The sequence below is a fragment of the Enoplosus armatus genome, chromosome 5 (assembly GCF_043641665.1).
Source record: "Enoplosus armatus isolate fEnoArm2 chromosome 5, fEnoArm2.hap1, whole genome shotgun sequence".
Classification (NCBI taxonomy): domain Eukaryota; kingdom Metazoa; phylum Chordata; class Actinopteri; order Centrarchiformes; family Enoplosidae; genus Enoplosus; species Enoplosus armatus.
The window spans coordinates 1,434,315-1,506,403 of NC_092184.1; the positions used below are offsets into that span (position 1 = coordinate 1,434,315).

At 42.8% G+C, this 72,089-nt stretch overlaps 1 protein-coding gene across 1 annotated transcript; it reads right to left on the reverse strand.

Moving 5' to 3' along the window:
* Nucleotides 1-2,646: 2,646 nt before the first annotated feature.
* On the reverse strand, nucleotides 2,647-52,192 carry LOC139285366 (uncharacterized). Its single transcript, XM_070905930.1, has 6 exons — nucleotides 52,137-52,192; nucleotides 49,089-49,193; nucleotides 47,959-48,631; nucleotides 44,876-45,693; nucleotides 3,812-3,900; nucleotides 2,647-3,293 (listed from the first exon to the last, which is right to left on the reverse strand). Exons 1-6 carry the CDS (start codon nucleotides 52,190-52,192, stop codon nucleotides 2,647-2,649), a joined length of 2,388 nt encoding a protein of 795 aa, XP_070762031.1.
* Nucleotides 52,193-72,089: the final 19,897 nt, after the last annotated feature.

Genomic DNA, 72,089 nt, shown 5'->3' on the forward strand with positions numbered 1-72,089 from the left:
TCAGGACCATGATAATTACGTGCAACATGGCATATTAAATACACGACAAAATGAAAATACATACTGGGGTTTTGTCTTTGAATTCCGTGCCTTTTAAATGAACGTAGTGCCAATTTGCAATTTGATTTGAATTATTGCAGGATTATTCCTCCATGCATGGTGATTATTTCTTGGCTATTTTTGTCAATAGTTGCAAAGAAATCATGCAAATAACTCCTTAATATCTAAATCCATCTTAGATTGGATAAAAGATGGTTTGAATTTTCCATCAATGATTATTGCAAAAGGTGGGGGAAAGAACTCAATAAAGCAGTTTACTAAGACCCTTGGAATTGATTTTTTTTTGAGCAGATGGCAGCCTGCGAAAAGGTTGTCTCTTCCTGCCGGTGAAAGAGTTGGGAAAGATGTAATTGTTCTGATAGTTGTGTTTCCTGTCTGTCAGCCTTTCTCTCCCTCGCTTGTTTCGTTGGAGATTCTAATCACGGCCCTGGCAGAGCTCTCGTTGGTCAAATAAAAAAATGTGTGCTCAGGGGACGTATTCACGAAACATCCTACGGCTGAAAGTAGTTCCTAAGTGGCTGAGTTAACCCTTTGAGGTCCGCACCAAGAAAAAAGCAAAGGAAAAATTTTTTATTTGCATTTTTTATTCACTGAGGATAATATTAACAACAATCAATTGTTTTTTTTAAATCAGACCCCACAGTTTTTGAGATATAGGCCTCTACCAAACGGTTGAGAAATCCGTTTATAATAAACGTATCATATACTTTAATGTATACAACAAACATTGAGAAAAAGCCAAATAAAGTGCATTGTTTTTCAAGAAATGAACAGAATTTGCTTTTGTCATTAGTGGCAACAGCACAAATATTTTTTGCTGGTCGTGCAACAGCACAAATATTTTTAGCTGGTCGTGCAACAGCACAAATGTTTTTTGGTGGTCATGCAACAGCACATGGTTTTCAACCTGTGGAGAAACTGCACTAATGATTTTGGTCAGGGGTCCAAGATGGCGCCGCGGATGGCTGCCTCGGTCTTCAAGGCTGCGTTCTTTCTCCACTACTCTTCTCCCTGTACACCAACAGCTGCACCTCCAGTCACCAGTCCGTCAAGCTCCTGAAGTTCGCGGACGACACCACCCTCATCGGACTCATCTCTGGAGAGGATGAGTCTGCCTACAGGTGGGAGATTGACCATCTGGTGACCTGGTGCAACAGCAACAACCTGGAGCTTAACGCTTCAAAGACAGTGGAGATGGTTGTTGACTTTAGGAAGAGCGCAGCCCCACCCGCCCCCATCACCCTGTGTGACTCTCCAGTGGACACTGTGGAGTCCTTCCGTTTCCTGGGCTCCATCATCAGCCAGGACCTCCGGTGGGAGCTGAACATCAGCTCCCTCATCAAGAAAGCCCAACAGAGGATGTACTTCCTGAGGCAGCTGAGGAAGTTTAACCTGCCACAAAAAATGCTGGTTCACTTCTACACTGCCATCATAGAGTCCATCCTCACCTCCTCCATCACCGTCTGGTACGCTGCTGCCTCCACCAAGGACAGACGCAGACTGCAGCGTATCATCCGCTCTGCAGAGAGGGTGATCGGCTGCAACCTCCCATCTCTTCAGGACCTGTACTCCTCCAGGACCCTGAGGAGAGCCAGGAAGATCGCTGCTGACCCCTCCCACCCCGGACACCATCTGTTCGACCCCCTCCCCTCTGGCAGGAGGCTGCGGTCCATCAGGACCAAAACCTCCCGCCACAAAAACAGTTTCTTCCCCTCTGCAGTCAACCTGACAAACTCTCACTGACACCCCCCCGAACACTACCACAAGCTATACAAGCTATACGTTATATTAACGTACATCACCCCTGTCCCCACTGCGTTACATTAACGCACCCACCCCCTACTGGACACTTTATCTGGATACTTTACTTTACTTTATTCTGGTCACTGCACTGTTGTTATTTATCTTATCTTATTTTTATTTTTATTCTTATTGTTATTTTAGCTTTTATATTCTACTTATTTGTTATCAAAACAATAGCACCTTCAGACCACAGCAAATTCCTTGTAATGTATGTTACTTGGCAATAAACAGTTTCTGATTCTGATTCTGAAACAGCACTTATTTTGTCTTTTGTTGTTGACCATTGTACGCATTCTATTTCTGGTGGTATGCTGCGAAGCATTCCTGCTTTGCATTCAAACACAGGAATACATGACATTTCTGGCATTTCCATCTCGACACTCCCTTTGGACAGAGGTTGCATCGCCCCCGCTTGTCAGAGTGATGTGGCCAATGTCCAAAGTTGTCATATTGCACATCTGGTTGTGGTTGGGAGGGTCTTGGGGTATTGGATTTTTTCTGAGATGACATCTGTGGTGGAGAGGATGATAATGGTCGGCCAACTTTGGATGCTGGTTTGTTGACTTGTGCCAAAGTGTGTGCAACTGCCAGACGGAACCTTTTGAGAGGCAGCAGGGTTTCGTTCAGGAGGCTGCAGCCCCTCTTGTAGACGAGCCAGGCATTTGAGATGCACAGGTCAAGAATGTATCCAAACAGGGGAAGGTACCATCGCCTGGATTTGGCTGGGGTCTTATACATGTGTACCAGCATTTCAGAGAGATCAATGCCTCCCATATGCTGATTTTAGGCAGGGATGAGTGATGGGCACGGGATGGCGATCTTTGTGTTGGCCTCTTTGCTCCACCGTTTGACAGAGGAAAGAGGTGTGATCCCAGCGGCACTGCTAAGAAGGCTCACACATTTGTTGTCAAACCATTTCACTGCGAGCAGCCCTTCAGCAGACCTGTAGTCAAAAGCTCCACATCCTTCCTTCATCAGCTCTTTGTCCGTCTTTAAGGTTGCTCCACCCATGCGGTTTGATCGGACAGTGCCAATGCACCTGATGCCCAGGTTCTCGTGCAGGTTTTGGACCAAGTCGAAACTGGTAAAGTAGTTGTCAGGATCAGGGGGGTTAAAACTTGAGTCTGGAACCTGGGATGTCTCAATGTCTTCACGTAGCCACAATCTTCTTCTGCCTTTCTTTGCACCTGGAAGTGATGGGTCAGGTGTGTCCTGTAGCTCATCCAAAGAAACTGTTTTAAGGGAGTTTTCCCCCTTTCTCCTCTTCTTTTTGGATGGTGGTTGCAAGGATGAACTTGTTGAGGCAACCTCCTCCTCATCCATAGACTCAAAAGATGTTTCCCCACTCTCTTCTGCTGGTGTGGGCAGATAATCTGGATCCTCTACAGGGTCATCATCACTCAGATCTGCATCTGAGTCCTGAGGATTTTCTGGCACAAGGGCCAGAAAGGTACGTGGTCTTGCACCGTAAATTTTTTTGGCCTCCATCTATCATGTGTAAAACAGAAAGAAAACAATTTGTATTACAAACCATGTACTATTACAGTAAATTTGTTACTATGACATAATAGTAACACCAGAATTGATATTAATTCTACCAATTTATTCTTGATATTTACCATATACAGTTCATAATACACATGAAATGTCTCACAAATGGTGAAACATGATATCGATAAAATATTTTTCATCAAGGTTCAATTAAATAACATTAAATTAATCATTCAATGAATGATCAGAACATTTTTATTTCGTTGTAAATAGCTAATTTTACCAACATTAGCTAGCTTCTCTACCTTTACAATAAAATGACAATTCAACCGTTTGGTAGAGCATGTTTTTAAAAAATTATTTGACCCTTATAAGACTTATTTTTGTTGCATAAAGTTACATAACTCTGTTAAATAACACTTCTGAGATGATAATATGTCAAAAAAAACAGTCTTACCTTTGAAAATTCTGCCGAAATCTGTCATCAAAGGAGGAGTGAATTTTCTCTGTGTCACTTCCGGTTTGAAGGGACACTGAAAAGGCATACTGCTCAAAGACACAGTGCCATCTAGGGGGATTTTTTGAGCATTTTGCAACTACACCAAACGGCAGAGATGGCTCATTCGGTTGAGTTAAGATCAATGCATTTTTCAATGAGATATAGTGACTTAAAGTGTGGTCTACCAAATAGTCGAGCAGGCGGCCATTATGCTTCTTCAGAACTGCTTGTCAGATGGTCGGACAGCTTCAGAAACACATTTCTATAACCCACTCGTAATACATAGCTGTTAATTAAATAAAAAAATGAAACTGATTAGGCACCTATCTGATTTGCAATCTACATCTTCTACCAATATACTTCCTAGTCTTTTACATGTGCAGGTTTGTTGTTGTTTATCTCCATATTTGTATTATATCACATCTCTCCCCTCTCTATGATGGACAGCTTTTCTCAGCCTATAAATGGCCCTGCTTACATCACATGGTGACACATAAGCCAGTTTCATTTGCTGATGAAGTGATGTATTACAATTTTGGACCATGATATTTGACATGTCGCTGGTTATTTCTTATGTACCTATCATTTCCTTCACATTGATATTTGCCATGTGAGCTTTTTTTTTTAAATATATACTTTATATTTGTTTTGGCATTTTTGCCTTTATTACATAGTTACCTAGTTATTATACTGCTTGTGGTGGTGTTGGCTCACGGTGGATGGTGGATGATTTTTTTTCTATGCAAAGAAATATTAAAAAGGAAAATAATACAAGTATGAATACTATCAAACAATAATTATAAAAGAAGTCATCACTTTAGATTACATCATTAAGGCATCCACATGGCATTACACTCTTTCCTTCTTGGTTAACAGGATTAAACTCGTGAATCTAGCATAATAAATACAAAACAATATGTTAACTTCAAACAATACATGCCATAACAACCAAATAAGGTATAATACAAGGTGAAAAAGTCCATATTTAACTCACATCAATTCTCTTTGTTCTGCATGGAATGGTTTGGAGGGAAAAAGAGAGTAACAGGCCTGAAAGGGCGGAGTTTACACAATGTTGGGGGAGTGGTTTAATCAAGAGTGACAGTCTGTGCCATGATTCAGATGGGGGAGACTGGTACATTTGAATTTGATAAACAAATCACAAGTTAGTCCTTGGAGTCAGATTCAACTAGCGAGAGAATGACCAGTCGGGCCACTGGTCTCATAAACCTTTTGTCTTTACAGGTGACCTCCGCAGTTCAGGTCCTTCCATCATGACTGGGTATGATGTGAGACACTTTTCCTACAGGCCATAGTCCTCTAGGTAGTTGAGGGTCCATTAACAGTAATACTGTTCCATCTTTCAGATCCTGAGTGTCCTTTTGCCATTTATTTCAAACCTGTAAGTTAGGAAGGTAGTTTTTGATGAAGCAGGAACAAAAACAATTAGCTAGTATTTGACTGTGCCTCCATCATCTGCGTCCAAGCAAATTGGTATCTGCATAGGCAGCCTGGCTGCAAATGCATCTCTCAGCTCCCTGTCCCCTCCTTTGAAGTTGGTGCCACAGTCAGAAAGGAGCCCATGCGGCCGTCCTCTACGTGCAATAAAACTCCTGAAGGACATAAGGAAACTGTCAGAATCAAGACTGATTTCTAGTTCTATATGAGTGCATCTGGTGGTCATACACTTGAACAGTATTCCCCATCGTTTTTCTACCCGGCGCCCCACTTTAATGTTTAAGGAACCAAAACAGTCTACTCCTGTAGACCAGAAAGGGGGTTTCCACAGCTTCAGCCTAGAGGAAGGTAGGTCTGCCATTTTTGGGTAGACAGGTTTTGCCCGCCATTTTCTGCACTCAGTACATGACCACTGATGTTTTTTGACAGCTTCTCTGCCCTGTGGGATCCAGTAGGCACGGTGTATTTCAGCAAATACTTAATCAGGTCCTGGGTGAGAGAGTTGCAGGCCATGATAAGTAATCAAAAGCTGTGTTAGAGGATGTTTAGGGTAAAGCACTATAGGATGGATAGCATCAGGTTCAAGGTCTTTACTCTGCCACCCACTCTAATGACTTCTAGTGTTCTATCAACCTCAGGAGAGAGATGTACCAGACGACTATATGGGGAAATTTCTTAACCAAATTTCATTGCCTGAAATTCCTTTGGGAATGCTCAGACCACATGCTCAGATTGAGCATGAGAAATTAGTGTAGTTTCTGCTTTGGTTCTTAGTATGTCAGTGGGTTCAGAATTTGAATAACAGGTTGAGGTTTGCATTGTTTGATATGCGGCATCTATCAGGTTTGTCCAGGTGTTATATGCCTTTAGATCAGGTAGGTCCACTGGCTTAGTGGATTGTGTGAGGCCACAAAAAAAGGGGTTTCCTCAACTCTGTGATTATCTCTTTGGCAGGAGCAGGACAGATAGGCCATTGACCTAAAGGAAGGTGCAGTAATGCAGGACCTCTATGCTGTGGTAGTAAGATCTTTGAGTGGCCTACCTCTGATGATATTGCTTACCTCCATTCACTGGCTGAGGTTAGTTGGAGTATCTCCACAATTCTGTTGGGTGAAGCCATGTTAGTACCACAGTGGAATCAGACCACTGGAAAGTTCTGTCAATGGGGACTGTCAGTTCAGATTTGATCAGTTTACTTAGCTGGGCTCTAGTCAGGGCTGCAGATAACTCCAAGCGGGGTATGGTCAGTTGCTGTAGAGGAGCTACATGTGATCTGGCCATTACAACTGAGACATTAGTCTCCCCCATCTGGTTTGTTGTTCTCATGTATGCCACTGAACCATATGCTCTTTCTGAAGCGTCACAGAAAATGTGTAGTTCTCTGTGTTACTTTGCAAGAAACATGAGGGTTGTTGCCATCATACCAGAGATGTGAACCGGGTTTGGGAGTTCACTCTCCCATTCAGCCCATTCACGATGCAGGTCACCAGTGGGTACAGGCTGGTCCCATTGCTTATTGTTTACCCAGAGCTGCTGAAGCAGGACTTTGGCCCTAGTGGTGAACGAGATGATGTATCAGATGTATGAAGGGGTCATATTGTGAAGACAGCACTTTGTACACATTTCTCATGGTGAGAGTTCGGTAGGAAACAGGTATGTGTTTATAGCCCAAAGTATCAGAGACACAATGCCAACTTAGCCCTAGTGCACTCTCTACAGGATCTGTGTGGTTTTGATTCAGCCAGAGCTCTGCACTGTCTGATCTGGCAGCTGGTGGTAGGTGATCAACAACTGATGGAACGTTACTAGCCCATTGCCTAATTTCAAATCCACCTGAGGATAACAGAGCCCTTGTTTTGAGGAGTTATTTTGCTTCATTGGGGCAGGGAAGTGATTTAAGGCAATTATCTACATAGAATGACTTGTGAACAGTTTCAACCACATCCTTATTACCCTTACTGTGATCCTGCACATGTTTCTGGACAGCATATGTTGCGCAGCAGGGGCTACAGGTTGTGCCGAATGGGAGTACTTCCCATTCAAACAGTTGGTGTCTCTGTACATTTCATGTCATGCCACAAGAACCTGAGGAGCAGTTTGTCCTCTGGTAAGAGCTTCACTTGGTGGAACATTCCTTTAATATCTCCACTCATGGCAACTCTGTGTTGACAGAAACGGAGCAGAACACCAAGATACTTAGCAGCAACATTGTATGCTCAGATCCATCATCTAAGATGGCATCGGTGTCAAATGTCTTATTCTTGTTACAAAGTCTTAGTTTGACGACTTTAAGTAGTACTTTGGATGACGCACTTCGGGGGTTCATGTATAACACTCTAGAAGCTGTTTGGGTTCTATTTACAGCATGTAATATGCCTTGGTGCTGGCCATTACATTTGGTGCAAGGCTTTCTCAAAGTGCAATCTGCTGCTTTGTGAGTTCTACCACATTTCTGTTCTGTTCCTTTAACCATTTTGCCGCTTTATCAGTGCTTAAGTCTCTTAAGCTTTCAGTTTGTCAGGTAGTGGGAGGTTGACTGACAATATGCACAGGGGTACCTCATTTGGGGGTGTGGCTGATATCCTGATGCAGGCTGTCCACATGGAGATTTCCGGTCATAGGGATAGGTGCAGGTTGTATTGCATACGATGGCAGTAGAGTCCCCTGAGCTCGTTGTAACTGACTGTGAGCCTGCTGGAACTGTGCTAACCGCCTGGGATAGTAGTGGGGGATATAGTTGGTGAGAAGACATATGGGAAGAAGAGGCTGGTGGTATACGTCCAGGTGGCATATGGATTGGTTGCATTTGCATAGGAACTTGGTGTTGGTAGAGATAAAGGTGGCAGATGGCAGAACTGAGCTTAAAGGCATTTAGGAGCCAGGGCCTGAAACTGGTAAGGCGGAACTTGGGGGAATATAGGAGGTGAATGCTGCGTTTGATGGCACATTAGCCGATGAGGCTGAAGGTAATGGACTTGAGGGTTCCTGTAGTCCCGGCTCTGTTATATGGAGGACTGAAGCAGGTCTTTTATGCTCACATTCTACACATGCAGAGGGCTTATGGACATGAGGGAAACGTGTTTGGACTGATTGGCAATTATTTTCCAAGGTTTAAAGCAGGTACTGATCCAGCTAGGTTAGGTTCTGATTGGGTTTTCTCACACTGAGCCTCTGTATCAGTCAGTAATGGCTGGTTACATTCATATTGTGCTTGTTGGGCACCCTGGGACTGGACTCGAAGGACCATGAAAAGGTCTAACTGCTTGTGGTGGTGTTGGCTCATGGAACATCTGAAGTGGTGTGCACATTTAAACACGGGATCCAGAAAGTCATTCCAACAGTTTATTGCAAGGGTAGTTGAACAGTGGTTTAGGGATGGTGGATGATTTTTTCTATGCAAAGAAATATTAAAAAGGAAAATATTACTATTAGTATGAATACTATCAAAGCTTTGATTCCAGTGTGCAGATACTGCATTTTTTTTCATAATTTACGCTTCCTGTTTTCAGTCCAGTAGAGTTCAGTAAAGCTTTAACGATTAGTATGGCACTAAGTGACTTTAATGCCTAACCACTTATGTTGAGCATCATGAAGTGCAGCATCATCAGGACCTATTAGTGAGTGTTCTGGGAGAGTGTCTGCAGGAGGACACTACAGTGAGGGATGAAAGCTGCTGCTACTGACTCTGGGTCATTGGAAAGCTGTATAAATTCAACATTGAACTTTGTTTGTAATCATCCTTTTTTTAATGTTCTGGGAATAAAATGGGTAAGATCGTTTTATGAATGTAAGCTTGAAGATCCCTATGGATCTGGAGCTCTTGTGGTGAGGGGTAGAATGGAGGGTGGGTTGCAACCTAAAAGGTTTGTGGGAATACTAATTTCTTCTTTGAAGTATCTAATTGGATCAGATATCTAATCAGCACCAATGTTACCCCCGGTGCAGCTCTCTTTTGAAATGTTAGCACCCAGGAGTTTATATAGTTCTGGATATCAATGATCAGTAACAATCTGTATGTGTAGTAGGCTGTTAGGACCTGTTATAGCCACAGTGACATACCTTAGTATGCACCTTGCACGTAAGGTGCAGAGAAACAAGAAATTGGGGTGCTCAGGCGTTGCAGCACTGCCTCTGTCACAACGGCATATGGCATATGTTATAATGTTGTAAGGCCATTATGAAAGTCTTTTTTCTGTAAAAATAAGTGTAACTGTGATGCTGTGGCTTTATTAGCTGAATCACAAATGCACGGCGTGCACAAATTGGGTTAGCAAGACAATCACATTGACAAAACATCAAATAGCACACTTGCGTTAACTCTTTGAGTTAACTACTTATCTGCAAATCTGCAACTCGACAAAGCCTGAACCAGCTGACCTGTATTTTCTTAGTGATTGAGACTAGGCCAATGGTATTTTACTTGATGTGGATGTCATATATGTCACATTATGTTATATCAATGTTATCACTGATGCCGTAGTTCAAAAAAGGGAGCTGCTGCTGTAACATACCATAGTGTTAAATCTCATGCCAACAGTGGTAAAGGGTTCAAATGTGGAGTGTTTACAAGAGCCACCGCCAAGAATCGCCACCTTAATGTGGTGGAGTGCTTTGTGTGTCCATTTGACCCTGGGAGCTGTCGGGGGAAATAGTTCTTGTAGGGACTCCCAAGGCAAACGGGTCGCAGTGGAGGGGCCAGACTTATAGCAATTCACGGACCCTATATGAATCAGCCTCTTCAAGAGAAGCAATGATCCGACTTTATGGTCATTTTTGAGTCTACAGTTTGTGGAGACCCAACAGTTCCCATCATGAGCAAGCACGGCAAGGGTAAACTTCTTTTTAAGGCAGGAACCTTTTTTGTGTTTTGTCCATATCATTTATATCAGTGAGGTTTGGACAGTTTTGTTAAGACTGCATTAGTTTTAGCCATACACATTCTTTCACGATCACGTAATATTTACCGGTTGTACATCCCAAGGAAGTAGAACCCAGTGTGCTTTGGTGCAAAATAGAGGATGAGGGAGTGAAATGCCTCCAGTGAAAAGGTCTGCTGCTGTGGGGACAACTTCCCAACATCGTTCGCCAACGCTGTTCTAGTAACTACACTCTCCTGTTTAATTGTTACCACTGATCCTGCATAAACACTGATATGGCATGAGTGTGTGATTACAGGTGATTATTTTGTGTAACGCCGTATTCATGTGTTTGTTCTGATGGCAACCACATGAGCAGTCAATTTCCTGTTGAGAGTCAGAGCTGAGTGATCCTCTGAGACCATGATAATTTCCAATAAAATACAACGAAAATATGAAACATTTGTTTTCTCTTTTCAGACCACTACCCTCCAGAACCAGCCTATTGTTATTGTCAGTTCTGTCACATGAATGCCTGAAGACGTGTGAACATGAAGATACAATGAAATGCCTTCAGATCCACAGAGCAGACAGAGAAGGATAAAAGGGGAGGCAGGCGAGTCAATGGGGAGTCGAGCATGTTGCGGGAAATGAAGAATCAGTATTAGCTGATATGACACAAGCACAGAATTTGCCTGAAGGGCATTTGGCCGGAGGTAGTGTGTGTGTGTGTGTGTGTGTGTGTGTGTGTGTGTGTGTGTCTCATTGTGTGGCCTGCAACCTCATAGAAAATTTTCATGGGGTCTCAAAACCTGGACCCCATAAAAATAACCTCTAATTCAGTGAAAAGAAGGCGCCCTGTAAAGTTTTCAGGGTTAACCCCAGAATGCACATTTACCAACAGCGTGTGCTTAGGAGTGCTTAAGAGAAGTAACTCAGTATTGGCCTCTAGTGGCAGGGGCTGGTATTTCCTCAACACACACTTTCACACACACTCCAAATGGGCAAGTCATCATTGATATCCGTCACTTTACACAGGCAGGACTCGGTTATATGGAGCCCCTCAGGGATCACCTGGTGAAAAACACATTTCTAATTGATTGTTTAGGTCTACATGTCATTGAAGGTTCAACAGATTGTAATAATAGATGAGGGCTAGGCTACTGTTTACATAACCCTGGAGATTTTTTGTCTTTATGATTCTTGGTTTTGGGACTAGGCATATATGTCAGCATGACATAGCCCATCAACCCTGTCTCCACCATGTTCATGTTAGGTTAGGATAGGTTAAAAGCGTAGCGTTCCGTAGGAACGCTGCGAGGGGCACTGGCTCATGGGAACGGTAAGTGTTAAAAAAACTTTGTATACAAAACTCCATAAAAGTCAATAAAATTGTTTATAAAAGCCCTGTGGATATGTTTTTTTTACTTTTTTATGTCTTTATTCCTCCATTTCTTAAAACGATGTGTGGGGTATAGTTGGGCCACTGAATAGGTGTAACAGCGGGAATAAGTAGATTAAGGGTGTGTTGTGGGTGGACTTTGTGCGTTCGACTCCTGTTTTGAGTTGTTTGCCGCGGGTGGGCTTCATTTCATTTCAAATTGCCCGGCTGCAATTTCGAATCCAGATGGCACTATCTCTGTTAACAAAAGGCGTTTTATAACCTGTGATTGTAAAATTATAAAGTTGTGTCTCCACACTTGATTTCTCAGAATCAAAAGGAGAAATTGTGTGTGTGTGTGTGTGTGTAGCCCATGTGTGTGTTTGTGTGCCTTGTGTGTGTCTGCTGTCGGCTAGTGCATGTATAAGTGCTGTTGTAGTAATAAGGCGGGTTATAAAAAGCTGTAAGCTGTGCGTTGTGTGTGTCATTTCATTTATGTGGAGTGTTTCCTATCTCAGTTTCTGTCTCTAGGCCACTGCAAAGCACATTGAGCTTACCTGTGAATAACAAATAAAATGTACTTTACTTGACAGATTGCAGATTGTTTGTTGCCAGGCAACCAGAGTCCGCTCCAGTTGAAAGTTTGGCACGACCAACCACAGTGGCAGTGAGCGCGGTATCGGCGCCCCTTTCATGGGATACAATAGCTGTTTTGAGTGGAAAATGGTTAATACATGGGTTACATTCCAGTGTTTTTGGTTGAACATACGAGTTCCCCGCAGGGATAATTAAAGTTTAATTTAGTCTTGTCTGGTCTACTAGGGCTAGGGTTGATGCTGGTAATCTTGTTACTGTGCAACTCCGGCGCGGGCTTCGTGGATCCCTCGGCAGTTCTTCCCACAGAGATCATCTGGCCTGTCTGTGGGGAACCGGAGTTGGGCATCCAAGCCAACAGCAGTAAGGAAAAGATGGAGATGTGGTAGCGTGCGCCAGAGGCTGAAGAGACAAGGCCTCCGTCGGATACCCCTTCCCAAAATCATCCTTGCCAATATTCAGTCTCTCTGCAACAAAACTGACAAGCTTCAGGCAAATGTGAAATACCTGACAGAGTATAACAGTGCTTGTCTTCTTTCTTTAACGGGAACATGGCTTAAAGAACAAGACTTACTCTCCAATCTAGACATCGAAGGTTTCGGAGGACCCTTTCCCCTTGACAGAGACCCCACAGTGACCGGTAAATCACTCGGTGGAGGCTTGTGTCTTCCCTTCAAGGGATTGCGCTGGATGCACCGAACTTTGTTATGGGGAATTATAATCCCTGCAAACCAAGAAAGTTACCAGTATGTGACTTGTCTGATGCACAAAATGTCGGGACCTTTGTCGTGGGTCTGTCAAGGGAGCTTACAAATCCCTCGGTATGTCTGATAACAATGTCGTGTATTTGGTTCTGTCCTGTTATAGTTGCACAGACCGGGACTTATTTAAAAACATTTGTGATGACCTCAATGAACTCACAGATACTGTGTCTGCATCCATCGCCTTTTGTGAGGACTTTGTCATCCCTCAATAATCAATTTCCATTTATCAAAATAATAAAACACGGGTCTCCATATTTGTCAAAAAAAACAATTAACCAGCAAAATATCAGTTTTAACCAAGGGGGTGTGACTTGCTACAGGGAACTACAGAAACAAGTTAAAAAGGAACTTAAGCTTGCTAAGCGTAGCTACGACAAAGTAGAGAACATGCTCAGCACTGGTAATTCACGCCCTGCATGGGAGCTATGATGAGGATGCAATCCAAGAAGTGTCCAATTTCCTTTTAACGGCAAGCCTGACCTTGACCTTTCCAATGAACTGAACACTTTTTCTAATCATTTTAATGTCCATGATTTTAGTGGGGAGCTGTCAGCCTTCAAAAATGCTCTTCCTGAACAGAATAGTTTGCATGTGGGCAGGGGCATGGTCCTGAAACTTTTCCGGGATGTAAAAGAAAGGGAAAGGGAGGTCGCACACTTAAGAATTGTGCGGAACAGTTGGCAGATATATTGTGTTTTATTTTCCCACTGTCGCTCCAACACCATAGGGTTCCTTGTCTTTGGAGGGATTCCATCATTGTGCCTGTGCCAAAAAATAAAGCTCCAAAATCACTTAATGACTACAGGCCTGTGGCGCTTACCTCCCTTATTATGAAATCATTCGACAAGATTGTGAAGGATGCGCTTTTGAGCACTGTTCAAGCTAATTTGGACCCCCTCCAATTTGCTTACAGGGCAGGCAGGGGTGTTGACGATGCAACAGGCACCCTAATAAACATGATTCTGGCACACCTAGAGGGTTCAAAGTCTTTAGTGTAACTAGTTTTTATTGATTTATCCTCAGCTTCTAATTGTATCCAGCCTCACATTTTAGCAGGAAGGTTAGCGAGCACCCACATCATTGATCCTGGTCTGTTATGTTGGCTGATGGATTTTTTTTTACTGAAAGGTCAGTATGAGGGTTAATGGTGTTTTTTCAGATGTTCTTTTTTTCTTCCATTGAACTGGTTGTCATTACTGTAACATTTATGTATTGCTTTAGAATAGTTTGAAGAGTAGCCCAGTCCCCTCCGCTGAACTGAGGAGCTGCATGAAAGACCAGTATAAGATGAATGAGGACTCATTTGGACTGGCATGCAAAGCTACTCTAGTGTAGTCCCACAATAAAAATATAGAGCTGGAAATTAGCATAGTGAAGCCTTGAGTACTATATGATACCCCCTGTTGGAGTCTAGACACTGGTGATGGTGGTTAAGGGTGAAGGGATGGCTGAAGATCTGGATGTGATGAGGAGTGGACTTCATGGAGATTTCTAATAAAATATGAGATGAGACAACAAGACAGAGAAATGCATAGCTGAAAATAAATAATTATTGAGATGGTTACATTCATTATATTAAAATGATGCCATGAATGAGGTCACGTTGACCATGAGTGATGCATGAGGTCACGAAGACCATGGGTGAGGCATGAGGTCACGTTGACCATGGTGAGTGAGCGCCGGTCACGTTGACCCTAATACTGGGTGACCACTAAAATGTTTGGAACCTGTATGACCTATGTGTCTTCCATAAGTGTATTTCCTCTATAAATGTATGTGGTGTGCATATTTGCTAGGTCAGCCCCGACCAGCAATGGTGAATAAACAACAATAGCAGCTGATAACCATCAAACAAGACGCCACCAGTTATATGCATGACTTACCAGGGAATTAGGGCTTTGATTTGCGAGGACAGTACTGACATCAGGGCAAATGTAGGCAGAGGATGATCAATGCCCCAATGGCAGTGATGTAGTAGATGAAATACCCTGTTTGGCAACAGAAGTAGCAGCGCCTATCCTACATGAATGCCCTGAATAATGTTTAGGGAGGTAGCAATTGGCAGAATGCAATGAAATGTAGCAATTACCAGCAACATGATATGCCAACTGTCAGCGCTGATTGAATACTAAATTAGGGTACTTATATATCCTGCAATACCAAGCGTGTATATGTTATAACGTGTATAACACCACTCACCAGAATACAATGAATATGAGCAACTGGCTGAAAGCAATGGAGATGTAGTAATTAGCAGAATTGTCACAGTTTGCTCCTCAGTTCCCCTCAACCCCTGCTCACTTCTCCCAGGCCATAGAAGATCATTGGTCAGGGAGCTCCCAGACACAGGACACTTACCACATATGCTGTCTGAGGAAAGCCCAGGTCATAGCCAAGGACTCTTGCCACCCAGAACACAAACTAAGTATCAGAGCTCAAACCCGCAGGGTGGAAGTCTGTCTCTACCTCCAGGCCATTTGACACCTCAACAGACGCTTGACAAACATTCATGGTTCCCAGATGGTGAATCCTGCTGACTTTGATAATTCCTTATTTTCCTCTAGCGCCATCATGAGTTCACATTAGTGGTTTTGAGTGAAATGTCTCGAAAACTATTGGAGAAATTGCCATGAAATTTGGGGCAGATATTCATGTTCCCCTCAGGATGAATTGTAATAACTATGGTAATTCTGGCCTGATGATTGCGCTAAATGAATACTCAGTTTGTCAACTGAATACCTGCTAAACTAAATTTTTTCTTAGCAAATGTGAGCATGCTAACATGCTAAACTAATATGAACATGATGAACATTGTTGTTTTTTGCTTATTTATATAGTCTTGTATCTTTCATTTTACCTAACATTAGCCACTATTGTGTAACCTACTGACCTTACCGGACCAAGTAAAACAGGAGCAGCAAATCCCCTGAGTGTGATGGACTGAGTAAGGGTGCATTTTACAAACTGAAGCTCGTCGGCTCGAGTCTGGTGGCCAGGGTCAACCCATGGGGTGCGGTCAGACACAGCCCAAAAGAACTACATGCATGGCCAGCTGCGTCACAGGCAAAAAAGATACGTAGGTGTGCTTACCCCTTGGCATTTCTGACTGGTTCTCGGGTTAGGAACCAGTCAGAGATGATCAGAACATCACCTCTCTGGTGGAGAAGGAACCAGAGCTTGTGAGGGAAGTAGAACGGTACCAAATATATATAGTTGGGCTCACCTCTACGCATAGCACTCGGTCTGGAAAGAAAATTCCTTGAGAGGGGCTGGACCTAGGTATCAGGTAGGTGTCGGGGTACTGCAGGAGTGGGGTACTACCTTGCTAAACCAATAGTGCGGCAAAGTGGCAGAAAATGGATGGATTAATTAACTTCCCCTTTTTTAGAAACTACATAGCCTCACTATAAGTACTGGTGTAGATGAAATGTAGCCACAGGCTAATTGTGGGAAATAAAAACCCAAACCCTGTTATTGTGTTCTTCCTGTATTACTCTAATTGCCAGGAAAATTTATTTGGAAAGTGTAACTTTGTATGTGGGCACCACACTACAGACTTCACTTTCATTGAGTTTTACTGGTTGTTAAATATTCGCCAGTCCTTCGAGATACCAAACAAGCGTTTCTGTGCCTGCAAATTATTCAGTTTCACAAATAACCCAGCTCGTGCATTATATTCTGCACGAGTATCATCGCACATGCAAGCACTGCTGCTCACAGGTCAGAGCAGGCCAGTTAACCAGCAGGACATCCAGGAGTGGCAGTTCCTACTCAATGGGCTTTATCTCCTGTAAATAATTCAACAAGTAGCTTTTCTTGCCTTTTGGTGCAGCAAGAGAGGAGTGACATTGGCATACGGCTGCTATCAGCTCTTACACACCAACATCCCTATTGCATTTTGACTGAAAGTGGGTGAATATAAGAGCTGGAAAACAACAGCTCAGCTTTTATGGCTGCTGTTGGCAACCAGTAAGTCTGGGAGGTGGGTGAGTAATTATCTCAATAGGATGGCAGTTTCCTCTGAGTTATACCTTTTTGGAGACAAAACAAGGTGCTTTTATGGAGCCATGGCCATGGTTAGTGGGTGTTGTTTTAGGCCTTTTCTGTATAATGGATGAAAGAGCTGCTTGTATGATAAAAGTTTGAAAAGCATTTAAACACTCCACTTTGTTCTGTTGTGCTACATTTTATTTCAGTGTAGGTGCTGTTGCACAGAGGGGGAGGTAGCTGGAAACAAAGAGTGATACAGACTGAGTCTTTCAACACAGCACAATATTGCTACCCATGTTTCAGCTTTATTGCGTTTCCTTCTTGCAATTGGATTTAGCTTCCAGCTGTTCTTTCAGGTAGCTGATATTGTTCAGATGGGTGGAAAAGCCATGTGAGAAGAGCCCAGAGATAACAGAGAGTATGGTAAAATCGATCAATTTTGCTTACACAAAATACATGAATCTTAGAAAAGGACAGCCAGGATGGTGATCGAGAGAGATGTCTGGGCAGGAGGGCCCATATGGAACTTTATTGTTTTGTAGGGGGCATCCTGCGTTTGGCTCGGAAGACATGGAATGACATGTGAATTGTTGGATTCTCTGAAATGTTGTTGTGTTTTGTGAAATGTAGTTTTACATATGCATCCATCCATCCATCCATCCATTTTCTTTTTCTTATCCGGGGCTGGGTTGCAGTGGTAGCAGGCTAAGCAAGGTAGTCCAGATGTCCCTCTCCCCAGCAACGCTTTCCAGCTCCCAGGCCAGATCAGATATGTAATCCCTCCAGTGTGTTCTGGGTCTACCCCAGGGTCTCCTGCCAGTTGGACGTGCCCGGAAAACCTTTAAAGGAAGGTGTCCAGGAGGCATCCTGATTGGACGTCCGAACCACCAACTGGCAGCGATGCAGTGCTTGCAGAGATAGAGCAAGATGCCTTCTCTCCACTGGCTCTTCAACCACCATCTGTGCTTCACTGTGGCTCACAGTGCAACCTCAAACCTTTCAATTGTTTATCCAGTAGTGTAAATGTACCACTTTATTTATACCTAGCCGCATAAGCTGTGTATGTTCTATAGCACTCCACTTAAATATAGTACGAGAGCAAAATATCAGAAACCCCTCTCACTGGCCCAATCTCAAATTCCCCCCTTGGCCCTACACCTAGTTTTTGGAGTGCCCTTGACTGGGTATTGGCTCTTTAGAATGGAGCTACAAGGGGTAGGTGTTGAAAACTTTACCTAGGAAATGGGACCCCACAAGTCATCAGTAGTCCAGTGACGAGGCAGTAGACATTCCCATTCCGGACAGAGGTTTCAGAATCAGAATCAGAATCAGAAACTGTTTATTGCCAAGTAACATACATTACAAGGAATTTGCCGTGGTCTGAAGGTGCTATTGTTTTGACAACAATATGTAGAATATAAAAGGTAAAATAAGAATAAAAATAAAAATAAGACAAGATTCCACAATGCCAGCACCAGGTGGGGTGTTACAGATAAGCAGGGAAGTGCAGAGAATTAGCTGCTGGATTATTTTTTTAAGCTTCACACACAGGACAAGGAACTGTCACTCACATATCGTCATTAACACAAAGTTCTATTGACATTGTGAATAGCTATTTTTCTGAAATGCTTATTATAACGATCCAATTACATATTACACTGTCTGTGCTGTTAATGGTTAACGGGGGGGGGGGGTGTCATGGCGGCTGATGCAACACGGCGTGTTCTCTCAAATGAAACCAGAGATATTCAGAACTGATGATGATAAAGTGATAGTGGAAGATGAACTGCTGAACTTTACTGTGATGAGAACCCTGAGTCATAGTGAAATTGGTTTGCTGGTAACACACAGTTTCAGCTCTGAGCGAATTGAGTCCTCAAAGAAGACTCTATTTGAGGTCTGTCCTGTGTCTCTCACAAAGGCGCACAAAAGGATATTAACAACGTAAAGATGTGCCTGAAAGTGCTAAATTAGTGTGGAGAGGATATACAGAGATTCGTCTCGCACTACCTGGATGAGCTCCCTCCTGTCTCATTCAATCAAATTCATGGTTCGGCGCTCCTAGGTAGAATGGAGCGAATAAATAATGATATTTGCTGTTTGAAAAGAATGCTTGAAACTCAGAATTTGGAAGTGGTGACTGTTGCACTAGATGACCCGGTGACTGCTATGGAGAAGCCATGTGGCCCTAGACCAGTACTATACAAGTCATCAAAAGAAGGATGGTGAGTGTATTTGCAACTAAGTTTGATCTCAGCCTTGATGCAGATACTCTCAGTGACTATTTGAAAGACAAACTGGGTCGGCAGGTTATGTGTTGAAAGTGAGTGAGCTGGCACATAACGTTAGCAGATTCAGCTCATTTCATGTCACTGCTGAATGTAACAAAGTCGCGGAAATGTACGATCCTCAGCTTTGGCTAGCCGGGTCTTTTGTTTGGCGCTACAATGAGATACGCCGGACTAGAGGCGCTACAGGTGTCTTGTTTTGCCCAGAGGGAAACCCCAGCACTCAGAAGAATCCTGCACCTAGTGATGATGCGTCAGGGACCAGTGGGCAGTAGATCCCCTCTAGGAAGCAAAGAGGAAAAGTAAAATCTGGGTTATATCATACAATGTGTGTGGCCTGCGTGTAGCGTAGATAAAACTAGACGTATGGTGGTTGACACACTTTTGGAAGAGTGTGACATCCTGTGTGTCTTCAAGAGACTTGGCTTGCCAAACAAGACCTGGATAAACTGAATACAGTACATGAGGACTTTCATAGTGCTGGGGAGTCGACAAGTGATCTCAGCACAAAAATAATCCAAGGTAGGATACCTGGTGGAGTGGCAATACTTTGGAATAGAAAATATGACCCCCTAGTAAAGGTGGTAAGACAGAATGTTGCTTGGGCTATTGGGTTAGAGATTAATTATAATAAAAAGAAGTTTACAATCCTAAATATCTATACACAATATGAGTCTTATCAGTCTGAGGATGAATTTCTGAACAGATTAGCATGTGTTCACTCTTGCTGTCTTTGTCATTGGGGATTTTAACGCTGACTTGTCAGATAGCAATTCTATATTTGCAAAACATTTGTTACAGTTCTGTGATGACAGCAATCTTATTTTATCCAGAAGGAGGGATGCTCTGATGTGATGTAATATTAATTATTATCATGGTATTGAACTATGTTCCATGTATGACAATATTGGGACGGCTCTTAATGCCTCAGGTAAGCCCTTTTGTAAACATAAGAACAAGATGCATAGCAATCCATATGGAATGATTTTGTGGCTGAGCAGCATGCTGCAGCTAGAGAAGCTTTTAAAGTCAGATTCAGGAAAGCCCAGACAGGGGTCATTGTTTGAGCATAACAAACGTACTAAAGCAAGATATGCTCTTCGTTTTATTAAAAGAAACGACACAATAAGAGCTGATTCACTTGCCAGGAAGCTGCAGAATAATAACCATTATGGTTTCTGGAAAGAGGTCATGAACAAGTTGTGATGAGTTATGAACAACTGTAAAACGTCCTTACCATCCAACATTGAGGGTGCGTGTGGCCCAGACAAAATAGCTGCGGTGTGGCGTGAGCATTATTGTAATTTATTTAACTGTGTTAAAAGTAATCTAGTTGTAGTTGAAAATGTTGATCTTTTTGAAAATATGGTAGTCAGGTCAGATGATTTCTGTGATGCCATGATGATGCTAGATGATAACAAGGCTTGTGGTATGAATCACATTACTGCAGAACATCTAAAGAATACCAGCTTTGTCCTCTGCTTGTCATGTGTTTTACTGGTCTCACAGTTCATGGTGTCCTTCCAGATTCTATCATCTCTGTATTGTTAGTACCTGTCATCAAGGACAAGGCTGGTAAACTGCTGGGCTGGTCACCGCGAGATCGGTGTGAGATTCAAGATGGCAGGCCCCTAGCTGCTAGATTGCAAACACAAATACTATTAATTTTTCCCATGAAATAAACTCCCTTTCTGTACCATATGAACTGGAATAGCACAACCATTCCAACTGGAAGACCTTGAGGACCATATTGATAAATGTTTCAATCAACTGTGCACCATGAACAACACCAAAAAAAGACAGAAACAAATCTAGCTTTACTGAGGTCAGTGACATTTTACTCTCAATCGACAATGAACCCTCTGGTCTAGACACAAGAATAGCCCTCGTCGAAATGTTTCACAAGAAATTCCAGCAGTCACACGAAAGCCTGGAATTCAGCCAGGAACAACTAACCACACTGGCTAAAGAAAACAAACCCCTCCAGCACTCCATTATCCCCCTCACAATCCAGCTCGCCTCCATTGCGAAAGAAAAGAAGGACATGAAAGAAACCATACTCAATCTACATTCACGTAGCATGAGAGACAACCTCATTTTTCTGGTATCCCGGAGTGCACACATGACCTCCCTCACCACCCAAGCTCACCTTCGTTGCTAAAGCAATACCAAGCAATATCTTCTTTTCTAGTTTACCTGAAAGCTTACAATTTGTCTTTGTGTTTTATGTCTTCCTTTTTTTTTTTTTATTTACTTTCACTTTTCTTTGTCCCTCTTCTTTTCTTTGTACCAGACCCCCTCATCCAAAACACACCCTTGTATTGTATCTTCGAGAGGACACATATCTACTCATTCTTTCACGCTCAGGCAAAGAAGGGTAGCCATTTTAATGCACAATAATAATAACTTTATCTTTATAGCACTTTTTAAGAAACAATTTCGCTGTGCTTTCTGAAAAACCCCAAAGGCAACAACAAAAAACAGAAAATAGATGTGAGACCACATCAACAAACAGATACAAATTAAAAAACTATGCATACATATTATTATTGCCAAGAAAAGAAAATAATCTAATTAAATAAAGAAATTAAAAAATAGTGGGAGTGATTCACATAAAAGATTGTTTATAATAGTGTGTTTTTAGAAGGCATTTAAAAGATGAAACTGATTTTGCTAGCCTAATTTCCTCAGGTAAGCCGTTTCACGGTACAGATGCCCTAATGGAGAAAGCGTAGTCACCTTTAGTCCAGGCTCAAGACTAAAGGTGACTACGCACCTTTAGTCTTGAGCCTGGACTGTGGAACAAACAAAAGGGCCTTCTCAGAAGATCTAAGGCTCTCTCCAGTCTGCCACGCTCCCCTCCTCACCATACCACTCTGCCCGGCCTGCTCAGCCTCTTCTCGCCGCCATCCTGCCCTCCTCATTCCATCTCCATTCCCCCATTTCCCTAAACAATAAACTTCTTCAAGTTTCTCACCACCAGTCTGTGTCTGCGCCTGAGTTCACTTCCACACCTCATAACACTAGAAGACGAGCAATTATTATTTCTCAATGCACACAGACCAGCGGACTTAAGTCCAGCGGAACACTACAGCACGAGTTTTACCAGGGATGTTTTGGCAGTGCACCAGTTGTTCTCTTATGAGCTGTAGCAACCACAGTAGCAACCGATTCCCGGGTTAGTTTCAGAGAAAATGAGCAACGAGACATCATGTAACTCAGTCAGGTCTGTCTGTGGAAACACTTCAATCTTGACATTTACGACAGCATCGCCTGAACGATGCTGTCGTAAATAAGGTGAGTCCTCCTCCCCACAGCATTCAGGCAGCCCCTCACTGCAGATTCAGACCGTGCCGAAGTAATAACTAATGCTACAGGAGTGTTTATCGTCGCAAGACAAGATTAAATAAAAGCATGTTTTACCTTCTCTAAATCAGCATGAGATAAAAACGACTTCATGTTTGATACATTTCTGAGTTGAAGAAAGCTGAACTGCATGACTCTCTTTGCCTGCTCCTCAAAGGTTAGGTCAAAAAACACTCCCAAGTGTCTGGCTGCAGGCACTATATTGAATGATAAGTCACCTAAATCATGTAGGATGAGATTTCTCGCATTGGGCTGCCCAAATATGACACTTTCAGATTTACTTTCATTTAACTGAAGAAAGTTTCTGAATGACTTTAGCCAGTTGTGATCATTATGTCTTAAGGGTAGATATAACTGTGTGTCGCCGGCATAGCTGTGAAAACAAACATCATGCTTACGAATTATATCACCAATGGTGAGCATGTAGAGGGAGAACAGGATGGGGCCAAGAATTGAGCCCTTTGGTACCTCACAGGTAATGTGGGAAGAGGTTGGACTACTGCATGCTTATAACAAGAAGGAAATGTTCTGATATGTGAGCATTCGATTTCTCAAATCATGTAAAATGTGTGGAATTTGTTTGTCCTCCATTTACGCTTTTCTACATTCTTTTAGCAAAGCCCAAGTTGTATCATTGAGCCACGGAAGAGTTTGAGATTTTGGCCTCCTATTTTTTAGAGGAGCAATGTTATCCAGTATTGCCAAACGTGTGGTTAAAATGATTGACTTGCTCATCAGTGTCCCTGTGGGATGTCTTGCCTGATATGTCACTGTGAGTTGCCAAGCCTCCGAGAATTTGGTTGCAGAGGAGAGGATCACTTTGAGATAGAATGAAATAGCGGAGCATCAAATACAATACAATTTCCTTGTCGTCAGACACACACATATCCCAAGATTATTTATGGACAAGCTAAGTGAGAGTACAACATCAAGAGTATGGCCCTTTACATGAGTAGCCTAATTAACAAATTGAATAAGGTTGAAAAACTCAATAAGCTGCATAAAATCAGTGACAACACACATGGACGTTAAAATCACCAAGTATCAAAATTCTGTCATACTACTACGATTACACACAATGAGAGACAGAAGATCAGAGAAATTGCGGATGAAATCTTGGTTCAGTTTAGGGGGTCTGTAGACTAGGACACAGAGCAGGGGAGCCTTACCATTTACTGGAAAACTTAGAGACTCAAAAGTGAGGAAAGTGCCACAGACGGGTGAATATTTTATATGATTTTTGTGAATAACCACAACTCCGCCACCACGACCGGACAGTCTGGTTTGATGAAAATTTATAAAACTACCCCCTAGTGTGTGCGCAGTGGTTAGCACTGTCAGATGGGAGGTAGAGCAGGGTCATGTTGAAGTGTCCTTGAGCAAGACACTGAACCCTCAGTTGCTCCTGATGGAGGCCAGCACCTTGCATGGCAGGTCGGTCACCACCACCACTGAACCAGAGCAGGCGGTTCTTACAGTCTGTGTTCCAGAACTGCAAGGGGTCACTGAATCAGGAAAAGCTGTGACTACAGTCTGTGCCGTGACTCGTGCAATGACTGCTGTTCTGGCTGATAGTGATGCAGTTTTGGAAAAGTCACGTGATGTAAAAAGAGTTTGCATTATCAGTGCCAACTGATCTTTCTGTTTCTCATTCAGAGCGGGTGAAAGAACGAAGGGAGGACCAGTCTCTGAAGGACATGTATGACCTGGTTTTTCCTACATCTCAGGCAGGAAAAGTTAGGCAGGGGTATTTCCTTCAGGATGACCTCTTACTTTGTATGTGGGCTTCTCAAGGAGAAGAATTCAGTGGTGATCCTATTGTGCAAATTGTACTGCCTTCTAAATTTAGGACATCAGTAATTCAGACGGCTCATGATAATGAGTGTAAAAAAACCTACAATCGTGTGCTTCATCATTTCTTCTAGCCACGTTTAAAACGCGATGTTTCTGTATATATAAAGGCTTGTCACACTTGTCAGGTTACCAGCAAACCTGATCAAACTCCTGCTCCTTTGTATCCAATACCTGCAGCCGTTCGAACATCTGATTATTGACTGTGCGGGCCCTATTCCCCGGTCTAAGACAGGGTGTTCTTATTTGTTAACAATCATGTGTCTGTCAACTAGATATCCGGCTGCTTATTCACTCCGTAGCATCTCTGCAAAATCTGTAGTCAAGGCCATGAGCCAGTTCATATTTGTGTTAGGGATCCCCAAAATAATATCTCAGTCCTCCAACAACTTCACATAAAGCATAACAAGGCCTCAGCGTACCATTCACGGAGCCAAGGTGCACTGGAGCACTTTCATCAGCATTTGAAATCATTGCTGTGTGCTTACTGAACAGAGTTGAAGGCAGATTGGGAGGAGGGGTTACCGTGGCTCTTGTTGGCAGCTAGAGAAGTGGTTCAAGAAAGTACAGGATTTAGTCCCAATGAGCTTGTGTTTGCACACACTGTCTGTGGTTCAGGATCAGTGGATGTCAACGGACCCCCCACAGAACTTGATTACTTATGTTAATGGTTTCAGGCAAAGACTCTATGAGACTGAGGAAATGGCAAAACAGAAATTACAAGTCTCTCAGAAAAAAATTAAAAGGTTGTTAGACCGCAGAGTAGAGAAACAGGAATTTTGTGCTGGCGACCAGGTTTTGGTTCTGCTACCGCTTGTTGACTCCCCTTTTCAGGCAAAATTCTTTGGTCCACGCAGTGTTATCAGTCAGGTTTCAGAACAAAATTACCGGATCGAAATGCCAAATATAAGAAAGTCTACTTCTCTGTCACGTTCATTTGCTCAAACCGTATCATGTGCATCATGCTGCCCAAAGTCATCCTGCTCTAATAGCAAACAATTCAATGTCAGCACTTGAGGAAGAGGAGGAAATGTCCGAAGCGGTGTTGCAATTACGACAAAAAAATTCAGAAACTCTAGCAAAGTTGAAAACACTACTAGGACATTTGGATGACAATAAATGTAAACAGATGGCAAACATTATTCAAAGTTAGCCATTTCTGTTCTCAGATAGTCCGACTTGCACTAATTTAATAGAACATGATATGGATGTGGGGGATGCTAAGCCCATCACTCAGCGGTTCTATCAAGTGTCTTCAGAAAAACAAAAAAATGGTATTGCTGAACCCTCTTCATGTAGTTGGGCTTCTCCCTGTCTCTTGGTTAGTAAACCTGATTCCACACATAGGCAGTGCGCTGATTTTCGAAAAGTTAATGCAGTGACAAAGGCCCGATTCCTTTCCTCTTCCGAGGATGGAAGATTGTGTTTGTGCTTTTGTGACAGCCACATTTCAGTTGTTAATGAACAAAGTTGTGTGTGGGCTGGAGGGCTGTGGCGTTTATTTGGATGATGTGGTGAAATTTAGTGACACGTCTATTTGACAGGCTGGTTTGGGCCCCACTTGACTTTTAACCTGTCTAAATGTGAGTTTGCGAATGCTACAGTAACCTATTTGGGTAAGGTTGTGGGGCAAGGGGAGGTTCGTTCCATTCATGCAAGGGTTCTGGCAATACAGGTATTTCCTGTTCCATCCACTAAGCGGGAATTGTTGCGTTTTCTGGGGATGACTGGTTATTATCGTGGGTTTTGTGCCAATTTTGCCCCACTGACTGTGTTGTTGAAGGCTGAGGTTAAATATGTCTGGTCTCCAAATTGTCAACAGGCATTTGAACAAGTGAAGAGCCTGCTGTCTTCAGCTCCTGTGCTCTAACCCGGTTGGACCTGCCATTTCAGTTGCAAGTTGATGCAAGTAATGTTGGGGCTGGGGTAGTTTTGTTACAGAGGGATGAAGAGGGGGTTTAAAGATCAGTTAGCTACTTCTCTAAGAAGTTTAAAGGGTACCAAAGCCATTACTCTGTCATAGAAAAAGAGGCACTTGCTCTTATTTGGGCCCTTCAACATTTTGATGCTTATGTTTGTTCCGGCTCCGTTTTGGTGGTTTATTCTGACCATAACCTGTTAACCTTTGTGCGTTCACTTCAAAATCCTAACCAAAGGTTGATGCGATGGGCCTTGTTCTTGCAACCTTACCATTTGGACATACGTCACATTAAGGTCAAAGACAATGTAGTTGCAGATGCATTGTCACATGCGCCTTGGTCATAAGACGTCCTTTAGTAGCCTATCATTCTCTTTTGTTTTTCTACTATCCCAGTTTTGATGTACTCTTAAAAGGCCTTCCTTTGGATCTAAGGTTGCTGGGTCATTAAGATTGGGAGGGGGAAAAGAGTTATTGATAAACGGTTGTTGATGATGATCGTATTGGATTTTCAATGGATTGGATAATTGTTTATGAATTGAATTTTCAATTTCAGAGTCTGAGGTGGAACTTCACTCTTAGGCCTCAAGGCCTATTTCCTGATTATTTGTTTTTTTGGGATCTGGGGAGTGGCTTATCAGGAGTCATGGCTGACACCTGGGTTGGTGTGACTGCTTGGTTTGTTTGGACTTTGGTTGGTTTAGCACACCCACACACTGCGCACATTACTGATGAACTGACTGCAGAGTTTTCTTCAATACATTTATTTTACTTGTGTGTTTTACTTAGTTGTGTACTCTCCACATTTTGTCCTTCCTTCGAGCAACGTCGTGACATTGCCCAGGGAGGGAGCCGCTTTTCTGGCTTTCCTGTGGTGGATTGTCAAGCCACCCGATTGCTCCCAGCCACCGGTGGTGAAGACACAGCAGCATCAGCAGGTGCCTTTGCAGGCGAGGGGTCCTGGTCAGGTCAGATCATTGGGAACTTCTTTCTTTCCTACTGGCCTGTCTCCAAGAATGCTAAACTGGATGCCCTCTCCTGCCAGTTCCAATCAATGGACAAGACTGCTGACCCCGCAGAGATCCTTCCCACTGCTTGCAAAATTGGAGCAGTCACCCTGGAAGTCGAACAGAAGGTAAAGTAGTCTCATTCTGAAGGTGGGGGACATTCCTTTTGCCTGGCTTGTCACCCTCGAGAGGGATGCATTCTGGCTCTCCTTCGTCAGTGTTTTTGGTGGTCTTCCATGGAAAGGGACACTCTGGAGTTTGTCGCCACCTTCTTGGTCTGTTCTCAACACAAGAACCCCTACCAGGCTCCAACCAGTCTTCTTCAATCTCTGCCTGTTACTCATCAGTCTTGGTCTCACATCTCCCTGGACTTCGTCACCGGTCTGCCCCCCTCTGATGGTAATTCAATTCAATTTTATTTATTTATATAGTGCCAAATAATAATAGACGTTATCTTAGGGCAGTATTCATATAGAGCAGGTCGAGACTGTACTCTTTATAATGTTATTTACAGAGACCCAATAATTCTTGTTGTTTCTTGTGTAGGATAAAGGTCGGTCAGGAAAGAGGAAAGGAAGTTAGCATGCAAGACATAGTAGTTACTGTATATTTACCCTATACGTATCTGTATTATATATCTGTTCATATTACGAGGTATGAACGTTCCTTTTACACAGAAATGGGTCGTAAAGTTTCTATATTTAGTCATACTGTTTATCCTTTACTTTGTACCGAACAGGGCTTCCACTCTGGGGTCTCCGGCATTTACTTTGCCGTTACCAGCTGGCAGTTGCTCAGTAACTGTATCCCTACATGTAGTCTGTAGATGTTAACTTACCCATACTACACAGACTCGGTGCAAAAGTTTCACAGCGCTGTCCTGGGTCCAGGAACTGAAGACACAATCCCAAAAGGAAAGCCAACCGTCTTGTTTTGCCTGTGACTCACGCAACACTACGCACGCCTTATGGGCACTGCAGGTGTAGCCGGTAAAAATGTTAATTCCGCGGCAAATCCGCTCCGCGAGCGGTCCGCGTACGTTACGTGTTCAGTGTTCAGTGTTTTTGATGCTGTACTACATGTAGGAAAGAAAAAACTATGACGCTGTCTTTGATGGGGCTGTGATCTCCCCCTATGTTTCTTGTGTGTGACATAGCCCCCTCTGATACTGTTTGATTTGTTGTCCTGTTTGGTACTAAATTTCAATAGAGATATTTACCCCAAAAAAAGCTCTCTGGTATATTATGAATGAAGGGGGACTGAAAATAGAAAACACTGCTGCTTTTTTATGCTCTGCAGCACAGAGCAGAGCTGCACCATGTAGGCAGTAATGATTATCATGATTGTCATTACTATTATCCAGAGAGGGGGAGTGGAGGAGCTGCACTGATATCAACCATTAGACATGACATGATGAGACATGATGAGATTCACCCACGCTCCACTCCAGCTACTCCGACTCTAACTCCACTGCTGGCTTTGATTACAATATGAAAGTAAAAAGTATGTTCTGCACATGATGCATGACCTCTCAGGGTCATCAAAATCATTAGAAATTGTCAAGGTAACGCGCACTGTGACTTGAGTGCTATATGGCGCTCAGAATGGAAACAGCACTGTAAGGGGTTGCCGTGTTGTAGTGAGACAGTGAAATAAGAACCAGGAAGTCTGGTTTTGGCAACAAAAAGAGTTTAAATGTTTATCAGACACCAAAACAGAGCACAGTCATTTATAATACTATGAGGATTTTGAAACTTGGAAACTTATCTCAATGACTAACGTTTTATCCACTGCAATGGGAGAATTACCTCAGGTACTTAGGTAAGTGGGAATTTGTGCCAGCACACATTTGATGTGTGCACTGTGCATTGCCAGATAAAATCACATTGTGTTGCAGCAAAAGTGTAGCTGGGTTAAACTTTTGACTAACCTGCATTTCGATGCATTTGTTTTTGCTGAATTATGAGACTGGGCACAGATATGGAAACCCCCCCCCCCATTGTGTGTAGCAGCACTGTTTTGCATCTCTTCAGCTACATCACTACTTTTGACAGATCCTTTTGACATATATATTTGGGGTTTGAGGGCCCCAGACTCTTGTGGGCCTGTTTGTTAATGATCCATGTGCATTGGCGCTCTCGCTACATCATCACAATGATCCTTGTGAATTCATGCATAAAGTGTCTGAGGTCTGATGGCAGTCAGTGTAATGTTAGTAGGAAACAGATTTCGCTTTGCTCCACTAGATGGCACTGTTGTCACTTCAATCTGTGTGGGAATTTTTTATATGTTTTTAGCACCTTCAGAATTCATGAGCTGGAGGAATGCATGGACAGATCTGAATATGTAATATTTAGCTGAACTGATGTGACAGTGAGTAGCCAACAAGAGTTAAATCTAAGGGACAGCCTGGGTGTCTAATGTGTATACTGACATCATAATCTCTGTGTGGTCCAGACTGAGTCCAAGGCATGGCCTGATGGATTTAACAAACAGTATATGCACTGTTGCAGTTAATTTTTAATTTCTATCATGCAAGCATATTCATACATAAATACGTAGAGTATGTTGGAAATAGAAATATATCCTTATAAAAAACTCACCCAGGATGGAATATACATGTATTCACTCACATGCAAACATGCATACAGTGATATTAGTCTGTAGTCAGCGTTACGTGTGTCAGTGTTTGTGTTTTTGGGGGGGGTTTGCATTAAAAGCAGTGACGCAGCACATCAGCCGGAGGCCACTGAAGGTGGGCTCACTACATACATCATGACATACATCACACATGTACTCAGTCTGACAGCATGACACATACACCCACACCAGCTGCTTTCCTTATTTGGTTTTGTAACAGTCACTCGCAAGACTAATGCGCATACATACAGTCTTGTCTTTGTCGCATTGTGAGGACACCTGACCAGACCATGCATTCTGAGATCCACCCTTTCTGAAGGTCGTACAACTCTGAAAAAAATCAGGCAGTATCCTGGAGTGGCTATAAACAGAGATGTCACTTCAAATTATCAATCAGACAAAGTAGAGTTCCTTCACCGGACTAGGAACAGGTTAATGGGGACTTGTCAACACATACACTCTATTTTTTCTTTCTTCCTGAGTACCACTTAACAGACTTAAACTTACTTCGTGGAACCACTTAATACCTTTGACTGTCAAGGAGAGTGCTGTGGGACCATGATGCAGCATGATATTCATCAGCTGGAGGTTGGCAATTTGTGTCAGAATTTAGGTTCTGTTAAACAGTTTTACAACATAGTTATAACAATTCTAGAGCACTGATACAGTTATGATAACTGTTTTATTTGAATGTTACGTTATCAGATTTCAAGGTATCAAAAAAAGTATCAAACAAAAATGCCAAATAGTTGGTTGGGAAAAAAACACAAATTAAACAGGTCAAGTTGGACTGTATAAAGTGCCAGAAAAGAAGTGACAATGGCACAGATTAATCTTCTAATTGCGGTTAATCAATAACGAAAGTAATCGTTAGTTGCAGAGGGCCGTATTAGAGCAGATGGGATAAGATGAGAGAAGGTTGTGTTGACATGAAGTGAAGTTGGACTAGCACCAGGAGATGAGGTGAAATTACATGACAAGACGTGGGGGAGATGAGTTGTGATAATATGAGATAAGATCAGACGATAAAATATGAGATAAAAAGAGAGATGAGATCAAATAAGTATAGAGGAGGTAAGAGAAGAGAAGATATGGTGAGGTTGGACGAGATAAGGTGAGAGGTGATTAGGTGAGGTGAGAGAGATATTGTATCTGTGCAACTATCAAAAACAATACCAATCCCCCTACGCTTTTTTTAAAAACAGCATCCTATTGTTGCACAAAAATAATCAACGTTGCAGAAACTCTTAACAGTATCTAAATGTCGTTTCATTGCAAACAATAAAGTAATCCATGAAGGACAAGACAACAAGTAAAACAGTTGTCAACAGACATTAAAAGACCGCTTTAAACTTTGTTCTTGAGACGATTCTTAATGTAGAACTTTATGGCCGACTAATTTCTACTACTTTTTCCAGTTCAAGGCCCTTATCACAGTCACTTTTCCCCCAGAACACGACATGAAGTGATAAAGGACATCATGTGGCTTCTCGACAGCAAGGATCTCCTCTTCCTCCCACATCCGTCTCTTGAAAGGTTACCTCACACAAATAAATATTTCTGTGTTTCTCTCTGGAAGGTCAATACACAATCATTTTGTGTGAAACACCGCTGTGTGTGAAGAGAGTTTGACAGAGGGCGCATATTATGTTACTTTACAAAATGAGAATTACTTAGAAGACCAGTCACAAAAAGACTTAAGATGCAACATAGAATATCAAAAAGGCATAACATTATACACACATTTTAAGTGGAAAATAGTGTGCATTTCTCCGCAATCACAACGCATTAGTCTGGTTTTCAAAAGAGAACTTCTCAATGAGAAATGAGTTTGTCATTGTCACTCACTCGCTTACTGCCATGAAGCACACCGACACTCAAACATTACATCAACCACACAGTAACAAAGTTTGATCTAAAAACTTCACCTCTGTCCCTTTTTGGTGGCTGGCGGTGACGGGCTTGCGGAGGTGTCATGGCACCCTGCTGTGGCGCTGCCTCCCCTATGGCTCACAACTGGCATTGTTGTCTCGTTCTCTTCCCTCTGACCGGATGTGACCTGACCCCCTGAAAACCAGAAGGAAACAAATGACCAAGAATACTGTAGCAAATGAATCCTTAAATTGATCCGTCTCATCAGAAGGAAGTCTTCCCTTTCAGTTCAGTCATTACCTTACACACAGAGGGTTAGTTAGGTGACAGCACCTTTAGAATGTGACTGAGGAAGAGAAAGTATGTCTCAGACACTTCAATACCATCCTCTTCAAAGCATTTCCACAAAGTCTTGGAGCATTCCTCCTCACCTACTCTCTGAATGTAGCTGGTCAGGGGTTTCCAGTACTCGTGACAACATGTCGCAGCATTCCTCCACTTCCACAGACTCGCAGAATTCCTTCAACTGTGCCATTTTGCTAGCTGAGATGCTAAAATGGCCATAAACCTTGAGCACAGCATTTCAATGTCCTTATCCAAGCTGCCTGCTTCATATCTTGTTAGGTCGCGCAGAGTATTGGCCAGACAGTTTGCAGCAAGCACGTCCTTTTGAGCCAGTTTCCGCTTCTGATAAACACTGTTGTGTTTTCCGGAGTTATCGCTGGCATTGTCTGCTGCATATGCTGACATTGAAAATCCAACGGCGCATGTTGCACACCCTCTTTAAAGCGAAAACATCACATCACAATGGGGAAACACTTGATCGTACCTTTAGTTGAAGGTTGCCACTGAAGAAAAATAACACAATGTCAAAACAAAAGCTCCATGCAACACCACAATGCAAAAACCACCAGTTTAAGTTTAGCGTTGGGCACAAGACCTTCATCAGAACAGGTGAAACATTAAATGACACCATCTGTATAGACTTGCAAAAGGAGAGGTGTGGATGAGAGAAAAAGATATCTACGTATCTAATATCTATATCTTTTAAAAGTGTAGGCATTTGTCGTAAATGTAGTGTCAGATAAGAAGAGAATTTGGACATCTGTGGGATAACACTTGATGAAGGTTGTCTCCTTGTCTTTTGTTCCAACTCACGGCCTGTTGAGTAAGCATGTTCACTCTTCCTAATTAAAACTAACATGCATCCACAAGCCAACAAGTTAGAATTCACATCAAGCACGCAATACTGAGTGAGAAACCCGATAGACATGACGAAACCCAATCATTAAAAGTTTGTTGTTGAACTGGTAATTACAGTGAAGTAACGCAGCAACAACTTTTGTATAGAGGGGACAGGGAAAGTTTTTCTCTTTAAAAAATAACTATTCAAGGCTGCCTTATCATAGTAGCGTAATAGGAAAAATACTACAATTAATGTTCCCTCTCTATTACATAACAATATTACCTACACATCATAGATCTTAAACTGGATGGTTTAATAGAAAAGGGTGTTCTGACTTAACCTAGGAATTTGGGACCCCTCCCTACGATATACATGCGTTTTACAATGTTGTAAATATTGAGTGATGGGCACTTAATATTTTTCATCATAACACAGACATGAAGGATGCGCTTCATCCATCACACCAGGCTTGTCACTTAGATGACAAAATAAGTACAGTACAGTTACAGTAATGATGTTAATAACGTGCCTGCTCCTGCTCCACCCTGGTGTCTGCCACCACATCTCACCTGCAACACAGCGTGTTACGTAGCATTGCTCTAGAAATGTTGATACAACATAATCCAGTCAGGCATGATGCGCACAACATTTAAAAATCCTTTGAATTAAGGACTTTATGTTTTATCTACATTAATATAATCTCTCAAATATCTCATGACATAATCTTTTAAACTAGATGGGAAAACAAAGTCCCTGCTCTACAAATGTTCGCAAGCAGCTGAAAAGCAGTTGGTGAAGGCTAACAGACAGCACATTCTATTAGCCTGCCCACTATTTCCCTGTACCTAAGGTCACACATTCATATACCTTGCATTTTTGCATTTTTGCTGTATGGCCTGGTAAACCTGCTGCCTTGTCCTGATAGGGCTAGTACCTAAAAAAGCAGGAGCAGCGTTTTGTGAGTGTTACAAAGATCCATAAAATCTAGTGGTTAATAAGCAACTGAGGCCGCAAGGCCTGGCTCAAGCACACATCTCTGTCATCTGAGTGCTTGTAACAAAATATATACTTGGCTGCTCTCCTCGTCTGTCTGGGCACCAGACCTTTTGAACTTGGCAGTGCCACAGACAGCACTGTCACTGTTTGCCTATAAAGTAAGTTTGACATACGTAAAAAAAAAAAAAAAAAAAGAAAGTACAACAACAACAACAGCAGCTGTATAAACAACTATCATTATAAATAAACCTAAACTTTCCTACACTTCTCATGTTGCCTCTGACAAGGTGGTCCATGGCCGGGAAAAGGCCTCATATATGGGCGGCTCCTCAGTCTTGTCCATGACAAGTGAACATGCAAGTCAATAATAAAAATCATTAAATCTACATTTTAGAATTATTTGTTAAAATGTCTGTTAGGACACTACTAAAAGACGACCCTAAGCTTCTGTTGGCATTAGTTGTGTTTTCTTGGTGGTGCAGCGGTTAGCACTGGAGCTAAAGCAGGGTACCCCTCCCTACAAGTCAAAGGGTCTTGGGTGAATGAGACCAGATTTGTAAAGCGCTTTGGGTTTTGCAACAGTTCTCCTATATTGTATTTTATACAGCAACATGTCATTTGGGAGTTGCCACTGTAGCATACAGTGGTTAAGTTCTGTCATACAATACTACTTGCGCTACTACATACCATTGATGGTGAGTGCAGAAATATGCTTCCTTGTGACTGTGAGGTCATGAGAGCATTCACAGATTGCCCTTGTGTAGGAACAGGCAGTTGACATACTGCAATACAGAAAGAAGTTATGAAGGGTGTATAAAGTCTTATAGTCTGTCCTCAATCCCTTAGATGCATTTCCCAAAGCCTCATTCTCGAAATATCAATCAATCAATTTTTATTCAAATTGCAAATTGTATGGTCCCAATACACTTTACAATTAAAAGAATGCATACACACCGCAAGAAAATACAATAATTAAAAAAAGGGTTAGAGAAAAAAATCATAATAAACAATCATAATAGTAACAATGAAACAACCACATTAAAAGATAGTTAAAATAAAACAACCATATTTTAAAGCATTAATGTTAAAAGGATGTTTGAAACGCAATTGTCCAGACTAAGTTCTAGGTTCTAGGCTGTAATGAAGGGAATAAAAGTAGGTTTTCAGTCTTGATTTAAAGATTTGATTGTAAGATTTTTGTTTCTTTAACATGTAATAGAAGGCCATTCCAGAGATAAGTTGGCGCAGTAGGCAAATGCTCTATAACCAACTGATTTTTTTTGTTAACTGAAGGATGACCAGAAGACCAGCGTTCCAGCTGTTCTCTGTTCCAGCCTGGGGATTGAGAGTTGCTTCTTGGGAACGACTCTTGATCTTGCAGCCAAGAAGGCAACATGGTCCTTAGCCATCTTCATACGTAGACCACGTGAATGCTCTTCCTCCAGCAGATGGTTCCTGGTAGAACATCTTGTTTACATCACTACGGATGACAATTTGGTGTTCCCTGAATTGAAGCAGGAATTCGTTTGAAAGAGCAATTGAAGACTATCCTGTTTTTCCATTGTGGTGCACCATGTGGTTTTGTGGATCTGTTTGAAGTTGGTTGCCACTTTCTCCAGTTCTCTGGCTTGTCATCTTTCTGTCCCACGTAGCTGAGTCAACACTGCCTCTTACAATGCAAGGAGTGGGGGGAGATTTTCCTGTGGGTAATCCAACCAGACGAGCAGCGATAGCTGTGCCTCTTTTATGCTTGGCAGTGGCAGGTCCTTGAGGTGATGGTACCTCTGGTACCTTGCAGAGCTTTGATTGGGTATGTATAGCAGTATGTGCGTGTCACAGTGTGCTTCCCATCTGTACTTAGTTCAGTCATTTATGTTTCATGTTTCCTGTTTTATTTTGTTAATTTACTCTAATCTTGTTTCGGACAGCTTCACTTCCTGCCTTTGTGTTGTTTCCCGCCTGTGTGATTGTCTGCGCCTGCCCTGATTGGTTTCACCTGCTCCTCGTTATCCCCACCTTGTGTCTCTATTTAGTCTGTTATGTGTGTGAACATATCAGCAGACTTGCTTTGCCTCTGCAACTACAACGCCATGTTTTTCATCCCCCTGATGTCATGAAAAAAAAAAACCCAGACACGCACCTTCCTTTCTGCTAACCGAGTGAATTCAGAAATTGGCCTCCCTAACCAAACTGATTCTAAATCAACTGATCACTTTTCACTATCTCTGTTTCTCTCGTTTCTCTGCTGCATATTTCCTCCTGCCAACTCCAGCTCTGTATTCATTCAATTCCTCCTCTGTGCCGGCATTGTGTGTCTAATTAGCTGCTGTTGTGTCATTGTTAGATGTAGTAATAAATGTGTCCCTCCCAAAGTTAATTCTAGTGTTCTCACTCTTGACCGATCACCAATAGAAACTTATGCTGACTGACAGTATATCGCTGGATGAATAGTTAAAGAGGTTCGCGTAAGTCTGTGTAACTCTATACTTTACCCAACCTGAGATGAGTTTCCCTACACCAGACAGAAGAGTGTTACAATAGTCCAAAAGATAAAAGCATGTTTTAACTTTTCTGTGTCTGCCTGGGAGAGAGACTGTCTGACTATGGCAATATTCTTTAAATTATAGAAGGATACTTTCTAATGTGACATTCAAAATTTAGGTCAACGATAGCATCAAGGGTTATTGACCTGTTCCTTGGGTTTCAGTGCGGATTTTCTCTCTTAGCTTCTGCTCCAATAACTAGAATCTCAGTTAAGGGATATATAGCTGGGTATCGTCTGCGTAATTATGGACAGTGATGTTGCGGGACACCACACGTCTGGTCTAGGAGTGGTCAGCCATGATCATATAGAATTGTCGACCAGAAAAAGTAAGACCTGAAACATTTAAGGACTGTGCCAGAGAGGTCAACCCTGTGTTCAAGTCTGTCCAGCAGAATATTAGGATCTGCAGTATCGAATGCAGCACTGAGATCCAATAGAACAAGCACAGAGAGCTTTTTCTCATCCGTTTTCATTCTGAGGTCATTCACAACTTTGGCTGGAGCTGTTTAATCTAAGCTCATTTAATTTAAAGTGGTTTTAAAAACTGTAGGAAAGGATTAAATATTGTTGATTAAGATGCAAGAGAGGGAAACAAGGAGACACTGAACAAGATGGAAAGCACCCCTGGAAAGCAGTACTTTTTAATCAGCTTGTGTGTCTTCCCTTTGTCCCAGTCTGAGAGTTGGATGACTAAAAATGTGATTACATGGACAGGATGAATGGTAGGAGGAATGTAGAGATGGACAGAAGGGTGGATGGATGAGTGCAGTAAGGTGCAGCAAAGCGCAGCAGTGGTCGTCGCTGTCCAAATGTGTTTGGCAGGGCATGTATGTGTTAATAGTACGGTGGGACGCAGAGCAAATAGATTACTGAGCCAGAGCAAGTGGACCAGACAGGATGTACAGCTGCAGGCCTTTCAAAATTAAACAAACTGAATATCCCAAATCCAGACACAGTAACAGCAGCACCCATACACTGTGTTGCAATCAAATGTATCCTAATAGCTTTTGTCAGTCGAATTGGATTCGGCTGTTCAATACGAATACTTGACAATTCATTCCTTTTTTTTTTTTTCTCACATAGACTATCAAGAAAGGCTTTATTGAACTGCCAGATTTTTGAACAGCATTTGGCAGGATGTTAAGGGTGACAGCGACATTCAGTGATATAGGAAACGAGCCAAGTTAGCCCTAAGTTGCTGTGACCACTTCGAAGCAGAACTGGGCAGCTGCATCCGTCCGTCTCACTCGGACTCACCCTGGGTCCGAGTCCACGGCTGCCTGCCTGGCTTTAACCATTTTCAACTGAAAATGAACTTGTTTGACGTTTGACGGTGGGATTTTTGACGCGTCTGTCTGAAGGAGTCAGTCTCCAGCCACCAAATGATTCAAAGGATGAAAGTTGAAATGTGAGGAAAGGTCTTTGTGATTACCAGCGTTGTGCTAGTTACTGAAAAACGGTTGTCACTTATGGTTACTAGTTACCTCAAAAGTAACTAGACCTAGTACTAAACCTTGAACAGAACTGGACTGTAGGTGAGAGGTCATCTGTCTTGACCGGTTGGGTTGAGAGAGAGACAGACAGACAGACAGAAATGCACAGCAACAACACTAATAGCAATAACAACTATAATAATAACAGAAATATGACGAATAATTGCAGGCAGTCATGGAAGCATGCGAACCGCAGCCAGGCGTACCGTGACCACGATCCACAAGAACCACTGTAAGAAGAGAGAAAAGAAACTCCGGGGAAGATACAAAACTGGTACCATGCATGAATGATAATGAAGAGGGCACAGCTCAATGTCACTGTAATTATTAGACAACAAATGTCATTTCCAATAATCAGTTCCTCCTGAAGCGTGTCCAATCATATAAGGTACAATCACGGTGAAGTGTAATCCCACCAGTTCCTTGAATTTGTGCATTTAAAAAGAGTTTTAAAAAGAATAAGAATAGTAATAAATATATGTGTGTGGACCTGTTCAGACCTGGTATTAACATGCGTCCCGGGTGATCCGATCGCAAGTGGACAGCTCTAATACCGGGTGTGAATGCACCCAAGACGCGTCGAGATCCGATCTGCTCAGACATGTGGCCACATTCTTTTAGCAGCACGCTGTCTGATGCCCACCGGCTGCTCTCAACTCTCTGTGATTTACGGAGTTTCCTGATTGACAGATAGCTTTACTTGCTGTTGAAGGCAGTGGCGTCATTCACTTAGGATCCTAGTGGCCTTGAGGGTAGAAGCTCTTCCTGAGCCTCTCTCGTTGCTGGCTCGGTGTATCCGGTACCTTCTTCCCGACCGCAGCAGGAAGAAAGAGCCATTATCCGGGTTGTTGGGATCCTTTTAATGATTCTCCTAGGCTTATTCTTGCAGTGCGGTCCTGTTCAGTGCTGGTTCCGTATCAGACAGTGATGTTCCCCATCAAGATGCTCTCAACGGCGCCGGACAGGGCTTTCTACAAGGATATGGAGTAGCCAGCTAATGGGGCATGAAAAATTAAAAGCCCAAATTTGGTGGCCTCTGGCACACTCTAATGCCACTATTCCATTATATACACTGATCCTTGTTCTTATATATTACTGCAGGAAGTTCCATTACATCATATTGTATTTTTGAAATTTGGGGGGGGGCGCTGACATTGGTTTGCGTAATTGGTCAATGGCAAAAAAATACAAAAGTGTTGTGGGTCATTTAAAACAGTACAATTACAGTTTGAGGCTGAGGCATGGCGGACATTTCCCTCATGTGACAGAGGCCTGTTACTCTGACAACATAGCCTGTTTTCGTGTGTTTTCAATGCGTCTTATGGGATGGCTCTGCTATAAAAAGCACAATGCAAACAAATTATGATTCACTCATTTGTTCATTCATTAAGCTCATAAACCTCGTTTTCTTGCAGCCACAGGTGTTTTCCGGAGTAGCCCGTCTAATGAGCATGCACATGCAGTCAATGCAATTCTCAATGTCTTTCGTCATCAATTATTTTGCTAATATTTGTCAAACACTGAGGATGACTCTCCTCTTCCTACTCGGCAGGCAGGGGTGCAGTGCTACTTGTTTAAGTACCGGAGGGCAGCTATGTGCGTTGACCATGTTCCTACGGTGGCAGGTTTACATACCCTGCCACATGCTCACATGCTTCTAGGATTGCCCTCCTGGAACTGTAGCTCCACTTTATTCCCGTGGTCCCTTTTTTCTGCCTCCTTTACTGCTCGTCCTCCGTTGAATTGAATTGTCAGTGCTGCCAGACTGCAGCCCTAAGTTGTAGGCTGCACACTGGGAGGAAACATTCTGGAAAAAGAAGCTAATCATTTAAACACAAATGTGTTTTGCAGTCACCTGGCCAGGCATTTCAGAGACACCTAAAACAGAACGTTATGCATGTTTTTACATTATGTTGCTGGCACACAGTGACAAAACGTACACATATCCAGTTAACTGTTCATGTGTGAATTTGTGTTTGGAACAAATGCTTACAAAATTCTACCTCTCTGCAAGCAGTGCACAAATACACACACACACACTACTGACTGTATTAATGTATTGAAGCAGAGACACGTGTCAGACTTTGTCAATATATCAGCCTTGTCTCATTAATAACAAAGTAAGCAGACAATTGATTAGGTACTCCTTTGTCAGAAAAGTGTTCGGTGTAATAATAGCTACCAAACACAAGGGGCCACCTTCAGCCTCGTTGCATGCAGCAGTATCAAAAAGGACCGTCAGAACATGGACAAGAGTCCCATCTAGTGGCTGAATCATATTACTGCCTCATTCTCAGATTCAATCGCCCCTTCACTTTAAAAATAAATTGGGGGCTTAAACCTATCCCAGCACGCATTCCAGCGCCATAAACCGGTACACTCACTCCACAGCGTGAAGACACACACACTCAGTCTGCAAATATGCCGGACTCTGTGACGAAACGAGTGAATGAAACACTGATGTTGTTTTCCTTAACATTCTTTCAATGTTATTTTCCCTTACCTCAGCCTCACTGTGCTTAACTGTGCTTCCAGAAACATTTAAAAAAAAAAATGGATTCCTGCGGTACATTGGTGACTGTTCTTGACTGTTGGTGTGTTATGTGTGGTTAGGAAAAAATGTCTGGCAAATGTAATAAAAGAAGCCGCACTGCTGGAGTGAAGAAGAGAAAGTGCTTCTACTAAAAGAAACCAGACACAAAAAAACCTTAATATAGTGTCTGCTTTCAAGTAACCAGGACAAGACAAAATATCCACTCCTCTTTGCTCATTGTACTTTTTCCACCAATGTCCGGTCATGTTTTGTTGAAGCTACCTGAAGCTTTTCCCTTGATAAGAGATTATGACCGATGAGGTTAAGGTTTGCTCACTCTCTCATTATAAAGTGAAAATCCTTTTCACGTCAGAAAATAATGTTTTGTTATGACATATTGTCTCATTACTACAAGATACCAAATAATTATATATCTGTTATAACAGATGAGTTCATCTTGTTACATCACAAAAACATGTAGGTCAACATAACGGACATGTTGTCGAGGATTATCCCTTAGGTATCTCATTAAAACAAGAAACCCGTCATACTTACATTGATACTTTATTCATACATTGAAACATAAATATCCTATATGGCCTCAGGGTGTAAAAATATAGCAACCTCATACCAATCATATAACCAGGGTATAATAAGTATATGTACAGTCTCACCCCCCACCCCCCCCTCCCCGTGGATCAATAAAGTATTCTGATTCTGATTCAGAGTGTGTGTATATATGTATATATATATATACAGTGCTTAACAAATTTATTAGACCACCTGTCATAAAAATGAGAAAACACAAATATTTTAGAAATCTGTCAAAAACTTGTTTCAAACTAAAAATTGTATTGTTATTTATTAGGCAAATAACAAACTGGAACAACTAAATAGTCCTTATTCACATACATTAACCAAAAATCTTAATATTTTGTACGACCTCCTTTGGCCACACCTTACACTGGGTGTAAGCACTGTGTATATATATATATACATATATATATATATTATCACAAGAAGTGATTCTTTTTGTAATGAGGTACCTTGATGTATGAAGTTGAAGTTTTGTGATGTAAACTGATAAAAAGAAATTATATAATGAAGTATATAATGTTTTTTGTATAAATTCAATATTTTGGTATCTAGTAAAAACAAAAAAAATGTGTCATTAAAATGAAAGATATCTTGTTATAACATGAAAACAATCTTCTTAAAATGAGAAACTTCTGACATTATAAAGGAAAACAAAAACCAAATATTTGCTGTCATGGTGGCAGCAATAACGCGGCCGTAGTATTGCATGATTGATCAACGGGTGTATTTTGAAATACTGATTTAAAAATGCTATTTTTATTAAAATACATGAAGTGCTTTCTAGTGTAAGAATGTTTGTGTCATTTAGTCTTCTTAAAGAACTACCACAGTTTAGCATGGAAGGACCAAAGAGAGTTTCACATATTGAAAAGATCAATTATCACTTTAATACTCGATTCCATCCTACATTCAGTGAGGCTCCTTCACATACCCTTCTGCATTTCACACAGTTATACATTTTTTTTTTTTAAACGGTGATGAAGAATACTGAAGACAAGCTTCTGGTTTAGTCATTTATTTTGCACAGGTAGAAACAAACCAATAAGTACAATTGAGTAAAGACTACCAATGAAGATAGACCACAAAAATATTCTATATATATGTTCACTCTTCAGAATCAGTTCAATATGTGTAGCTCTGTCCCGCGTCAGGCTCTGCCTTCTTGGAAGGTCTCAGCCTATGAGGACGCGTCCTTTTTTTAGAGGACTGAAGGCTGGCGGCCTGAACCTGATCCTCCTCCACAACATCTACCGAGGATTCACCTGCACATCACCAGGTTGCGCTCCTCGTCTCACAGAGACCAAACCAGTGGTGCATTCAGGTGCATCAGGAAGTTGCACTTAAAAAAAAAAAAAAAACAATGTCGTGAACTTGAACACGTTGCCATTCACTCCTCGCAGGCACGCTCTCTCATAATTATCGTGCTGCTGCTCCAAAGACTTTCTGTCAAGACTCATATCATCTCATATCGGTCTGTTTTGACCCTTAGATGTCTTAACTTCATTCACTTGTCTCTCCTGATTAAACTGGTATATGGTGCCCTAGGTTTTATTTCATATATCAATATCATCTCCATCCATTCATCAATCAGTGTAGTTGAAACCGGGATTCCATTGTTTTTACATCTAACATACACCTTTACATAGATTAATCCCCTTCATCTAATGTCTTTACCAGTGTGGACATTTTTCTTTACCATTTTCTTTTTCTTTTCTTTTTTTTTTGACTTTATGAGTTGACTGAAGAGCTGACTGATGCTGGGAACTGCAGCCTGTTGCACCAGTTACATGTACGTTCAAATGTAGCTTAGTTTGTATGTGGTGTGGCACACAGGTATGCTGTAAAACTCAGTAAAACCAGAACTTACCCAAGCAGGTGTAAGTCATTTCTTATTCATGAATTTAAAGAAATGGTTAGAAAGACGAGAGAGACTAATGGTAAGAGTGGGAGGAAAAGTTTCTTAATATTTATGATCTGCCGCCATTGTATTGTCCATGACAGACTACATCGTTTTACATTTATAATAACACTGACATACACTGTCTGGATTGCGCTGTACAGCTACCATTGTTTGACTGCTGACACCACTTTAACTGTTTAGGTGTTGACTTGAGCAGAATTGCTAAGATTTAAGCTGAGGTTTTGTTATGTTAATGTGGTTGTTATTTATGACCATATTTATGTGTGGTACAGGCATATTCATCTTAGTAAAAAAAAAAAAAAAAAAAGTATCCCAGAGCAAATTGCATCCCAGAGCAAATGGTAAAATTATCATTGAATTTAACTAATATTATTTTTTTCCACAATATTTTTGTTAATTTTATCTCTTAACGGTGTCTTTCGTAATCGTAATTGTGCGTAATTGGCGACACACGTCAAATGTCACGTTGTACCCTATGTTAACTAGTTCACACATAATAGCTTTGGGGCTGCCATCAGGGCCTGTACAAAAGGCCGGAGTCTTGAGAACACTGAGCATACTCTCAGTCCTACTCACGACAGCAACTGAAATCAGCATACTGATTAAAAAAAAAGAAGAAAAAAAAAGAAAAACACAACTATGAAATATGTATCTTTTATAGAAGTCACCAAGATCATGATAAATAATTGAATGTGCTTTTCTTGAACATCATTCGTACGTGTTGCTTTGACTAAATATTGCTTTATTTTCATTACATAGGTAAAGTGAGGCTCTCAAAACATAAATTAAATGCAGTCATCATTTGGTATTCTAATAATGAGAACACGACAGCACCTCCCTGAAAGAAAGGAAGATTGCTCTCCTGACCGTTTCCCCCTGCTTCCACTCTTTATGCCGGGTTAACCCTAACCCCAATGCAAAACAAACCTATAGCGACTATAATGATGCTTACCCTGACCTTGACCATGAGAGCTGAATCAGCGCCTCTCCTCTGACTGTATCAAGAAAAGCTGCATATAATGTTTCATGAATGTGGGATTTACTGTTAATGCATCGGATGTAGCAGGAAGTGCCTAATTAACTAGCAACTTGGTGCTGACGACGACAGGACAGTGCTTTCCCCTCCGACGTGGCGTGACATTAAATGAGCTAGTTCGTTCGTTTAATACTGGCGCGATAGCGGATTCGGCGCGTTCCCCATCAGCAACAGCCATCGTGGTTGTTTGCGAAAATGCCTCAGCGGCGCTTAAACCCGCCCCACGTCAAATAAACAATTGTGATTGGCCCGACCTGAATCAGGCTGGATGGAAATCTGTCTCAGGATGAACCCTTTCAGTTTTAGGAAACTGGGACACCTTCGAACCGTTACATTTCAGCTTCACTACTGGCTGTAAGAGCAGTAAAACAACATGTTGTTTGTTCCATCTTTAACACTCTTTTGCGGGTTATAATGGAGACTACCTTCTCTAGGGGTCACCAGCTGCTTTACTGCTTCACACGTTTTTCAGTTTTGTAATTAGAAAAACTGAGAATTAGACGGCTGCTTTCACATCTCGCAGTGTGAAGTATTAGTCACAGTTACCACTCATGGCATATTTGTTTTGTTGTTAGCTTCCGTATGTGTTAACAGAGCACTTCTGGGGGCCCTTTGGTCCTTGAGATTTGAGAATTTGCGTCTTATGATCTGTCTGTGATGGGCTTCCCTCGTCAAGACTCTTCCCATCATACTGGTTCTGTTTGAGCGCTGACGCTGTGGAGCAACCAACCTAGTTGCTTGTCTATGCTTAGCAGCCAGCACGGGGAACTGCTGGGTGTACAGATGGTCTGTGTACTGCAGTTCTGGAGTTATAAGTCTCTGACATTTTGTTTTGGTTTGTCTGTCTAAATGTGGGTTCAGGTTATAGCCCTGAATGACAGCTGCTCCATACTGAAACGGCTTCAACCCAGCGTCTTTTATCTGGGACGGGTCGACTGCCCCGCCATCTTTCAGGCAGGTGTTCGCTAGCTTGGCTTGTAGAGCCCTTAACTGAGATACTTCCCTCTTCATCTGCTCTTTCCCAACCAGCCTATCCACTTTGTGCCAGAAGGTGGAGTTAAAGTGCAGGTAGATCCTCCAGTCCAAAGCATTCCACCTCTTGATTTTCTCTGCAGTGCTTGGTAAAAGGGGGTGACGAGTTTTTTCACTGCGGCTGTTGAGCTTAAAGGAGGCCACGTCTTCCAGGGACCAGCAGAGGGCATGCTTGAGTAAGATCATGGACTCAGCAAAGTATTCAGAAATAAGAACAAGGTGGAAGTCACGTTCAATGGTTGCAATAGCAATACTGACTCTATCCTCCAAGTCTTCGGCATCAGCTGCAACATTGTTGTCAAAGCCAAAGTCGAAAGCCAGGATATTGTGAGCATAGTGGTTGTTGGTCAGTGATGAGTTGTAGTTTCTCCAGCTGTTGTCCAGGAATTCATTCAGGCTGTGAGTCTTGTGGAAGGCTGGGATGCTCTTGTAGTACATATAGATGGACTCCATCATGGTCACCGGATGCCTCAGGATGGAAAAGTAGAAGGTATCTTCAGGCATCACTTTTGCCACCTGGGACATAACGTAGAAAGTCATTTATTTTAGAGATGGCATGTTGAAACATTCAAGTTCTACTATCTACTTTACTACTGTCACTGAAATACATTTAAAAAAATGAAATAAAATTGTATTTTCAAAGGTAAGAGAACTTAGATCTAACGAATCTCGTAAATCATCTTTTGACAAACGTTGGGGCCCAATGTGGGAAAATGCTCTCGCATTTAAGACTCAGTTGGGCAACTAAGTGGAGTCCATAAAGTTGGACCAGCCGTGTCATTTTTAAGTTATATTGATACCATAGTACAGTTGAGGCCATATATTTAAATACACCTGGGATAAAGTCATTCACGTTCAAGGTTTCACAACAACCATACATGCATAATACGTTACATACATAATAGCAAAGAAAGAAAGACATTTCTTGTATTTACTAGAACATTTTTTAGTGGGCCATCGATAATAGTCACACGGCAGCTATTTGACGATTTACACCTGGCGTGAGCATCCTCTGTGGGTTATTATTGATGGCCGAGGGTGTTCAGTTCAGCCTGCAGGCGTTGAGTGTCAACCGAGGGTGTCTCTGCCGTGCTATATACACCCAGGTGTAAATAGCCACATTGGCTATTTCACCCCAGGCGCAAATAGCATTGTTGGCTATTGACACCTGGGTGCTAATGGCATCTGAAAAAGTTTAAATACACCAAGTTGACTATCTATTGAAACTGTATGGAAGATCCCAGAAATTGATGAAATTACTTTTGGGTGTCATAATTAGAAGCAAATTGGGAATGCACCTGTGTTTCAATGGAGAGTGCAGCGGTATTGAATGGCCTACCCTTAAGAGTTTTTACACTTGATACCATGGGAAAATGCAAGCAACTTAGCCAAGACCTCAAAAAAGGAATTGTGGCCCTCCACAAGTCTGGTTCCTCCTTAGGAGCAATCTCCACATGACTTGACACATGACATTGTTGCCACCTGCAGCTCAGTCAGACGAGACAAAGTGCCACAATGATCTGCTTTAGGTGTGGAGGACAAAGGGCAAGACCTTCCATCCAAATAATAATGGCAGCATTATGTTGTTGGGTTGTTTTGATGGAAATGGGACTGGTGAAGTCTAGAAGGAGGATTATCTGCAAGTACTGTAGCAGAAATTGGGTAATTGGGTCTTCCAGCAGGAGTATATTGCCAAAGTTGTGACAAAATGGCTCACAGACAACAAAGTAAAAGTATTGGAGTGGCCATCACAAAGCCCTCATCTGAATCCAATCGAGAATCCAGGCTTGTTTTAGTAAGGAGGCCCACAAACCTGACTGAGTTACACCAATTCTGTCAAAAGTATTGTGAGAAGCTTGTGGAAGGATACCCTAAACGTCTGATTCAAGTGAACCAATTAAAAGGCAACGTTAACAAATACTGACTAAACTTTTGACCCACATAAAATCTGTTCCAGTAAATTAAAGCTGAAATAAATGTCTTTTCTTGGCTTGGCTTGAAATGATCTCGTATGGAAATAAAGTGACACCCTATTGACATGTTAACATTAAATATGTGGAGTAGTGAAAAATTTAGTTTCAATGTCTTTAGCCTAGGTGTATTTAAATACTATAAAAGTACCCTGCCCCAATTAGCAACCCACATTTGCAGGTCCGTATGGAGCTTTTTGGCCTTCACTGACCCTAAATGCCAGGAAATCACTACCCAAAAGGGGTTCCACATAGACATGTTGCCAGGACTATCTGTAATCTGGCTAATCAGGTTCCATCTGTATCTCTACAATATTATTATTTTTTTGTTTGATATTAAATACCATTATGAAATATAAGTCAAGATGAAACGATAGCACCATGTTTATAGGTGATCGCCGAGCCAGCATGTACACTGGGGTCCCACATGGGTAAGTGATGCATTGCCATTCAACTAAATGTGGGCCCATAAAAATGTAGTCCAGTTTTGTAGGTGGATACAAAAAAAGTCCAACTGTGTGGGCTCCAAATATAGCCCATCTTAGTCCCATTAGCAACCCAAATGTACAGGCCCATATGGGCTCGCGTGGAGCCTCACCCAGGTTTGCCCAAATGGGGCCCAAATGATAGCCCATTATTAACCAATGTGTGAAATGTGTTATTCCGGACCCACACAGTATACTCGGTTCCACCTCACCCACATTTGGCCCTTGCAAGTTGCCCATCACAGATGGAGTCGGCGTGGAAATGAAAACCGAGCTGAGTAAATTCACCTGCACAACTTGAATCGTTTTTCGGGGTTTAAGCTCACCTCCGATTTTCGAAACCTCATGTGGTTGCACATGATGTGGAACTCGCTCACACTTCTGCTGCTGACACCCTCCACAAAATGTGAAGCAAAGACGAATGGGTAAAACAACTGGCTGTGTTTGTTCAGGGGAAGGGCAAAGGTCAAGTTTCTGCTTTCACCATAGCGATACAGGATGTTTAAGATGGTGCTGCTTGCTGTCTTGTGTGTCTTGAGGAAAAAAATGTGGGACTTTGGGTGGCAGGTTGCTTTAGTACGGACACTGTTGATGTGAGCCTTTAAAACCCTGGATGGAGTGGCAATATTGGCGAGCCTTTTGCCCGTGTCTGCAGTTAAACCCTTCTTAGTACTGTGGAGGACCAAAGAACCTGGAAGTCTAAGGCTCTGCTTGTTTCCGTGTTTTGGTAGAAGTAGCTCTCCAAGTGGATCTTCTGTCGCCTCCATCTGAAAAGTCGTAGCAAGGTCGGCGGTTTTATCCTCATGCCTTGACGGAATATGATCTGCTGGCTTTCCGTATCCCTCATTCTGCTGATGACGGTCTGCAGTTCTTTCTCTCTGCACGTCTGCCAGCGGTGACTCAGAACGGAGGCCTTCCCAGCCATTTTGCAGAGTAGGAAACAGGTGCTGTTTGTTGACAGTGAATCCCAGATGCGGGAGTCCTGTCAGCTTGTCATTCCTGGAAGAAGTCAGAAACACAATCGTTATGATGTAATACAATGTACAGCACTGAAACGTTGTACAACGCAGCCTCACAGAGTGTTCCAGTAATGAGGGTTGGAGAAGTCAGTAAATCAGTAAATGTCTTCCGTTCGTGACACACAGGTGCACACAAACACATGCAATACTTCCTGGGAATTGAGAGCAGACTTTGGCGAGAATTCCCAGGAAATATTGGGATCCCAATTCCCGGGCATGACACGACATGATATTCACCTCCATTTCATTTTCTAGGAATTTCAGTCAGCGAACATGTGGGATACATTATCATGTGATTGCATGATACGTATAGCAGTGATGTTTGGCGTCAGGGCTCTGACTCTGCCACTCCCCACAAGGAAAGGAGTGGAGAGCGACAATACTAACTAATTCTCCCCCTCCCACATTGTGGTTACGGTTCGCCCCGAGAACTTTACCTGGCCTGGCGGGCGACAAATGTCTGAATGGCAATGCAGACCACCAGCAGGACGAGTAATATCCACAGAGAGTGACGCCTGCTGCACAGCCCTCTCCTCACACACCTGCAGGGGGCACACACACACACACACACACACACACACACACACACACACACACTGTTCAAAGCCTTCCTGGTATCAATTCTTGTATGTCGCTTTGGATGAAAGCGCCAGCTAAATAAATATAATGTGTATTCTTCTTAAATTAAAAATATGACTTGATATAGTTAATGTTGTCCTACTAAAACATTTTTATTTTTTATGAATAATTACTATAATTATCTTGTCCACCCGCAGTTATAATCCAGAAACGGAATTAGTTCAGGTGATTTCTTTAAGCACGGTGCAATGAACATCTCTCAACATTTCTTGCCTGAACTGGACCTCAAAATATTTTGGTATGAAAACCTTCGAATGGATGAGGAGAGTTTGACAGCGGCTGCAGATGTATCGTTACCATGTGTGGAGTCTTGGTTCAGAGTGGAGCTAAAATGACAGCATGATAGAACTGTAACCTTTTTTTTGCCTTTTTTTTCTCGCAGGTCTTCCAGGGACTCCCGTTGCGCCGCCTCTGAGGGAACCGATTATATATCAAACTATGATGGAATCCAGACAGACTCAGAAAACCGCAGTCTCTATTCCGTGTCTACCCAACAAGTCGTCTCTTGGTCACCACACTTGGAAGGTCTGCTTCGAATACGCATTTGTCATTTGTTTATTTAGATTTGAGTTTCTTCTTTATTTCAGTACCATTCAACCTTTAGTGTATATACATATATATTACATACATTATGTGTATATATATGTATTCAGTGGAAGCTCGTGAATTAAAGTGATTCAGTTGCTTGCAGCGTTTCTGTATTTGCAGCATTTTTTCTAAATGCTGCGTATGTGTCTACTTGTGTTTTCTTAAGTTGTAGTCTGTTGAAACACATTCAAATTGGTGTGTGTGGGGGGGGGGTGAAGCCACAGGTTTCCCCAGGCTACAGCAACATCTGGAGCCCTGCCCGCTCCTCCTCCAGGCCTCCCTCTGTAGCCCTCACAAACACGCATGAACTTTTAACCTCTGTGCGTAAGTGTAAGAGGCAGCCCCAGGTAGGCAACTGTCTTTTTTTTTTTTTCGAGCATTCCAGGCAACCTGTCTGCCAGCAGTGGGGCTGGAGCTCAGTCAAACGCACAGCCAATGTGAGCGCAGATCAATGTGTCCCGCTCTACTCACTGTGGACTGACGCAGCTTTTAATCTGTCCCTGGACAGAGATACCGTCGCAGCCAGGTCACCCTGAGCAAAGAAATCGCATTTATGATCTAAACTAAACAACTGGGCTTCTAATATAAAGCCAGGGGGAGAATGTGAAACCGTCAACTGGATTTGGAGCAGTTACAGGGACACAAAGACATTCACATCAGTAGAGCCACACCGAATCTAAAATAGGAGACGATATTCAAATATACCTGCCTCAAGTAACAGCACAAGCAAATGAAGGCCGGTTGCTGTTAAAGGCCTGATGAAAAACACTGAGGGAGGGTGGAAATTGACTGTACAAGTGATTGATAGAAATGAGTCGAGACCTAACGCTCGCTCTCTCCGTCTCCAATGGACTGGGCAAACTCAATCTGCCCGAAGAAGACACAGTCAAAAGCTTTCAAACAGCTCCCAAATGGACTTAATGAGATCGTTCTGTCGGCGTACGAAAACATCGTTGATGCAAGAGACCAGAAACTCGACAGCGGCAGCTCTTATAATTCATCCTGTGAGGCAATCCATCCGGTAGTTGTCGAGATTATTTCGGGCCTAAAACCGAAAATGTCAGCCTCGTGGCGGTACGAGGCATAATATCAGTGGGCTACCTCAGAGGGGCTCATCCTCTGGGGGCCGTGCACTAAAGTTCACGGCAATAAGTTCAATAGCTGGAAAAAGGAAGGAGGCGTGAGATGAATGTTCTGCGTTTGGCATGTTGCGAAAGCAAACTTTCGGGGTCAAGCCAGTAGCCCTTGTCTGCCCTTGGACTTGGACTCAAGGCAGCAACACCGACCCACATCTACACGACCTGAGAATAATGTTACGCTTATCGGCTCCAACCAGCAGACTGTAATCTGATGCTGATAAGCTAACACTTCACACCGGCCGGAGCCTGATAGGATATCAGTGTCGACAACCAAGGAGACGCCGATTTGGCCTTTTTTTTTTTTTCCCCGATTTGGGTGGTGCTGTTTACGTGACAGTTTCACGGCGGATTCGCGTGGTTTCAAGGCTTTTTCATTGATGTTCGACCAAGAAAGCTGAGAACACATCAGAGCATCTCAGCGGCCGCCTGGACTGACCGGGCCCATGCGCTCCACTCTCACACTAATTTAGTTCCACAGGAAAATTACCCTGATTCATTTAGTTGCGCTGGAATGTCTCTTGTCCGGGGGAGTACCACACTTTTTAAAAACCAAGAGAGTCGGGGTCAGTTTTCACACCGTAGCTCTCAGTCTGGGTTCATGTAGATCTTGACAGGTCCACAATTTTGGACCCAATCTGCATGAATACATGTTTCCAGAAAGAAAAAAAAACAAAAAAACAACTGATCTGAAGTGGACTGGAGCTCAGTCAAACCCCAAACCCAGACCTGGATGATTCGACCAGCCTGACCCCCCCCCCCCCCCCCCCCCACACACACACACACACACACACAGAGAGAGAAAACAATTTTGAATTGTTTGTTTGAATTTGTAGGAATCTAACGACCAGGGGAACAACTTCCGCACGGTGGACACTTCCATCAGCTGCTGATCCAGGATCCGATCCCAACTCCTCCAAACAAGTGTTCCATCCAACATGTTTTTTTTTTTTTTTTTTAAAGAGTTGGTGCTCGTTATACAGAGGTTCTCGGCGCGGACCGACAGCGGTCCCTCTGTGGACTCGGGCTGCGATCCGACAGCGTGGTCCACGGCGCGACATCTGACTCGGCGTCCGCGGCAAGCGGGTGCGGCAGAGCGGACAGAACGCGAGCGGGACTTACGAGGTCGCGGAGCTCAGAGGCTGGTCTCTCATCCATCTCCTCGGTGGGGACAGCATCTCCCCGGCAACAACAAAAAAAAAAAAAAAACCCCGGTAAACTCTCCCGCTCCGACGGTCTCCGCGGTCCCGGTCCTGTCTGCCGCCCTCCCTCTCTCCCTCTCTCCCTCCCTCTCTCTCTCTCTCTCTCAGGGGATGTCTAGCTCTCTCGACTCCTCCTGCTTGAACCGTCATCACTTCCACGTTCACAGAGACTATGAGAGTATGGAGAGAGAGAGAGAGAGAGAGAGAGAGAGAGGCTTTAAGCTTTACTGACGGGACCATCACTGAACACAGCAGAAGCAAATTGTAAGAAACAGAAAGCAAACAATGTAATTTGCATATTACAGCTGCACTTATGCACACAAACCTGCCGAAACTATATGGCCTACAGCCTCTGTGCATCATCTCTAGCCTACTATAGATATTAATAACGCGTGTGATGGTGATGTGAGAGAGCATGACAGAAGATGGCATAACCAAGAGGAGCTCAGTAGTAGTTTCACGCACTGAGCCCCCCCCCCCCCCCAGGCTGTGACATGCTCTGACAGATTCTGCAGCTTCCATTTTACCCCAGAAGTTACTCATGGATTTTGTCTTGGTCTGAGTGTCTAATTTGAAACCTGGTTCCAGTGTCGTCTCTTCCTCTCCCTCTTGTTGTTGGGAGTCTTATATGACCAGCAGTCTCTCTCAGTGGCCAGGCTGCGGTCGCCCTGGTCTGGATTTGGTTAACGGGCTTCAGCTCACCCTGTGTTTTCTCGTCTTTTGTTTCGTTCTTGCGGACTTGAGAAACCGCGTCGGTCAAGGCCCAAGCGCTGTCCCAAACGCGAAGTGCGCGTTCAGACAGCCCGGGCGCCCAGAAGTGTTTCAGCTCATTTGAACAAGGAAGCTTTGGGAGTCGATGTACGTATGTGAAAACTTGGGGGTACAGACAAATAGCCCTTTCCCAGCATGCATTTCACATCAACCAGCAGGGACTGTAATAACGTATTAATAACGTATTATTGTGTGTTGTGTCTCTTGTCTACCTCCCCATCCTGCCCGTGAAAAGGTCTAGGCTATTTGATTGTTCTATATCACCACGCTATTGTTGGTATAAGTGGCTGATTTTGTGGTAGGCCAACCACTGCATGCGAATGCATGAATGGGCCAGATGTGCACCCCGGTGGAGAGCCTTCATTGGGCTATACAATATCGTCTACCACTGCATTCATAATGAACTGCAATAAGCTTGAGCTTCTGTGCTTTGATTGTCCGCTGTGAAACAACATGATACCCTCCACCATTATATAATACCTAGTTCTGACAGGTTGGTACAGTATAGGAACACAGGAGGAGAGGTCTATTTCCACTGAATTGAATCCAAGTTCCTCTCTAGGTTTCCATTCCTTGCCATGGCAACCTTTTTGATTTAGTAGTTTGTGTACTCTGAATCTGTACATGTGCATCACTGGGTTTTTTTTTTAGATCAACAACATAGGGAATCATTTGCTGTTGTATTTCAATTCTTATTATATAGGGGGTTTTTTTTATCTGCTCTGCTGTCATTGGATTTCTTACAGAAAGATTTTCAGCTGGGAGGTTTCTGTGCTGCATTAGATGGTCTGCCTGTGGGATAGGGTGGTCCATGCAAGAGCCGTACGACGACCAGCCGCCGGGACTCTACTACTAAATTAGAAATGTTGGTTATTATGTTAGCCTGTTGGCATTTAAGAGACTTTTAAGTGTCCTTGCCTTCAAAATAAAATGATTGTTGCAGTTAGCCCATAGACTGCAGAACCCTGGATGTATTTTTCAGTCTGTGGCACCCAGTGAATAAATCCTCTGCGTGATAGTCACTGTAAGCCATTTTGAAAATAGATGTGTCCCTGTAGGCTCCTTCTCCAGAAATAGCCTTTTATTTGGTGGTAGTGACTAATAACTGAATTTAGCTTCACTGAGTAGTCTGCTCAGCAGTCACGCATCTACAGACTTCCTCTACCCTGACCTCTTTTGCTTTCACCTGGGACACACGCAAATAGGCTATCACTGCATGATAACACTTCAAGTCGAATCCAGCGTACGAGAACAATCCACTTTGATTAAGAGCAGCGAAGGCAAAACTGCCAAAGCAGATACTCGGAAACTGTCACAGAATTCACTTTGAACCAGTAGTTGTTATAGAAACTGTCCACAGTGATGTCTGTGGATTATCCAGTTTAGTAGCAAAACTTTCAGTGCTGTGAGTGTTTTATTGTTGAGTGTTATTTTATAGTGGGTGTGTTGGATTCGACAGTTAAAGACTAGTCCGACTCACCAGATGTAGGCTGTTGGGATAAGTCCTGCTTAAAACCTGCAGAAAACATAACTGACCAGCTAACTCAATATCAAGGAATCAATCAAAGTTATTTATCTGTCGTACTACGACACCAGTTGCACAATAGATCCGGGGTGTCGGAGTGGGGCCAGGTCTCTGTAAAGACGTGGACACAACAGTGTCTGAGTTAAAAAGGACAATCTTTCTCGTTCTATCTTTTAATTTACGCTTATCAGTTTCCTATTGGTTATCACAGCTGTCAGTCAACTACCATGGTTATCCAATCATGTTATGTACATGTATGCACCTAGCAGTTCCCGAGGCAGGCATCCAATGAAGGAAGCTCAGTCTTGGCATTATTGAGTCTTAGGTGGTGCTTTGACATCCAGATATCTTCCAGGCAAGCAGTGACGTGTGCCTCCACTTGAATGTCAAATGGGGGAAATCAAAAGAATAGCTGGTTGTCATCAGCAAAGCAGTGGTGGGAGAAGCCATACAAATGTCATGCAAGTGTACTTGCTGTGTGGTAATCATTATTAACAGGGTACCAGCAGCCCCCTGGGCATACTCAATCCTTGGTTTGCTTAGATGAATCAAGTCTACAGTCAATGCCAAGGCTCTGGCAAACCATCACGTCCTGCTGTTGATGACACCAATGGAAGCCTGAAGCTGATGTTCTCACAGTCACTGACGACCCGCGCCGTAACCCGACTGAAGCAAATCTTACAGGAAAAACTATATAAAACAACATGGGTTTTATTTTTGTGGCTCTGAAAAAAACCCGCAAAATACATTTTAATACAAGAACACGTTTGACTGCAAAATGAGTCCCAAAAGCCAATATCTGGGTGCAGTTTTTATGGGCGTCATCGAATATCGCCGGGCTGCTGCGAGACACAAGCAATAAGGTGTTCTTGTTATGATTGGCCGAGCTGGTCTTACTGTAGGCATTAAAAAAAAAAAAAAAAAAAAAAAAATTGACCTGGGAGCAGATAAAATAAATGTCACATTTCAACAGAGTGACATTTCCCTTTGTATGTGTGTTGTACAAGTTTTATCAAGTTGATCAGGTTGTTATATATAGTATATATGTTACAAGGTTTATAAATTCTCCATTAAAATCAACTTGATCCTCCTGCTGTACAATACACAGTCTTAAACAATACACCCGGAGAGTCTCAGGCCACCGCTCACATGGTATTTGAGTCCTGGTCATAGAAAGTACTCCCTTCTGTTCTGAGCAGTGTCGCCATTTTTTGTATGAGATGTTTTTCTTGGTGCCAAGCCTGTCCATATAATCTGCTGTCTGTGCCTCCCTTGTGCTGCTGTATTGTGGGGGGGGGGGGGTAAGACTCTGAGGTTGAGGGGTATTAGGGGGGCTTTTGGCCCACAAAAGACTCCTTTGTCTCCTTGAACAGAGAGGTAAAACGAGCCTGTACCAGCCACCCTCACAGGGGTGAACATGGCATTGTGTATGTCCTGCACTCCTCCACACACACACACACACACACACACACAGTTCTTCTCATTCTGTCTTTGCCCACAAGCAAGGGCATAGGTATCGTTTCTACATTAGGGGGGGGCACATATTAAGCGGTCATACACTTTCCATTCCCTGCATTCTTTTTCATCATCAACTTATGGCGAAAATGTCTTTTTTTCCTATTTTAAGCATGTTTTTTATATTTGCAAGTGAAAATGACTTTTGTACCCTGAGTTTATCCACTATGGACGGACATGTATGCCTTTTTTCCAGACCATCCCCCGACTTATACTATATGAACCACCTGTTGGTCTGCCTCTGCCTTTCTCTCGCCATCTCTCTGCCTCTCTGCTTCAATGGCCGATACTTCCCGAGGTTCACATGTCAGCAAACTAGTAAACAACACTTCTAAAAGTAACCTCAAACAAAAAAAAAACATGACCTAGTAGCTCAGCTGCCATCACAACTTTTTTTTTTTGAGAAGAAAATGCCCTCATATCAGACCTCCTCCTCATTTTCCCTTTTGGCTCCTCCGTAGTATTTATCAACCGTGCAGAGTTTCCGCTTCTTCGTTCCGTTTCATGGCAGATTGCAACCATTAGCAATAATAATTAAAGCAGATTTTAAAGGGGCACTTAACTGATTTCATACATCAAGATACGTAGAAGAATAAACAGTTGCATAATGTCTTCTGTGGCTCTGGAGGAGCTTTGTCGAGTCAAGGTATCATCACTGTGGCATCATCAGGATGTCATGGTGACTACAATTGGAGTTTTTTTTTTTATAAATAGAAATAGAAAACCTGCATTACAAAGGGTTTGAAAGTCGTGGGCATGTTATCCAGTTGCATTATGGGCAGTGTGGCTAGCCAGTGTTTTTGGAGCTTGACCCAAACTCACCCACGTCATGGAACAGATAGCCCTCCATTTGAAAGTAACAATCCACACTGACTCTGAGACGTGTGTGTGTGTCAGTGTGGATTGAACGTATGAACGCTTCAGTAGTGCTTTCATCTCGTTTTTTTTTTTTTTTGAAGTAGATTCCATGTAAAAGTCCAATGTTTTACTACGGTTTCCCGCAAAAAATCCCCCGACTTTATGGAGGTAAAAAATAAAAATATTACTGGGATACATCTTGAATTTTCTTTGTTTTCATGCACGATATGGAAGTGAAGTGAAATGAGTGGCTGCCTTGGGTGGTACACACGGAGGAACAGCCATGACAAACGGATTGAAGGGGAAAAAAATGTTTTTGGTGAAGATTCAGTTTTCATCAGCAACAAGAAATCAAGCCGAACATGAAATCTTGTCATGCATCTGGAACTCAACTCTGGGCTGTTGGATGGGTACAGTCAATACCTTCGCCCTGTCTCTGACACACACACACACACTGAGGTGGCTGTCAGAATAATGACTCTCTGTTTCCTGTCACACGAGTTTATTTTCTCCTATTCCCCCTTCTTTTTAATCTTTCTCTTCACTTTCTTTCTCCCGCTCCTCTCTTTTTTAAAAAAAAAAGCCATCAGAGTGATTTTCCACTTTCCTGCATTTTCCTCTGCCTCACCAGATACTCTTTTACCCCCCCCCACACACACACACACACACACACACACACACATACAAAATGGTAATACGTCATTGGGGAAGACATATTAGCAGGAGAAAGATGCTCCCCCTACACACACACACACACACACACACACACTTTCTCCACGTCTCGGCCTGAGAGGAGCAGATTACAAGCTCCGGCAGTCATCGGTAGAAAGGTCAGGCCGTCAGTGTGTCAGCAGAGACAGACTGGCCTAATTCAATTCCTCTCTCGTGGACTCTCAGGGATGCATATTCATCGTGAACCCCTCTCGTCCTCAGAGAGCCACTGAAACTCATTCTCTCTCTCTCTCTCTCGCTCTCTCTGACGCTGGAAAACTGGAGCTGCTCTCAATGACCAGAATAGCTTTCGCGAAGTCGAAAGTGGATCACTCATCTCAAGGACGAATGGGCAGAGGGACAGTGAGAGACAGTCTCCGCTTCCTTTATTGTACGTTCAGATATAGACCCGATGGAAGGGTTGCTCAACGAGTGGCCGGTTGAGTAGAGCAGCTACTCTGAAATTCAACGGAAGATGAGCAACAGGTGTATCTTTTTACAGTAGACTCATACAGAGTCATGTCCTCATGTCCTCCCAAGAAAAATCAGCGTCCGCCCTGTGTTGGAATGCGTAAATAAAGCCTGCGTTAACTTTCCCCCGTGAAGGACCTCTAGTGGCTGCGTGAATTATGACTGGGTTGTTAGAGTCGACAAAGTGTATGTCTTCAGTCAACACCGGTGTCATCGAAACATGGCCACCATCATTCCCTAAACTTCACCAAGTAGTCTTTCGGCCTAAACCTAAACAAGCCGAAACCCTTTTTGCAACAGTGATTTGTAACAGATTTGAGCAGCAGCGTCGCCCTCCTGTTAGGAGTGTCGGATCGGATCAACCGGAAAATGTTTTTAGTTCTTCAGTTTTGAGATTTTGACCGCACCAAAGCAAATTGAAACTTGGTATCTCGTCATTTTTGGGATAGTTTAGCGGAGAAATGCAGGTGTGCTTGCTGGGCTGTTGTGCGGAGGCGGTGAAAAGGTTCATCCAGCACTGATTGGTCCAACTCTGACTGTTGAGAGGAGAGCTCTTGCTGCGGTGTGTGGACACTTTACGCTCACGGCTTGGGATTCATCATTTTCTGTGTGGAGAGGATTTCTGACCAGCGACCACTTGATCAGCCACTGAAGAATAGATAGAAAAGAATGAATATAATATATATATATATATATATATATATATATATATATATCAGTGTGTGGGGTGGGACACTCTTAACTGCGAAAGAGATCAGATGCATTTTGCATTTGTAGTTAAAAATCTGGATGAATGGAGATGCAGACAGCAGACAATGTCAATATGCAGTTATGGTCGACTTTGCACACACACACACACACACACACACACACACACACACACAGCTGAATTCCCTCACAGTGGGACTCAGTGGAAGATCAGACATGCCCAGAAGTAACCACAGGGAAAGGGCACCCATACCAGCTGGGATTGGTGTGTGTGTGTGTGTGTGTGTGTGTGTGTGTGTGTGTGTGTTGTGTTGTTGGTGTGGGGACAAAAATCATTCACAATCACATTGTGGGGACTCGCCTTCCTTTTGGGGACAAAACGCAAGTTCCACATGACTTGAAGACTTGCTTTAAGGTTAGGCAAGTGGTTACGGTTACAGTTAGGGCAAGTCTCCAGGAAATGAATGTACTTTAAACTTTTTGATAAAGCTCATAGTTAGGGGCTGGCTCAGGCCTGCCTTGCCATGCTGCTACAGGCCTAGACTGCTGGGGGACTTGTCTCTTCCATCTGTATGCATGCGTGTCCCACTAATGTACGTCACTAACTTTATATCTTCCCCGCAGCTACTTTGTGCTTTCTCGTCTCGCAGGTTCCTGTGGATCGTGGTTGCGGACCGCCTGTCGCCGTGGGCCCGCTTGACTCCCGCTGCTACAATTATTATTATTAGTCATATTTCTATACTTATTATAGTTGTTATTGTTACTGTTGTTTGTGCTTTGTCTGTCTGTCTGTCTGTCTGTCTGTCTCACTCTCTTAAACCCAACCGGTCGAGACAGACGGCCGCCCGCCTAGAGCCTGGTTCCTGTTCAAGGTCCTCGCCACCGCCACTTGCCAAGTGCTTGCTCATGGTGGGAACTGTTTGGTCCCTGTAATACTATTATAGTACGGTCTAGACCTGCTCTGTATGTAAAGTGTCAAGAGATAACTTTTGTTGTGATTTAGCGCTATATCAATAAAATTGAATTGAATTTTATTGAGCGTAAGTCATTGTAATGTCCACTGAATCGATGGAAACACGACTGTGTGTGTGTGTGTGTGTGTGTGTGTGTGTGTGTGTGTGTGTGTGTGTGTGTTGTGTGAAGCAGAGAGCCTCAGGAGTTGATTAGACAGGAGACAGTTGTATTGGGACGGTATTTATGGGTAGCAATTCACTGGCAAGTACAAGGCCCGCAGGGTTCAAACCACACAGAGGAAAGAATCAAGAGAAAAAGCCTACAGGTGAAAGAAAGAAAGAAAGAAAGAAAGAAGCCAAATAAACTCTAATCAAGGAATGTATTAAAAGTAAAACAAGGATTTCAGATTCAAATGACTCCTGTGAGTATCCTGTGGGCGAGGGTCTTGTAAAACTGTCCTGCTGGAAGGCACAGCGGTATGAATCACCGGCACAATATCATAAAAACATCAAATAAATAGTAGATGAGGTGGTGAGCAGAGAAACGGAGTACGTCCTCTCGACGGGAGCCGGCATTTTTGCAGGCTGGAGATGGTGAGGATGAGACCAGACAAGAAAGAGGACGGAGTGATTGTGGCCCCGGCCTCGCCTGTCAGGTGGCACTCTCAGATTTCCCCGGAAAACAATCAAGTTTTTATGAAGCTGGGGTGGCCTGTCATTTCCCAGAGTGCAACCTGAAACGTGACCCCACTGCTCACACACAGCACTGAGAACTAGTCTGCGGTAGCTCAGCATCAGCAGGAGAGCTGATGTGATCTCCGGCCAGAAGAATCGTGACGCTCGACCGTCTAATCAGGCTGTCGCAGCATTTACAGCGGGACAGGCAGGAGAGCTCGGCTGCTTCTATATTATAGCAGACCCGCGGTGCTAGGGACCCTCCAGCCCTACGGCGGCTTCAGGAGAGGCATTTTCAAAGCTAGCAACTCTGCGTTCACTGTCATTTCCTTCGGTGAATCCACAGCTGCACCTTGCCTGCGGGCCTGTGGAGTTTTATGACTGCTGTATTCGCTTTTATAGATGTGTAGTGTAGAGCCACAGGCTGTGTGACTGAGTGACTGTCTGATCCGTGGATCTCAACCAAAGCTAAAGTTAAAGCGTGAGTTCAGCAATGCGGGGAGGGGTCTGCGCTTGGAGATGTGGAGACTATCACCGGATGCCGGCCCCAAGAAATCTCTGACTCTATTGACAAGAATAACTTGTAGCTCGTGCTGAGGGATGAACAGCGGAGGCATGGGGTGCTGAGGTGCCTTCCAGCCTCTATTTGATCTCCCTCTTTCTCTCCGGATCCTTATCGTTTACCGTTACAGTTATCTTGTTTATATTTTTGGCATTGTGTACATTTTATATTTCTATGCTTCCACCTTCATTGATATTTTATATTTGCCCTCTTCCCTACTTTCGGTGGCCATCTTTTTCCTTAAAGATCTTAATTTTTCAGTAACTTTTTAAATCTACCGTATTCATTGATTGAGTCATTTGGAGCAAAGACGTCATAGTTTGTGTAATAAGGTGAATTGGTGAGAATCACAGAGAGAGACTTCCCCTCCTCTGCTTTACTTTTTCTGCCAGCAGATTGGTCTAACTTTCCACTGCAGCATTCTTCTTCTTCTTCTTCTTCTTCTTCACATTCTCAGCCATGGGCACTGATGATAAGACAGATGTTGGGATACCAGTCTCACACATCCCACACACACTATCAAATACAAACATGTCAGCTCTGCTCTAAGCTGCAGTGTTTAACCACATTCTCTCACCCATGTGTGAAATAACTGGAGAGAGAGACACAAACAGACAGACAGACAGACAGACAGACAGACAGACAGACAGACAGACAGAGAGAGAGTGTGTGTATTTGGTTGGGTTGTAGCTGTTATTAGTGGTGGAAAGAACATTTACACAAGTACTGTACTTAAGTCCTATTTCCAGTATTTCATGCTACTTTATATTTCTACTCCACTACCCTTCAGGGGGAAATATGACTTCTTACTCCACTACACTTGATAGCTAAAGATATTAATTATATATATATATATATATATATATATATATATATACTGTATATATAAAATAATAATAACTTTTTATTAGTTCATTTAGTTCAATGAGTCTAAATGACCCAACATACAACGTAGATTGAATCAGCTTCAACCCAATCTTACCATTAAAATACTGCATACATGTTAATGCATCAATAACAATATTCCAGCAATCTAAAATTCTGAAAGTTGTCATTCTGCATATTGAGTGTTTTAGATACCTACATGGTCGGGTTAGGGAAACATCTGGCTCTTTAGCTGCTAAATGCTCCACTGTGTTCACCAGCTGGTCTCTAGCTGTGCCCGTCTGCAGCTTGTATTGATTACAGCAGTTTCAAGTCAAGTTTTGAACGCAGGACTTTTACTTGTTTACTCGTAATGGAGTATTTTTACAACACTGTATCACTTTTACTTTGTATTTAAATGATTGGAGTACTTCTTCCACTACTGGCTGGAATTACTGTGCATGTAAACACGCAGAAAAGCTGAGAAGAGGCTGCATGCACTATTTCCCTTCAGTGAACCATGCTGAAATTTGGACACGTGGCGATTTTCGGCACTTTATTGATATTTAACTTTCAGTTTGTGGGTCACTGTTAAGCTGCCCAAATTAAGAAAGCTACTCTCTGGTTTCGTGTTTAGCCTTTCAGAATAAATGCACATTTAATTAAAAAGAAACCAACATTATGGCCCAAATATTTAGAATCAGGCAGCCGTGGGTTCTTGCTGTGAGAGAACCACGGTTCTTCCACAAGAATGAATATTTTGGAAAAAAAAAAAAAAAAAAGATGCTGGGTTATTTGGAGTCCCAATGACATATAAGACTTCTCTAGGCACGAGGGACTCCATTGGCAGGGTTTACTGTGTCACAGGTAGCTTTTTTTTTTTTTTTTGCCCGCTAGCTACTGTATGTTCACTGAGGACAACAATGTTACAGTTGTTTCCACTTTAGTTTCTGTGTGGGCAGCCTTTAACAGCGCTCATTCCGTCAATGACCCAGCCTGCTTTCATCAGTGTCTGCTTACATGTCGATAGGCTGGCTGAGCCCCAGCACACTTATCAGCAAATCAATCATGCTTTTCCAAACCCTACTGTAGAATCTGCCCTGTGCGTGTTTTCCACCAATCAATGAGACTCAACTAAACTTCCAAAGTATGAGCTGACACTGATGCTCAACAGCTACAGGGGCTATGCTTCGATCCAGGGGCCGGTCCTGCATTTCCTAACTTGGCATCCAATTGTGTCCAAGCCCAATCCGGACCAACATTGCATTAAATTATTTCTATGTTCAATCGAAGTATACGGTGATAGCTAGCAAAATGGCTCCCAATTATGCATATATATATATATGTATATATATATATATTTGTGTAACTCTGTTTTGAAAGGTTTTATATAGATACAATTATTATTATCATTATTATTATTATCATTACATCATTATTACTTGGAGAGGACTGTAGCAGAATGGCTTATGTTTTGTCTCATGAGCTTCGTCTGACAATGTTAATGTTACAGATATTTTAAGGTCAGTCCCCCCACATTGGCACATGAATCAATGACTAATCAAGCAATAATCAGAGCGACAATGCCAACAAAGGGACGTTCAATATAAATCAGTGTATTGGAGGTACAATGACAACCCACTCCGCACAAAAGTAAATGTCCTTTACAGACAAGTCCGAATAATATTCACCCAAAAATAAAGAGCCCAGGGTTTCAGTTTCCCAAATCAGTCTCGAGTGTAAATCCTCTTCCCACACAAAACAATAAAAGATCTGTCAAAAGAAAACAAACTCAACATCTCAGATGCTGTCTGAGCTACATCCGGTACAGTGTCAGTTGATTGTCTTGTGCCTATATTTACGGCAGATCGCCATGTCTCTGCGTTTTTTGTCATAGTTGCATTTTTGTCTGATGCGTCCTTGGACCAGATTTTCTTGTACAAAACCTTTTAGTTCCTTTAGTTCTGTTTTCTTGAAGGCTGGGGAGTCTGGAGAAGGATTCCAAGGTCATAGCACCACATCTAGGGGGCCTCTTAGGGTCCTGCCCAAATTCAGTTCAGCCAGTGTGACACCTGTGGTTTCATGCACAGTAGAATTCACGGTATTAATCCCACTGTTTGTGGTTGTCAGCAACAAAGGATGCAATCATGGTTTTTAATGTCCGGTTGATTCTCTCTGTAAGGTTAGTTTGTGGATGATATGCAGAAGTCCTATTCTGTCGCAGGTTCCATGTATCACAAGTCTCTTTGAAGAGAGCAGAGGCAAACTGGGGTCCCTGGTCCGAGAGGATGTAATCCAGGACTCCTCACCTGGTGAGGATTTCCTGGGTGAGTACTTTGGAAACTCCCCGCCGCTGTGGTTTTCCTCAAAGGGTATAGGTCAACCCAACGAGTGCAGTAGTCCACAAATACAACGAGGTACACATTTCCTCTGTGGGAAAGGGCCCATGAAATCCACTCCAAGCATCTCCCAGGCTCTTTCTACAATGGTCTGGTGCAGCTTCCCTGCCGCCTTTCTGGTTTGTATCTCAGACAGGTCTGGCAGTTTTGCGCGAAGTTTTTCTACCTCAAAGCTCAATCGCAGCCAATATACCAAAGCTTGCATTCTTTTATTCTTTTGGTAGATTCTTGTATCTACCAAGGTGGCCTGATATTGAGTCCTCACAGAACATCCGCAGAAGGGGTAAGGTTTTGCTGGGGATAGCAGACAGGGTCTCTGCTCGATTGGCACATCCTGGGTGACGAAGATTTTATGGGTAAGCACCTCCGTGCATCCCAACTTAGTGGTGCATATATCACTGTTCTCCTGTAGTTGATGAAAGAGACGATTCTTCCCCGCTGCATCCATTTGGGCTCCCTCAATAGCCTTGTGTAAGAGCTCTGTGTCAATGCAGGCCCGGGCAGACTTGACTTGAGAGAAGAAGCAGAGTTATCTCTTCCATCCCAACTCACCAAGATTGTCCATGTCCTTCTCAAAACAATATTTGACTTCCTTAATGGAGTTGAACCAGTGCCGGTTATTTGCAATTTCAATTCAATTTGATTGCATTTATATAGCGCCAAATCATAATCAATCACGAAGTTTGAGGATTCAGAAACGTTTAAAAACACAAGAAGTTATTCAGCACTATTTTTAGGTCAGCAATCACATTTAAGCAAATTTGTGGCATTGACCAACTTAACTCCTTCGTACAAAATGTCAGATTTCTTTGGGTTGTATCCCTTCCATTGAAGCATGACACTCATCAGCATGGATTTGATCTACTCACCTGAGGCTCGTTCAGTTAACTCAGCCGGCAGCCGGTGTTCACCTGTTATAAATATGGCTGTGCCTCAAGTTTCCAGCAGATCATTGCTTACTAAGTAGCATTGTGATGGTGGGAAACATGGCATCCGAACTAAGCGCACGTGTCAGAAGTCAAATTGTTATTCTGAGCAAAGAGGGGCTTTCTCAGTGTCAAATCATGGCTAGACTAAAGGTTTCTAAGGGGCAGTGCATGGAACTCTAAAACACTTTGCAGAAACGGGATCAGTTGTAACCAAAGCACGATCAGGCAGACCAAAAGTGACCACACCATCAGAAGATCAATACAAGCATCAAGTCAAGCATCACAGATGCAGAATCTGCTAAATAAATAACGCAAGACTCCAATCAAGCAAAAGTACTGTCAGAAGAAATCTGTCTTGTAGTGGTCTCAGAGGACGAGTAGCAGTTTCTAAACCACTTCTCTGAAGGGGAAACAAGGCCAAACGCTTGGGGTGGGCTAAGAAACACACCAGCATTTTATTGTGGATGACTGGAAAAAAAAGTCTTATTCACTGATGAATCCAAGTTTGAGATTTATGGCAGTAACAGAAGGGTGTATGCGAGGAGACGAACAGGAGAGAGAATGATATGAGTCATCAGGTTTTGCACAAGCTTGTGGAGTCCATGCCAGCTTGAGTGCATGCTGTTATTAAAGCAAAAGGGGGACATACGAAATTCTGAAATTCCTGTACATTCTTCAAAGATTCAACTTTTCTCTCAAATCATTAAGCTGGTATCATTTGTTATGAAAAAAAAATAGTATTACATTCGAAAACAAATGCAAAATAGAAGTATCTTGACTAGTGGTCTCAGACTTTTGGACCCCACACTGTGTCTACATTCACTTCACTTGAACACACCCATTTCTATTATTGTATTGTAGGTTTTGATGCACCCATACTTCAAGTTTTTTTATATTTTTGTCATTTTTTACAGTTGGAATGACAAACTGAAACTTGAACTTGAAAGCTAAGAGAAGATTTCAGGGGACTACTAATGTAAAGCATGAGCATTAGTCAGATACCATAAAGCACAGCTCAGTGCACTTGTGCCCTGGGTCACCCTGTGCATCTCAGACATACAGCGCTTATAGTGGGGTGGCCTGGTTTGACTCTTTAAATTAGCAACTATCTTGTTATTGCGATAATCTCACCTAAATCGGTCTTGGATCCTTCTTCCAACTCCCCAGACCTGTCACCCTCGAGCCAGCCACCAGATGCCCTCCGACATTCCCGTCATTCCGCATCCTGCAATCGCGTCTTTCACCTCACCTGAGCTTCCCGACTCATCTCCCCACCTGCACCTCATTCCCTCATGGGCGACTCCCTACATATACCAGTCCACTTCCTTTGTTCCAATGCCATTTCATCCTTGTTTCCTAGTTGCTGTTTGCTTTTGAGCTTCTGTCACCCAAACCCGGACCTCAACCTGTCTGCCTGATACCTGTCTGCCTGCCTGTAAGCTCATCTCAAGAAACCAACCAAGTCATCCTGCTGTCTCACTCTTTCTGCACTTGGGTCCTATCCCTACTGCCTGTACTTTGGCTCTGTTAATGACATTTGAGAGCTATCAAAAATAAATAATGCTATGTGAAACAGTGGTCCTAGATCTCACCGTTAGACACGATTTGGAGCTTTGGAGAGCAAAGATAGCCTGCAGCAAACCAACTAATCAGAACATGACGTGCCATAGAATGCACTCGCCGGCACGACATTTCAGAAGCGCTATTTTTGACCAAAGTTTAGGGGCAAAAAAAAACAAAACAAAACACATGCACGCACGCACACAAACCAAAATGACGGTGAAATGAAAGAGAAGCCTGTGGCCGTCTGCAGATACAAGAGGCGAGCTGATGACGCGTCTCTGCTCTCACGTAGCTTCTCTTTAAAACGTTGCGATGCGATTCGCCACGCGGTTTTCGAGATTTTCTTAGACCCATCTTGCACAGTGCAATGTGAAGTCAAACATGAATGGAAAATGTGTCACACCAAAATGACAAAACCTTCACCGGAATGAATGAGGGCCACCTTGGACTCCAGTATCCAGTCGTAGCTGGAATATATCTATGGTCAGCAAACTCCTTACCCAGGAGGTAACTGGGACCGTCAATGAAGGGTTCCTGCCTTTGTTGGTTTCTGAGCACTCAGGTCTGAGAAATTCAGGGGGACCTTGGAGGCAAAAGTTGCATTGGGGTTTAAGTTTTAATGAAGATTGCTCTTGATTTGTATTTTAAGGATACTCGTTCACTTCATGCTGTGGTTTTTAAAAAGCAAAGCAATGTACTTGAAGTAGTTCAGGTTTCAAACTAACAGACCACTGGGGGGCGGGGGGGCGGGGGGGGGGGGGCACATGAATATGAAATGAGATAATGTGAGGCCAGGAAGATGATGAAAAATAAAGCAACCCAACTTCCTGCTGGCTCAGTGGACTCAGACCACGTCATTCCGCTCTTCCCCATTGCTTCCTCTCTTTCTCTCACTCACACACACACACACACACACACACACACACACACACTGTATATAATACGCCCTCAAGCCTTGGCTGCTCTTTCCTCCCACAAATAGGTTTCCACTCATTTATTACAGGATGAGGAACAGATGCCTTCTCTCCACTTTTTTTTCTCTGGAATGTTTGCACGTGATCTGCTATCACACAAACACAAGTTCACAGAGACGGGAATTATTTATTTGAACGCCTAAATATGAGAACAGTCAAATCATCATTCTGTCCCGACACTCACAGAATCATGAAACACGTGTTTAGATGAAAAACTCACAAACTTTTTAAGAAATGCTTGCTGCCTGGCATTAATGGAGTGATTTCACTGATGTGGCATTTTTCTTGGAACACGAGCGAGCAAAGTAAGCAGAGTTATTTTTCAAACCCACATTTCCCACATTTCTGGACAAGCATGCAAGGACAGAAAATAGGCTATTTTTATCCACCTTGTACATTTTGAGATTGTGCGCTGTAAAATACAAAAAAAAGAAATGTCCCACACAGCGGGCCAAATAAACAGCCTGAAAACTGCTGGCCAGAGTGAATAACGTTCTGATGGTTCTGCTTTTTCTAGACTGTTACCAGGTAGTCCTTAGGATGGCACTGGAGGAAAAAACCATAAGGTCATTACAATCAGAAGGGTTAACCCCCTTTTGAGAACAGAATGGGCCCCAGCAAATTTCATGGCAATCTGTCAATTGTTAAAAGTGTGTAAGTGGAAAGCTTGATTTCATGTCCAAACAAGAAACTAAGCGGTACTTCTATGTTGGAACAATACCAAATGGCCTCAGGTATTCTAAATAGGTCTAAAAAAACTAGGTTATGACACAGGGGCCCTTCAAGAAGACAGGGCCACATTATTGGCTAATGATGCAGGACATTCACCTCAATTGATATTGTACTCCAATGGTGCAAAATGACCAAAACCCAATAACATGCAGTAAACCAACTTTTCAAACGGACTCAGATTACATTTAAAAAATCCAAAACATTACATTCTAATCATTTTAGTACTTTACAAAACTTCAGACCATATTCATGCAAAAACAATTCGTCTAAGTTGCTATGACTAGAGGTTGTGATATCTCATTAACATTTACTCTCTATTGTATTTAAAAAATCACCATGCATCACCCAAAGGCTAAGCAAAGTCAGCGCATTTGCTTCGATCATGACCTGGCAGCTTTGTCAGCAACATAAAGAACCAGTGTCTAGGTCAGAACAGAGAGTCACTGGTCAAATTACCCAGCATTCATTAGAAACAGCGCTGAGGGTTCTCATTTCACAGTGGCACAGGAGTGAGAGTCAGACGGAGTCAGAGAGAAAAGAGTCGGGCCGGTGGGACCTGAAAAAGAGACTCAATCATTGAAATATGCTTTAATACAGCGAAGTAATGACAGTAGACCAATGCAAACGCCTCACAGCCACATATTCACAATTTGGAGTCACGGGTGGAGCTAACACACTCTCACTGCTGAGCCAGGCTCAGTTCAGTAGGGTCTGAACACGTCAAAGGAACGCGTCTACACATTGTGACCATATGGGATGCATTCCAACACAGTGGGGAAGGAGACCGGGGGGATTTGTCTAGACCCGGTCTAGCCTGGTCATTATCGCTGTGACCCCAGTGGCACTGCACTGTGAGCTCAGCCTCCTTTTGAAATAAGACGTGAAGTCTTTTGACAACGAGAATCAAAAGTTGATCTCATGAGGAGCAACCTGCTGGCACATGATCGCCGCAGTGGTAAAAGAGTAACAGAGGAATGCAGTTTATATGAACCAGCTTCATTTCATAGGTTACCATAGGCTAGTGTGGAAGGGCTAGGCTGACTTCTTTCTCCCAAATTTGACCCACCCTGAGGGGTGTATCAAAAAACCCATTGTTATGCAAGTGCAAATAACTAAATCAACGAGTAAACCTGCTGGTTATTAAGTTACTCAGTCATAAAGTAACATCTTTCTGGAACACAGCAGAACATTATAATCCATCCGTCCATCTTACGCTGGCCTCTACACTGACGCAGGATTACCCTGTTACTGAATTTCATAATAAAAGATGACCAAATAAGATTTCACTGGAATTTGCAGAATTAAGGTGGATTAGTTTCCGACAAGTGCTCGCCCAGTCTGTTGCCCCATAGACGTAGTGGAAGTAGATATAGTAGCAAAACATTAGAAACTTAAAGTTACCATCATATATATATATATATATATATATGTATATATACAATGCAGTATTAAAACTGAAAGAAACAGGATTAGAACCTATCATGATTAAACTGGCTGACTGGTCTTAACAGTCGTGTTCAATAATAAATTGCTTCCTTTCCTGATTTGATCTGATTTGACTTCTTTTTTGAATGACCTGATTGCTTCCAGGTTCACCCGAAGTCCTCGGCATCAGCATCAGTTGTAATTACCACGTTGGGAGCGAACTATTTTTGTTGAACTACGCCACAATCTTGGGCTGTTACATACACAGAAGACAGCTTCCTAAATTGAACTTTACACGTGCTTGAATGATCTGTTGCCATCCCAGCGCAGCAAAAATTACAGGATGGATGAGAGAGGAGTGATGGCGTTGGCCCTAACCAACGGCGTAGAGAATGCGCTAAATTAATGGAAAGAACATTTTAGTCTGAAACGTCTGAGAAAAAAAAAACTAAACCCGGCCAAGAGAACCACCACTTTCAGGCTTATCAGCGAGACGCCTTTGACGAGGTATCAAAATTCAACCGCACCCAAGAAATGGATGTTGTATTTGTGTCGGATCCAGATGCCTCAGGCTGACTTGCTGCACAAACTGGGAGGCGTCTGGGAGGGTGTGTTCGGCTATTGCAAAATGAACTTTGCTTGTACCAGTTTGAGGAAGGGGAAACTTTTGGAGCCCTCACAGCAAAAGCAACACTCAAAATAAAAAATGCACAGTATAGTGTATAAATAAAACACCCCGCGCAGACTCCTGATCTATATCACATGAATATTATGTCATAACCAGCGGCACCAGGCCAGAAGTCAACGCGTCACAGGAGTTTTGACACCACGGACGACGAGAGGTTCATCTTTCTTTTCATAAGGACACCAGAAAGGTCAAGGCATGGCATTCAGTTGCAGGAGTTCTTGGAGTGGAAGGTGAATGCAACTTCGTAATTAGCTAACATATAATCATGCGATTTTGCCTGGCTGCATCATGAACAGTTAAGAATTTGTCAAGAGCCATTCAGTAGTCTACTCATCCATCTCGAAAACCCATTCAAAAAACTACAAAATAAACTTTTAAGTGACCTTGCATTTCACAGGACAGGGCCTGTGAGATATTACTTGCTACATCAAGAAACAATTGCATTTTATACAGAGGCTTTTCGTGTAGTTTATGTAAGCTTTTCAAGTTAAACTACATCTAATTGTAACCATTTGTTACTTATGATATTTTACATTTCTGGGATTACGCCCACTACCCAGTATCAGTGCCGTTCAAATACAGTCTGCCGTGGTGTGTGTCGAGCTTTTCTTGCAAATGTGAACCGGCTCGACAGAGTGGCATGCCCTCTTTTCCCCCGTAAGTTACAACCACACTTTTAAATGTTGAGGGGTCTGACAAGAAAACTTGGGCAGAATTACATTTTGAGGGTGCAGGTTGGCATTCTGGCGTCCAGATGGAGAATACTCCATCACGAAATCAAAGGCATTTTTCCACCACCATCGCTGCTCTTGAAAGTCTGCAGTTGAAAATCCTCTTTTGCTGAGTGGGGTTCTGTCTGGGGACTTCGCGTTTGGAATCCAAAATATGTCACCTAGGTGATTCGTGCAGATCCGATGAGACAGTCTGAGGTGGCAAAAGGTTCAGTGGTCCCGTGTTGCTCTTCACATTTCAATAAACAAATCGATATATGATGGAGCTGTCAAAAGTGTAGCTACATATATCCTATACGCTGTAACAGATCGGCTCATTTGCGGAGAATAATCTCATAGTAAAGTGTTCATTTATCTGAACCAGCTAACCTCAAAAATCATCTTCCTATTACTTTCAGAATGAGTGACCTAAGAGAAAATGACCTCGTCTCCTGCCTCCTCCCTCACGATACTGACCACTGGCTCTGTAGTCTGATTGTCTGGTCAGTTCAGGGGCCAGTGAGGGAAAGAAGTTCATCCATCTCTGCTCTGCACCACTCATCCGAAAATATTGACGGCGCTGGGCCACAAGGCGATTAAAAATCCCCTCGTCTCCTTCGCTGGTTCGCCCCCGTGCTCTTTCAATAGGAGAGGAAGTGCAAAAAAAAAATCAAGGGGAAATGACCAAATAAACGAGTCAACAAAGTCGTGCAGGCAAAACGCAAATCTTCGGAAACGCTCTTGGCGGGAGTACGAAGCCTTGTGGAAGACGGATCTATTCCAAATATATATCCAAATCTAATTTGGAGATCGCCTCCAACTGTCAAGTGTTAGTGGACT

What these genes read in the sequence shown, in the direction of transcription:
- LOC139285366 (XM_070905930.1), bottom strand. Translation starts at nt 52,192, where the DNA reads ATGCTGTCCCCACCGAGGAGATGGATGAGAGACCAGCCTCTGAGCTCC. An exon ending in AAGCATAGACAAGCAACTAG is followed by an intron (nt 3,901 to 44,875) that starts GTTGGTTGCTCC and finishes GTCTTTGAGCAG; the next exon opens with TATGCCTTTTCAGTGTCCCT. An exon ending in TTTCGGCAGAATTTTCAAAG is followed by an intron (nt 3,294 to 3,811) that starts GTAAGACTGTTT and finishes CCCTTGTGCCAG; the next exon opens with AAAATCCTCAGGACTCAGAT.